The sequence below is a fragment of the Xenopus laevis genome, chromosome 3L (genome assembly GCF_017654675.1).
Source record: "Xenopus laevis strain J_2021 chromosome 3L, Xenopus_laevis_v10.1, whole genome shotgun sequence".
NCBI classification, from domain to species: domain Eukaryota; kingdom Metazoa; phylum Chordata; class Amphibia; order Anura; family Pipidae; genus Xenopus; species Xenopus laevis.
In genome coordinates, this window is record NC_054375.1 from 149,382,880 (window position 1) to 149,443,827 (window position 60,948).

At 41.6% G+C, this 60,948-nt stretch overlaps 3 protein-coding genes across 4 annotated transcripts in view; all 3 read right to left on the reverse strand.

Moving 5' to 3' along the window:
• Positions 1-13,429, reverse strand: part of gcdh.L (glutaryl-CoA dehydrogenase L homeolog) — a 15,568-nt gene extending 2,139 nt beyond the window's left edge. Inside the window, exons 1-11 of one of the 2 annotated variants that reach the window (XM_041585116.1) lie at positions 13,321-13,429; positions 11,199-11,303; positions 9,365-9,400; positions 8,742-8,882; positions 6,790-6,852; positions 6,488-6,658; positions 6,267-6,396; positions 4,042-4,258; positions 3,674-3,777; positions 2,718-2,843; positions 560-720 (exon numbers count right to left, since the gene is read on the reverse strand). In XM_041585116.1, the coding sequence (XP_041441050.1) occupies positions 560-720; positions 2,718-2,843; positions 3,674-3,777; positions 4,042-4,258; positions 6,267-6,396; positions 6,488-6,658; positions 6,790-6,852; positions 8,742-8,882; positions 9,365-9,400; positions 11,199-11,298 (1,249 nt within the window). In that variant the 5' untranslated portion in view covers positions 11,299-11,303; positions 13,321-13,429. 2 annotated transcript variants of the gene reach the window in all.
• A 19,042-nt stretch (positions 13,430-32,471) lies between these two features.
• Positions 32,472-33,287, reverse strand: LOC121401184. Its single transcript, XM_041585517.1, has one exon. It carries the CDS (start codon positions 33,274-33,276, stop codon positions 32,479-32,481), a length of 798 nt encoding a protein of 265 aa, XP_041441451.1. The 5' UTR covers positions 33,277-33,287; the 3' UTR covers positions 32,472-32,478.
• A 5,820-nt stretch (positions 33,288-39,107) lies between these two features.
• On the reverse strand, positions 39,108-52,421 carry lgals9.L (galectin 9 L homeolog). Its single transcript, XM_018253677.2, has 12 exons — positions 52,316-52,421; positions 48,638-48,726; positions 48,211-48,403; positions 46,192-46,311; positions 45,491-45,541; positions 44,089-44,177; positions 43,262-43,457; positions 42,842-42,961; positions 42,438-42,485; positions 40,968-41,056; positions 39,853-40,048; positions 39,108-39,524 (listed from the first exon to the last, which is right to left on the reverse strand). Exons 1-12 carry the CDS (start codon positions 52,343-52,345, stop codon positions 39,405-39,407), a joined length of 1,341 nt encoding a protein of 446 aa, XP_018109166.1. The 5' UTR covers positions 52,346-52,421; the 3' UTR covers positions 39,108-39,404.
• Positions 52,422-60,948: the final 8,527 nt, after the last annotated feature.

Genomic DNA, 60,948 nt, shown 5'->3' on the forward strand with positions numbered 1-60,948 from the left:
TGAAATTGAAGTCCTGAAGCGGCAAAAAGACCAGAAGTCAAGAAAACAACTGAAATTGAAGTCCTGAAGCAGCGAAAAGACCCGAAGTCAAGAAAACAACCAAAATTTAAAAACAAAATATTCTCTAGGGCCCCAATTTATTTTTTTAACTTGTAAGGGGTCCTTGGTGCCAATGTTTTTTTTTTTTAACTTATAGGGGGGCCCTGACCACCAATTTTTTTTTTTTTTTTTTAAAAAAAAACCTTTAATGGGGGGCCCTGGTATCACAGTTTTTTTTAACTTATAAGGGGGCCCTGACCATCAATAGCTTTTTATAACTTGTGTGTGGGAGGGGTTACATTTTTTTAGTGCTGATATGTGTGTAGTCTTTTAACTGTGGTGTGGGGTGGGGCTTGGGGGCTGGGGCCCCCGAAAATTGTTGTACGGGGCCCAGTGATTTCTAATGGCGGCCCTGACTATATATTCTAAAGGAATTCCCATGTCTCATTAGCAGCACACGGGAGGCAAAAGGCCGTATTCACTGTCACTCATGCTGCCAGATCCACGTGGTGGTACCTACCTTCATAAGTGTTCACTGCTTCCAAATTCATGACGTGCCTGATGATGTGATACTCGTCTGATATCCCATTCCCTCCCAGCATGTCCCTCGCCTGGCGGGCAATATCCAAGGCCTTTCCGCATGAGTTCCTCTTCAACATGGAGATCATTTCTGGAGCAGCTCTGAGACACATGAGAGAGGGTTAAACCTGAGCAAACCTTTATTATAAGGGATAATGTACCCCATACTGTAAATGATAAGGATATTAGAAGTCACTGAGGGGTTGTTCTGTGACCATATAAAGGCACAAGGCTGCAGGCTGAGTTATACAGGGAACTCTGAGTATCACTCATGTATTATAAGGGATAATGTACCCCCTACTGTAAATGATAAGGATATTAGAAGTCACTGAGGGGTTGTTCTGTGACCATATAAAGGCACAAGGCTGCAGGCTGAGTTATACAGGGAACTCTGAGTATCACTCATGTATTATAAGGGATAATGTACCCCCTACTGTAAATGATAAGGATATTAGAAGTCACTGAGGGGTAGTTCTGTGACCATATAAAGGCACAAGGCTGCAGGCTGAGTTATACAGGGAACTCTGAGTATCACTCATGTATTATAAGGGATAATGTACCCCCTACTGTAAATGATAAGGATATTAGAAGTCACTGAGGGGTTGTTCTGTGACCATATAAAGACACAAGGCTGCAGGCTGAGTTATACAGGGAACTCTGAGTATCACTCATGTATTATAAGGGATAATGTACCCCCTACTGTAAATGATAAGGATATTAGAAGTCACTGAGGGGTTGTTCTGTGACCATATAAAATATTAGGCTGCAGAACTACAAATATAAACTGCATTTTTAAGTGGAACAATTACTAATGATTCTGTTTGAATGTGAATATATATATATATATATATATATATATATATATATATATATATATATATATATATATATATATATATATCTCACTACTTGAATATGCAGAGCTACACAGTAAGACACTACATTAATGCAACAAATGGGAAACAATACAATAATAGCACATAAATAAATACAAAAGTATAATTACACTCAAGATGACTATGCTGTGTGTTAAAGAGACAAAATGCAGAGAAACCAATCAATATGTCACGCTGTGTAATTAAAGGACCAGTAACATAAAAAAAAAATGTTTAAAAATTCGTTAGTGCACAACGAAAAATAAACACTAAGACAAAAGAAACTTTTAAATAGCAAAGCCTTTATTAAAAAATAACTTACAGAATGTCCACTTCCTGTCTGCTTCAGAAACGGCGAAAAGGCGACCATCCATCCTGCAACGATCAATTTCTTCTCCCTGGCTAGTCACCGACAGGCATCGCTTTCATCCACCTGCTGCTGTGTGTCTGTGGCTGCTGCTCCCGCTGTTTGCCCGTGACTGGCTGCTGACACTGCTCCCTGCGCTGACTCTGCCAAGCCATCCCTTTCCCATGGTCCGACACTTCAGTACTGGTGGTGGCGTAAAAACACTCAGCGCCAGGCTGATGCAACAGTGACTCATTGGCCGCAGAAAGCTTTGCGCACTCATTTGCGCAGCAGCTGCACATGAATCGCCGGCACCGGTGGGACAGAACCTCAGCTTCTTGGCAGTTGGGGCAGTCACAGGTGGTAGTGCCGAGCTGCGGACTGCCCGGGCCTCCACCACTCCCTGTCCCAGCCGCTACCCCTCCGCTTCCTGCACTACGCCGCCACCAGTACTGAAGTGTCGGCTGCGCTCGGACCATGGCAAAGGGACGGCTTGGCAGAGTCAGCGCAGGGAGCAGTGTCAGCAGCCAGTCACGGGCAAACAGCGGGAGCAGCAGCCACAGACACACAGCAGCAGGTGGATGAAAGCGATGCCTGTCGGTGACTAGCCAGGGAGAAGAAATTGATCGTTGCAGGATGGATGGTCGCCTTTTCGCCGTTTCTGAAGCAGACAGGAAGTGGACATTCTGTAAGTTATTTTTTAATAAAGGCTTTGCTATTTAAAAGTTTCTTTTGTCTTAGTGTTTATTTTTCGTTGTGCACTAACGAATTTTTAAATATTTTTTTTTTATGTTACTGGTCCTTTAAATGGGTGCAGGGAAAAACACCCCTCGATATGAGAAAAGCTTCTATAAGCCAATTCTGTCACTGGCACTTACCTTTTTTCATCTTTCAAACGCCCCAGCCTCAGACAGGCCTGTAACCCTATAGTGATGTCTGTCAGCATGTCTGCCAACTTCTTCTGGATCAGCTGGTTTCTGGCAAGAGGAACTCCAAACTGGATCCTATGGGAAAAGAGAAAAGAGCAGGAAATCAGGCTGCATAGTAGTTAAAGGGACAAATGCAAATGCTACTGGTAGGGAGTGCTGTTTCTAAATGGGAAGAGAATTCCATGTCATATAGTTCCCTCCTGTCTGTGTCACTGTATCACCCTGCAGTGGGAGGGACAGACTCATGTCCCATAGTTCCCTCCTGTCTGTGTCACTGTATCACCCTGCAGTGGGAGGGACAGACTCATGTCCCATAGTTCCCTCCTGTCTGTGTCACTGTATCACCCTGCAGTGGGAGGGACAGACTCATGTCCCATAGTTCCCTCCTGTCTGTGTCACTGTATCACCCTGCAGTGGGAGGGACAGACTCATGTCCCATAGTTCCCTCCTGTCTGTGTCACTGTATCACCCTGCAGTGGGAGGGACAGACTCATGTCCCATAGTTCCCTCCTGTCTGTGTCACTGTATCACCCTGCAGTGGGAGGGACAGACTCATGTCCCATAGTTCCCTCCTGTCTGTGTCACTGTATCACCCTGCAGTGGGAGGGACAGACTCATGTCCCATAGTTCCCTCCTGTCTGTGTCACTGTATCACCCTGCAGTGGGAGGGACAGACTCATGTCCCATAGTTCCCTCCTGTCTGTGTCACTGTATCACCCTGCAGTGGGAGGGACAGACTCATGTCCCATAGTTCCCTCCTGTCTGTGTCACTGTATCACCCTGCAGTGGGAGGGACAGACTCATGTCCCATAGTTCCCTCCTGTCTGTGTCACTGTATCACCCTGCAGTCCCCATGCATCATGTATCAGGTGTAAAAACAAATCCAAGAACTGTGAGTCTCATACCTATCCAAAGTGTACTGTCTTGCGGTGTGAAAACAAAATTCTGCAGCACCCAGCGCACCCCAGGAAATTCCATAGCGAGCATTATTGAGACAACCAAAGGGGCCCTGGACATAAAAAACATGAAAATAAAGATTTTTTTTTTTTAAAAAAAAAAGGGATTTGTGGAGAAGACATGGCTGGGTTAGGTGGAGTTTGATGAGGCAGAGGAAGGAGTTAGAAGAAGAAGAAGAAGAAGAAGAAGAAGAAGAAGAAGAAGAAGAGTATGGACCAAGATTGGGGGGGGGGATAGATGGACTGGGCCAAGGTGTAGGTAGGGGTTACAAAAAGCAGTTGGAATCACAGGGTGAGGTTAATAACTCATAACTCACCCCCATCCCTGAAATTTTAGGGAGAAGATTTTCTTCTGGAATCTCGACGTCCTCCATGAGGATCATGCCAGTCGCTGAGGCTCTGAGAGAGAACTTTCCTTTGATTTTAGGAGTAGACAGTCCCTTTGTTCCCCTCTCTATCAGGAACCCCCTGACTCTGCCGTCCTCACAAACTGCCCACACCACACACAGGTCTGCAATCGGGGAATTGGTGATCCTGTTAGGGAAAATGCCAGCACCATATTTTTTTTTTTTATTTAATTACTGTACAACTAACCAGTAACATGAAGCTCATGGTCTAGAACCCTGTATAAAGTGCACCTCTATGTTATACCCTCACGTTCCCTTAGGTGCTGTGAGACAGGAACTCAACATCATTATACAAACTGCCATCCGTTCTTTAAAGGGGGCATTAGGCACCACTAACTACAACAGGCTAGTGGGACTCTTATGTAAGAGGATTAACTGGCCCAGAGTAATATGAATGTCTGTTTATGTGCTCCATGTGCCCTCCCAGTAATACACAGTGATGTGTATACAAGTAGAACACTAAAATTCACACAATAAAGGTACTGCTTTCCTTATATTTTGTGCCATCTAGTGGCCATCTTGAATAATGACACAAACAGTTAAAGGGGAACTCTACACAAACATAACTTAAAGGGATCCTGTCAACAGAAAACATGTTTTTTTCAAAATGAATCAGTTAATAGTGCTACTCCAGCAGAATTCTGCACTGAAATCCATTTCTCAAAAGAGCAAACAGATTTTTTTATATTCAATTTTGAAATCTGACATGGGGCTAGACATATTGTCAATTTCCCAGCTGCCCCAGTTCATGTGGGGCATCGTATAAAGTGCACCTCTATGTTATACCCTCACGTTCCCTTAGGTGCTGTGAGACAGGAACTCAACATCATTATACAAACTGCCATCCGTTCTTTAAAGGGGGCATTAGGCACCACTAACTACAACAGGCTAGTGGGACTCTTATGTAAGAGGATTAACTGGCCCAGAGTAATATGAATGTCTGTTTATGTGCTCCATGTGCCCTCCCAGTAATACACAGTGATGTGTATACAAGTAGAACACTAAAATTCACACAATAAAGGTACTGCGTTCCTTATATTTTGTGCCATCTAGTGGCCATCTTGAATAATGACACAAACAGTTAAAGGGGAACTCTACACAAACATAACTTAAAGGGATCCTGTCAACAGAAAACATGTTTTTTTCAAAATGAATCAGTTAATAGTGCTAGTCCAGCAGAATTCTGCACTGAAATCCATTTCTCAAAAGAGCAAACAGATTTTTTTTATATTCAATTTTGAAATCTGACATGGGGCTAGACATATTGTCAATTTCCCAGCTGCCCCAGTTCATGTGACTTGTGCCTGCACTTTAGGAGAGAAATGCTTTCTGGCAGGCTGCTGTTTTTCCTTCTCAATGTAACTGAATGTGTCTTAGTGGGACATGGGTTTTTACTATTGAGTGTTGTTCTTAGATCTACCAGGCAGCTGTTATCTTGTGTTAGGGAGCTGTTATCTGGTTACCTTCCCATTGTTCTTTTGTTTGGCTGCTGGGGGGGAAAAGGGAGGGGGGTGATATCACTACATCTTGCAGTACAGCAGTAAAGAGTGATTGAAGTTTATCAGAGCACAAGTCACATGACTGGGGGCAGCTGGGAAATTGACAAAATGTCTAGCCCCATGTCAGATTTTAAAATTGAATATAAAAAAATCTGTTTGCTCTTTTGAGAAATGGATTTCAGTGCAGAATTCTGCTGGAGCAGCACTATTAACTGATTCATTTTGAAAAAATTTTTTTTCCCATGACAGTATCCCTTTAAGATTTTTGAAAAGTAAACATCATTTCAAGCAACTTTGCAATATACATCAGTTAAAAAAATGCAGACTTTTCATGATTTTTAATGGTTTGGAACAGTTCCCCCAGCTCTTCTGCTGATCTGTTTGAAGCCGGAGTTCCCCTTTAAATTGTTGCATTACTCGTAACATCCAGCTAGATCTGTGCATTTTCACGTAGGCTGTTCAAAATTGATTTCTAATAATTGGTTGCAATGGGCAACTGCACTGGTGTAATTTAGCCCCATACTGCCCCCACCCATTAAATACAGAGTAACCTGCGGGTATCCAACCCCCTACACGACTGCATAGGATTCTCCCATTAGAACTCCAATCAGACAGCTCAGAGAAGCAAACTCCTACCATGTTTTCGAGCCGTTCAACGTGTAGGTCTTGCTGGAGGGATTGTATCTGGCTCTGGTCTCCATTCCGGCGGGGTCACTTCCGTGATTTGGTTCTGTGAGCCCGAAACACCCCAGCAACTCTCCACTGGCTGAAAAGAAATGGGATATTGTATAAACCCGCCATGCTGATGTGACTCTTTATTATAACCAAGGTGCCATGTTTCAGTGAGGGACACGTACCCAGCCTGGGCAGGTATTTCTCCTTCTGTTCTTCACTCCCATAAGCAGCAATGGGATGCATAACAAGAGATGATTGGACGCTCATTACAGACCGATAGCTGCTGTCCACTCGCTCTACCTCACGCGCCAACAGTCCATACGCCACATACGATGTCCCAGCACAGCCGTATCCTGGTATAAGGACAACATGAATTACAAATACGTGTATCTAGAATTCTACAGATTTCTGATCCTTTATATCCTTTAAGGCCTTCACAAGTGGGACACATACATGGGTTTATGAAACTCCGCCTCCCACTTACCTTTAATTGTAGATCCCAGGACACCAAGCTCTCCCATCTCTGAGATGATCTCCCGATCAAATACTGCCAACAAGAATGTTATTTGGGTCAGTGAGAGCTTTGTGTGATCAGGTTACAGCAGTATCAGTAGTACAACAAATCAATTCACAAGCACACCCGGTCCTCTAAACAAATACTTCCCAAGTCCCAAAGAGCCAAAGTCCCGAAGACACAAAAGGAGCCGAAGTTGAAGTCCTGAAGCCGAGAAAAGACCCGAAGCCACAAAAGGAGCCGAAGTTTAAGTCCCGAAGCAGAAAAAAAGAACCAAAGCCACGAAAGGAGCCGACGATTAAGCCCTGAAGCCACACAGACCCGACGCCACAAAAGGAGTGAAGTTGAAGTCCTGAAGCTGAGAAAAGTCACGAAAGGAGCCGAAGTTGGAGTCCTACAGCTGAGAAAAGTCCCGATGCCACGAAAGGAGCCGCAGTTAATCTCCTGAAGCCGAGAAAAAGACCAGAAGCCACGAAAGGAGCTGAAGCTAAAGACTCGAAGCCACGACTTCAGTTCAATGGAACACCAATGTGTTTTTTTATTCTATAAAACTCCTGGCCACCAATATATTATTTTAATACTCTATAGGCTCCTGCCACCAATTTTTTTTGGGGGGGACCCTGGCGCCTATGTTTTTTTTAAACTTGTACTTATAAGGGGGTCCTGACCATGAATGAGTGGGCGGGATCTGGGGTGGGGCTTGGGGGCCCAGAAAATTGTTGTATTGGGCCTGTGGCGGCCCTGCCCCCAAAAAAAGGTACACGTCCCCCTGTTTGCATTGCCTTTGAGTGTGAAACCCCCATTTTTTTCTCTACAGAATATGAAGAAGCACACAAAATAGAGGTCAAGGGCAATAGTGATTTCCAAACTTTTGTAGCTATGAGATTTAGGTGCCACAAATCACCTGGTATTTGACCTTTAAATTGCTAGTTCCGTCACAGGACAGCAGATATGCATAAGATATAAGGGAAGGTAGAAACACCAGTGTTTATGGCATATCTGATATTTTACCTGCCATGTTTTTGCTGCTTAACCTCTAGTTAATTCCCATACTGCTCATAATGTGCCCTTGTTCAGACTCTTTAAGTGACTCATCAGTCATCTGCACATGTGCATTGATGCTGGTGCTTTCGCATAATTCCAACACACATTGAGCAGCAGCGGGTGGGCGGGCTGATTTTTTGGATAGTGATGCAGCATTTGTATATTTTGTGGTGGATAAAATACATGTATATTGCCATGGGCCTATGGGTGAAGACAGCTACTTGTCCCGGCTACAAAATAGACAATATTGATGATTGACTTTCCTAAGACTCTAAGGGGCATATTTATCAAGGGTCGAATTTAGAGTTTATGGGAGTTTATAAAAACTCCCAAAACTCGAAATAAAAACAATCAATCGAAATTTATTAAAAAATTAGATTTTTTTTTTAAAATTTGGGTGAATAAGATCGACCTGCAAACTCGAATCAAATTGAATTCGATTTGAGTTTTTTCACCCCAAAAAAAATTAATTCCACCAAATTACTCCAAATTGATTGTAGGAGGTCCCCCATAGGCTAAAACACCAATTCAGCAGGTTTTACTTGGTGAATAGTCTAATTGTTAAAAGGACAGTACATGATAAATTTTGAAATTCGCATTTCGAATTTTTTTTTTAAACTCAAATCGAATTTGGACTATTTCCTAGTCGAATTACACTAAAATAAATAAATTGGAATTTTCAATTTGACCCTTGATAAATCTGGCCCTAAGCGTGTTTTATCAGAGGCAATGTCCGTATTGTCTACGACAGGGTATTTTGTAGCCACAACAAGTAGCAGCTAGTAGTAGTTCTATGTGTCTTCACCCTTATGCCAATAGTAGCTACACATGTAGAACAAAGGCAAGCACAACTAAAGAGCAGGCGGACTCCCATCTACCTTCATTGCGATTGGCCATAAGAATCCGCGGCATGAGCTTCTCCTGGCAGTAAGAACGGAAACTGTCCCGTATCATAATCTCATCTTCTGTCAGCTGTGAGTCCAGGCCAAGGGCATCCTGGTAGTCAAACTGGACCTGGGCTAAGAAAGAAAAACATCATAACCACAAGGGGTAATGTGAAATACAGGTATGGGACCTATTATCCACAATGCTTGGGATCTGGGGTTTTCCAGATTACGTATCTTTCTTTAATCTGGATCTCTTTACCTTAAATCCACTAAAAAATTGTTTAAACTCAATAGGCTGGTTTTGCCTCCAATAAGGATTAATTATATCTTAGTTGGGATCAAGTACAGGCTACTGTTTTATTATTACACAGAAAAAGGAAATCATTTTTTCAAAAATCTGAATTAATTGGATAAAATGGAGTCTATGGGAGACAGCCTTTCCATAATTCAGAGCATTCTGGATAATGGGTTTCCGGATAACCGATCCCATACCTGTACTAGGATGTAGAGGCTAATGACACACGTAAGTTTTATTTCCAGCAGTAGAGAAAATGCTGTGTATGACATAAGCCTTATGGACACAATTCCTGGGCTGAACCAATAAAAACACTTACATTTTGAGCTCTTCTTCTCATTCTGTGCCTGGATATCTGTACAATAAACACGGGAGGTTTGATCAGACAGGCCGTAGAACACATAACATCTCCAATACCCAAATAATCCATAAAATACACAAATTCAAACGGGCATTACTTATGGTGTTTGTTATAATTATGTTTATTATAATATCCAGTGCTGTACTCTGAAGGCCAGATGCTGATTTACTGATCTGGATACTCCTGTACAACATTACAAATCCTTCCAGCTGACACAAGGTCACCCATTCTGATTAGAAGAAAGAAGGTTCAGGCTAAATATTGGGAAGGGGTTTGTTACAGTGAGGATGTGGAATTGTCTCCCTGAATTAGTGGTACAGGCTGATACATTAGATAGGTATAAGAAGGGGTTGGATGGTGTTTAGCAAGTGAGGGAATAGAGGGTAATGGAAGATATGCTCATAGTACAAGTTAGGGCCGGGCCGCACAACGCCCTAGGCAAGCAGGGACGACGAGGCACCGGTTCAGCGCGAGTGCACATGCGCTAATTGTGCGGTCCCCTCTCTGCCCAACCGTTTCCTTCTTTCTGCGATATTGCGCATGCGCGCAAACTCGTGTTCAGAAAGAAGAAAAGGGCAGAAACTATCTGGTAGACAGGGGACCGCATGCGAGCGCCAATTTGCGCATGCGCAGGAGCGCAGAAAGAAGAAAAGGGCAGAGAGAGTCGGCAGAGATGGGAACGGACTGGGGGTAGGTGACAGAGGAGGTACGTGCCTGGCGCCCCCCCCAGCTTTGTGCCCTAGTCACGTGCCTAATCTGCTTACCCCTTGGCCCGGCCCTGGTACAAGTTGATGAAAATTCTGCAATTTTCGTGAGTTTCGGAGCATGCGCAGTTGCCGTGAAACAGAAAATCGATCCAACTGTGCATGCGCCGCCACGTCAGTCTCATTCCGAAGATTTCAGAAGAGAAGAAGAAGATGGCGCCCGTGAACTCCGATGCCTGAATCTGTACCGAGGGGTAAGTGAAACGTTAGGGGCATTTGCCCAGGAAAACACTTAGGCTGGGGGGAGGGGGTCTATGTAGGGTAGGGGTTTTTTAACTTTAGGGTTTATTTCTCCTTTAAGGTTGAACTTGATGGACAAGTGTCTTTTTTCAACCTAATTTACTATGTTACTACAGGGGGTGGGGGCTCAGCACACTTTGTCCAGCCAATGGAAGGTACAGGACCCTCTGATATCTGACAGCAGCCAAGTACATAAGAAATAAAAAAAAACACAGAAGTCGGGTGGAGTTTCTAAAACCGTGGGACTCGTTTACTAATGGATAGGCACAAATGCACTGAGGGGCACAACTTCTGGGGCCTGGAGAATTGTGGGCAAAAATGGTTATGCTTTGCACCTTACCCCATGGATAAATAGAATGGGTAGTTCAACTTTAATTTAATTTTAGTATGCTAAACAACGGCGAATTCTATAAAAACTTTTCAATTGATCATTTTTTTTATAGTTTTTTAATGATTTGCCTTTTTATTCACATTCATATCAATGCATGGTTGCTAGGGGAATTTAGACCATAGCAACCAGATTGCTGAAATTGCAATCTGGAGAGCTGCTGTATAAAAAAATAAAATAACTGAAAAACCACAAATAATAAAACATAAAAACTAATTACAAATTGTCTCAGAATATCAGTCTCTAAATCATACTAAAATTAATTTAAAGTAGAACAACCCCTTTTCGACATCTTTTCATGTATTTCCATGAACCCAGGATCTCCAAACTCTGTGCAAGGTTAAGGCATCAACTCAGTGTACATGAGATTTTACTTATTTCAGATACCGGCAGGAATTACCTTTCTGTTTTGTCGCTGTGCCCTGAGCCCTCACTGCGCAGATTCCAACCCTCAGTCTCGCTGCATTCAACAGGCGCAATGTGCTGCCCATCACCGACATTCTGACTGCTGAAAAATATCAGGATATCAGTTTAACAGCTGATCCTGCCGAGATCCTTTCTTTCTTGGCTTATGTCTGTACCACCCTGACCTGTACTAGTCTATAATACACAAAAGCCATGAATATCCTGTAAATTATATCCTTATAAACGGTGAGTTCTGATGTCATCAGTTATAAACGGTAAGTTCTGATGTCATTTCTGTCACATGACTCACTGAAATTTGTGTATTATAATAAATAAAGTACCCCCAGTTGTAAAATATGAGGATATTAGAAGTTACCTCGGAGTTCCATGACCTGTATAAAAACACTCGGCCTTCGGCCTCGTGTTTTTATATGGTCATGAAACTCCTTGGTAACTTATAATATCCCTATATTTTACAAAAGGGGGTACTTTATTCACTATATATTCTCAGTCATTGTTCCTTCCACACAGTGCTGTGAATTAGCATGAAGAGATGCAGACTCCTATCTCTCCATATCTGTGTACCTCTGTATATTAGAGTGTAAGCTCTGCAGGGCAGGATCCCCTTCTCCCAATGGTTTCCTCTCTCAGTATTGTATCTGCGTCCCTCTGTATATTAGAGTGTAAGCTCTGCAGGGCAGGATTTCCTTCTTCCAGTGTTTCCTTCTCCCTGTATTGTATCTGTGTCCCTCTGTATATTAGAGTGTAAGTTCTGCAGGGAAGGATTCCCTTCTCCTAATGGTTCCCTCTCTCTGTATTGTATCTGTGTCCCTCTGTATATTAGAGTGTAAGTTCTGCAGTGCAGGATTCCCTTCTCCCAATGGTTCCTTCTCTTTGTATTGTTATTCCTCTGTATATTAGAGTGTAAGCTTTGCAGGGCAGGATTCCCTTCTCCCAATGGTTCCCTCTCCCTGTATTGTATCGGTGTCCCTCTGTATATTAGAGTGTAAGCTTTGCAGGGCAGGATTCCCTTCTCCCAATGGTTCCCTCTCCCTGTATTGTATCGGTGTCCCTCTGTATATTAGAGTGTAAGCTTTGCAGGGCAGGATTCCCTTCTCCCAATGGTTCCCTCTCCCTGTATTGTATCGGTGTCCCTCTGTATATTAGAGTGTAAGCTTTGCAGGGCAGGATTCCCTTCTCCCAATGGTTCCCTCTCCCTGTATTGTATCTGTGTCAATCTGTATATTAGAGTGTAAGCTCTGCAGGGCACATCTTCCTTCTGCTCCCTCTCCATGAACTATATCTGTCTCTTTCTGTATATCAGAATATAAACGCTGCAGGAATTTTCCCAGATTATACATCACATTGCTGTACAGTACTTTGTACACAATAACAACTGGGGGGGGGGGGGTATTACATTGTATATAAAGTATAAATGTATCTATTAAATCCCAGGCAGGGTTTTTCAATTTTCTCTTTGTACTGTATAGGTGAGCAAGAGAATATATATATTTATACACACACATTTATCCTTACTGTGCTAGCACTCGCTACTTGACACCTCTGCTTAGTTGTGTAAGCGAGGACAAAGTCCCTTTAAATGTTGTCCATATCCCTCCACCCACCAATCAGAAACACTAGAATGTGACACTGCCTCCTCGGCTCAGCCAATGAGATGCACTGAGCATTAATCATTGTGACTGTGAAATATACATAGAGATTTAGACAGGCAGATTATATCTAAACAGAATCAAATCAATGGTGAATAAATTCCAGGGTGGGATGGGAGCACTGAGAGCACATGCAGCACAGCAGCCCCATTGTGATATTACTGGCACTGCTCCATATCAGTTTATAGTGTTTATTGTAACCTCCAGTCCCTATATACAGTGGGTAGAGTGTGTGCAGCTCAGACACTATCAGCTCCATCACATCTTACACTGCAGCCCCAGACCAATCAGGAAAGATCCCCAAACTTCCCAGGCAGTTGAATCACATTCAGCAGTACAGACCAGTAATTAGTGGAGCAATGACACGTGTTCAGTACAAAAGAGCAGCGTGTCTATCATAATTAAAGCACTGATAACGTGATATACTACCATAGATCCCTCTCTCACCTTGCCCAGGTCAGACGCGAGCAGATCCCTGCGACTGATTAGGAGACTAACAGCGAACGGAACTCCTCTTTAGCAGAATTCCGCGTCGCTCGTTGTGACTTCACCACAATGGACGGCTTTAGCCGCCATCTTGAGTGTGGCGCTGTCGCTTTTTTCTACTCAATTCAGGGATATGATCGCCTTATCTATATGAAAACAACTTAAATAATGGGTTCTGACTGTTTAGCAGTGTCTGAACTTGTCGTTGCTTTGTTTTGCATAAATTATTGAGGTAATTATTGGGGTTTCACTTTATCTCAGCTCAATCACAGGTGTCTTCCATAGGACACACTTATATAAAATCCATTAGCCATCATTTCACTTGTTAATACCTTAAAGGAAAACTTTAGCCCTAAAATGAATATTTAAACAGCAGATAGTTTATATCATATTAAGTGGCATATTAAAGAATCTTATCAAACTGGTATATATATTTAAGTAAACATTGTCCTTTTACATCTCTTGCCTTGAGCCACCATTTTGTGATGGTCTGTGTGCTGCCTCAGTAGGGTTGCCAACCGGCCATTATTTTACCGGCCTAGCTGATAAAACACCTGCCAGGGCAGGGGCCGGTATTACAAATTTACCGGCAATGTAGCTGCCGGTAATTAGGGTTGCCACCTTTTCCAGAAAAAAATACCGGCCTTCCTATATATTTTGCTTTTTTCCCTATTAATAACATTGGGATCAACCCTTATTTTTACCGGCCAAGCCGGTAAAATACCGGCCAGGTGGCAACCCTACCAGTAATTTGTAATACCTAGGGTTGCCACCTTTTCTGGAAAAAAATACCGGCCTTCCTATATATTTCACTTTTTTCCCTAATAATAACATTGGGATCGGCCATCATTTTTACCGGCCAGGACAGTAAAATACCGGCCAGGTGGCAACCCTGGTAATACCCTTAACAAAAGCCATTGGCCTGCGGTGGAAACTTACATTTTCTTCATCTTCTTGCGACATCGCCTGCCCCCTTTTGCAGCACGACCTGCGGTTCTGCCCCTTTTTGTGCGGCACGTCTGCACCTTTAGTTCCCGACCCCCTCCACTGGCCGCTAAATTCTTTTTAAAAAGGTGGCAACCATATGCCAGACCAGAAATACTGCAGCTCTAACTGGAAGAACAGGAAGAAGTGTGGAAGCAAAAGACATAACGCTGTCTGTTAATTGGCTCATTTGACCTAACAAGTATAGTTTGTTTGTGTGCACCGTGAATCATACAATCCCAGGGGGCAGCACTTATTTTCTAAAATGGCAATTTTCTATTAATGATTACCCAATGGCACATACTAAAAAAAAGTATATTATTATGAAAATGGTGTATTTCCATGAAGCAGGGTTTTACACATGAGCTATAACCTTTGAGAAATAGTCCCAGAACCATACTTAAAGATAAAAAGTATACGTTTATTTCACATATTAAAAGTCAAAAAGTACCCCATTATGGTGCCTAATTTACACATGAGTTGTTATATGCAATATCTTTTTATAGAGACCTACATTGTATGAGGGGTATAGTTTTCTTTTAATAATGTGCCAATACTTGTTAAAGAGTAATAAATAGTTAATACAGTTTAAATACATTTCCATAAAATATATCTATTCATTCAGAAAAAATACACCATATTCAAAACAGAAAATGGTCCGAGCTGAAATCCCGAAGAGACAAAGAGACGAAGATCAAAGAGCCAAAGACGCGCACGGAGCTGAAGACCTGAAGCCCGGAATAGAGCTGAAAGCCGCTTATTGGAGCCGAAAGCCTCAGATTGGATCCGAAGAAGAGGAGAAGCTTCTGAAAGTCAGCAAATAGACCTGAAGAAAAAGAGAATGAAGTCCTTTAAAGGTAAGTTCCACTAAACACCAATGGCCTTTTTTAAAATGTTATTTTTTTTAAACCCTGGCCACCAATGGTCTTTTTTAAACTTTTATGGGGGACCCTGGTTCGCAATTTGTTTTTATATACAGGGGACCCTGACCGCCAAAAAGGTTGCCACCTTTTCTGGAAAAAAATACCGGCCTTCCTATATATTTATCTTTTTTCCCTATTAATAAAAAAAAAATACCAAAAATACCAGCCAGGTGGCAACCCTATTTGGGGGCTGGGCTGGGGGGGTCCCAGAAAATTTTGTTGTATGGTTCACCGTGATTTCTGATGGTGGCCCTGACCTCAGCTGTTGGAAGGCAAAAGCAACATGGGAGCTGTGTTAATTTTGGTCAAATAAATTGGCCAATTACTTATAGACAATCTCAACGAACTTCTGTACATGGAATGGATGCCTGAAAGGTAACGTGAAATAATGACTAAATGTTGCACACTTTGTGCCCGTTGTATATAAGAATACTTCGGTTGTTTCTTAGTACAGGTATAAGATCTGTTATCCAGAACTTTCAGGACCTGGGACTTTCCGGATAAGTGCTCTTTCCGAAATTTGAATCTTTAAGTCTTAAGTCTAATAAAAAAATAAAGTAAACATTAAATAAGCCCAATAGGTGGGTTATGCTTCCAATAAAGATTAATCATATCTTGGTCTGGATCAAGTACAAGGTACTGTTTTATTATTACAGAGAAAAAAAAATTGGATTATTTGATTATAATGGAGTCTATGGGAGACAATCTTTCCGTAATTTGGAGCATTCTGGATAACTGGTTTCTGGATAAGGAATCCCATACCTGTAGTATATTCATATTCTGTATTTTAGCTAGGGTGCCACCTTTCCTGGAAAAAAAGGTCTTTCTATACAGGGCTGTGTATATGTATATATATATATACAATACAGCCCTGCTCCTATATATTTTTCGCTATTAATAATATTGGCATCAAGCATTTTATACCGGCCAGGTGACAACCCTCATTTCTGAGGGGTAGTAAATATAAGCGCCTGCTGTTGCACCAGCTTTGGATTTAAATTGGTTATAGGATTGACACCTTTTCTGGAAAACATTACCAGCTATTCTATATTTTAAGCTTTCTTCCACTGTTGATAACGTTATCATCAAGGTCAGTAAAATACAACCTAATTAGAAATGCCTGGCATCCGCAGTCCTGGCAGTGCAAAACATAAGTATGACATTTGAAAAGAGAAGAGTGTGCTGCTATCATTGGAGCACTGTAAGGGTGTGTGAAGACAAATTTGGAACACAAAACTTGAAGAAGGGCATGCTGGGAGCAAAATCTATTTCTGTTGTAAACAGCAGTGTGCATGTCACATGCAAATGTCACTGATCCCTTAGCTACTGCTTCCGACAATGGCATAGCTGGCAATTAGTGGGCCCCACAGCAAAATTAACAAATTGGCAGAAATGCATGCTGCACATTGCACTAGTTTGCACACATACATCAACCATATACTGTGTATTTGACTTGTGTACTAATCTGCCATATGGAATTTATTTGTGGTTGGTGGTAGTAACCTTATGTGTGTATTGTAGAGTAACCTCCTTACCCCTCAAAACAGCAACACATTAAATGTGCACTAAATGTGCACAAATGGAAGAGGTATCACAACTAGATCAAAGTGTTATGATGTGTTATGTGTCCTTACTGCTGGACACTAGCACAGTAAGTAGTTTTACACAAAACAACGACCTGACCAGTGGCATAACAATCGCTTGCCGGCCCCCCTGACGAAAATCTTTAAAGGGGCCCCGCTTGCATAGTAACAGCCCCCCTCTCCTCCTGCCCCCTCCATCGCTTGAGTTTGTACACCTTCTCGATGCGGAGTGCACACAAAATTTTCTTTAAGAGAGCACTGGAGGGAGATTTTCAGTGCTGCAGACCCTGCGGTCCAGGCCCCCCTGTTCCCCAGGCCCCCCCTGCGACAGCAGGGTCGGCTTCCTCTATAGTTACGCGCCTTGCCTATGCAGTACAACTGTGCTGTGTTGGCTCAAACATGTGCCAATATCATTGTGTCCTGCGTTGGTCTATATTGTTTTGTGACAGGCGTGTGTATGTTTTGGCACCAACATTTCCAACTTAAAAGAATGCTACATGCCCTAGTGTTAGATTATCAAATTCTGCTTCCTTTCTTGGCATTCATGACTCCTCATTATTATGACTTTGGCATGACCTTACTCTTAGTCCTCACACTCACTTGACTGAGCAAATAAAGGTTGTTGTGATAATCTTCTTGCATCAAAGCAAACCTCAAACCTGTGCCTTTCACTTGATGGAGCAACAAAGCTCTGCTCTACAGCTTATAATTTATTTCAGGCCTTGGCTGTACTATATGATGGCCCTCAAAATGTCTCTTGTGCAGAAGCAGAAGGTCGCCTGGCCTGTGGAGGACTGAACAATTGAATTCTGGAATTCTGCAAGTCAGTAGCTGACCCTGATTGGAACATTAATTTCATCTGAGAATTTAAAGGATGAGCTCATTTGGGAGTCTAGTTCCCTAGAAGAGTTAATTTATCTATCATCTATCTATTTATCATCAATCTCTCTATCTATCTATCTATCTATCTATCTATCTATCTATCTATCCAGATTGATCAAAGGCTTAGAGAAAGAAGAGGGGAAAGATTAAACCAGACACCTCTTTGGCTTCTTTCCAACGCTCCTCCTCCCATACATCAAGAACCCAGAAGTGGACCCCCTTTTTCTGAGCCATAGCCTATGGAAATTGGCACCTTTGCATGCTTCCCTCTTCATCATCTCCAACAGAGGAGATTAAATCTTATATTTTATATACCTTATATTTTGGACTCTCTGGCCATGTCCTTTGTACTTGTCTGATCTGACCATGGATGGTGACTTTGTCCTTGAGTTGTCCTTGACTTTGGAGCAAGTGGCTTTTGTGATGCTGAATGCTTCTGCATTCAAATCCTTACAAGAGCAAAGGCATTCCTGTTTTCATCAGATGCCATTCCCTATAAGTTTTGATATTATTCCATCTCCTAATTCTCCCATCATCATTGGGTTACCCTGGCTACATAAGAACAATCCAGCCATTGATTGGAGTTCCAGGCAAATTACCTTTTCTTCCAAGTTTTCTTCTGAACACTGTTTTTCTTCCTCATCTGTAAACTTCCAGAAGTTTATTTGGAATTTGTCAACAATTTTTTATAAGGAACTGATACTCTACCTCCTCACTGTGTGTACACTTGTCCAATTTGCTCACTTCCCGACTGTCAGGTTCCTTTTGGTCATATTTACCCTCTGTCAGTACTTGATTTGAAAGTGTTGTGAGATTACCTTAATGAGAATCTTGCTAAGGGCTTCATACATCCTTCTACCTATCTGGTTCTTGTTTTGTTGAGAAAAAAGATCACACCTTGAGACCCTGCATCGACTATCGAGATTAAAAAACAGATGTAGCGGTTCAGACAACCCTTCCCCCTGTTCTGCCTGTGACATAATCAAGAACAGTTACAGGTAAGGGAATAACCCGATCGGCTATAAGTCCCAGAGGACATCTGGGAAAGGAGGAGGACCCAGGAAGAACCATTGTTTGGAGCCAAAGCTATGGGTTAGGCCACAGAAGTTATAAAGCAACCCCTGCTGTAGCATCCAGTTAGAACTAGTGTGGAGCTCAACCAGAAGGAAAGTTATGGAGCGCCAGAAGTAGAGGCAGCAAAAAGGGTGAAACTGCTGTTTGGTAAAACCAAGGGGAGCTTGAAGAGGGCTGTGGTGTACTCTGTGTTAAGTTCGGCACCCTATATCCAGAACCCAAGCTAAGCTCCCTGGTCTCAGCTCTCATTTCTGCCTTTAACCGCCGCCTTTCATCTTGGGAGGAGCCCTTGGCTAATCGGAGGCTGCCAGGTCTTAATTGAGAGAGGAGCTAAGCTGGACGAGAAAAGGGGCACGATCGTCTCACCAGGATACTGGAAGGAAGAACACCACCAGGAACAGGCAGGTCGGACCAGCACAAGCAGAGAATCGTCAGACAGGCCAGATTCAGGGTTGGAGAACGTAGTAAAGTCAGTGGACAGGCAAATGGTCAGGATTAGAGAGTTCAAAGTAGTCACAAGCAGGCAGGATCAAGATTGGAGAAGTCGGAGTAATCAGGCAGGCAAAGATCAGGATTGGAGAGAAAAGGATAGTCAGGCAAAGCAAGGGTCAATATACAGAAGATCAAACAGATAGGATTCAATATACTAAAGCACCAGGAACAACTAATTGAACCTAACAACGGGCAGTGTGCTGATACTTGAATTCCCCTTTTATACTATTTGAATTTCGCGGCAGGCGCGTGCGTGCCATAGGACACAGAGCACAGAGGAGAAAGGAGCAGCGCAGCAGGCGTCCATGCCGAAGGAGCTGCGGTGGACCTTGCTGCCCACTAGACCACAAGGGTGCATGCGCAGAAATACTGATCTCTCTGTGGATGTAACACCACCGATTACAGATAAGTGTGCACAAACACAAAGTGTATGCAACAATTAATCCTGAACTAGTTATATGTGGTGCACCACAGGAGTTAATACATTTGATCACAGTTTTTATTTGTTTTTTACTGGTGTTCTGGTATTTCTAGTAAAATAGAGCGTTCTTCATTCACTCTTATTATAAATATAAGAAGTGTTCTAGGCTGTTAATAGGGTAGCCACCTGGCCGGTATTTTACTGTCCTGGCCGGTAAAAATGATGGTTGATCCCAATGTTATTAATAGGGAAAAAAGATAAATATATAGGAAGGCCTGTGTTTTTTTTCCGAAAAGGTGGCAACTCTAGCTGTTAAAGAAACCCATACCTTGCCAGGGATACAGTCATTAAAGGGGACATAGAGAATTTCTAATATCACCTGTATATTGTAAACAATATTTCTATCTATATAAACAATACGTAGCACCTGATTTAAATTTGGACTAAAAGGGTCATTACCTTTAAAAATAGTTCCTCATTTCAAATGAGCAGGGGACATATTCAAACAGTCCCACCCAGAAGGTAAAAGATAATTGATGGCAGTGCTCTGCAGGGACTGGGGACCATTTTTAAGGCCTGATCCATTTGATGGCATTACTAAGAAGTGGACAGACTGACAGTTTGAGCTCACTGTTCCTATTAATGGTTGGGATGAAACTGCCAAGCTTCAGGTGCTTAAAGGAGAACTAAACCCTCAAAATGAATATGGCTAAAAATGCCACGTTTTATATAGTGAACTTATTGCACGAGGCTAAAGTTTCAGCTTGTCAATAGCAGCAATGATCCAGGACTTCAAACTTGTCACAGGGGGTCACCATCTTGGAAAGTGTCTGTGACACTCACATGCTCAGTGGGCTCTGATTGGCTGTTGAGAAGCTAAGCTTAGGGCTCGTCACTAATTATCCAGCAGAAAATGAGCTTCCCCTGTAATATAAGCTGATGCTACAGGTTTGCTGATTATTAAATTCTGATGCTAATTGCACTGGTTTCTGTGCTGCCATTTAGTAATTATCTGTATTAATTACTAATCAGCCTTATATTGTGACATTTCTATTCTATGTGTACTGTATATTGTGAGTGGGTCCCTAAGCTCAGTAAGTGACAACAGCACAGAGCATGTGCAATGAATCAGCAGAAAAGAAGATGGGGAGCTACTGGGGCATCTTTGGAGACACATATCTTTACCGCTAAAGGGCTGGGGTTGCCATAGGCTGGTACAGAAGCTCAAAACATAATGTACAACCTTTCTAGCTACTTCTTTAGTTTAGCTTTCCTTGTCCTTTAACCTTAACCTTATGCTACAAGGGAAAGCCAGATAAGTGTATCAAAGCTTTAATGCTGAAATAAAAGGAAACTACAAGCTGCTAAAAGTTGCTTTAAAGTAAGTCTTTGATCGTGACTTTGGGATAAAATGGCATGGTAACATTTTTCTTAATAATAGGCAAAACCAGGAGAGGAGAATTATAGAATCTGCTTGGTAATGCTTAATGCTGACAGTTAAAGCTAAACAAAAGATGCATGATTCACTAGCCTTGGACCAGTTCCTCTAGCATGGAGTAAATAAAGAATTATACATGCAGCTGATGTTATTCAAATCTACAAAATTATCAGATGCCATACAACATGTAATGGAGCTAGAAATTTTGCAAAAAAGTAGCAGCAGAAAGTAGCAACTGCTCCCCAACTACTGCTCAGCCTGTCACGGGCCCCTCTAATTGTGACAGTTCTATCAGGAAGTCAAATAATTAATTAGACTATAGATGGGCCTGACAGGGTTTTCAATAGAAATAACATAAAATATTGCAAATGTGAGAGATTTGGCCATACCAAAAATGAGGGTGAAGCACAAAAGAAGACACAATTCCCAAGGTCAGTGGCTTAGTACCAGCAGCCCAGAGCCTACAATGCTTATAAATCCAAAAGAGGTATTGTCCAAACTGTGGGGTGTAGCTACTTCTTACCTGTTTATATTGGAGAAGTCCCATGTGCCTAATTTTCCATTTGAGTTTGAGTCGCAGAGGATGCACTTCAAGATGCCTTGGCTGGCACTGACATTTTACAGCAGTATGATGGAACTATAACTATAGCTGACAAATCTTACCCACTAATGGGCCAAAGGTTTCCCCTGATATCTTCAAATGATGGGGTTCAGATTCAATGCATAGCGGTTGATAAAAATACAGTTATAAAACCCAGAAGTGAAATCATACACATCAGAGCTTATTATTAGGCAGCCTCTCGCTGTAGTCCCCATGACCAAGCCCCTGTCCAGGTGGCAAATGTAACTGCATAACCTCAGGCTATGTATTCTAGTACCCTGTTGGGCATTCTACACCATATTATTTCTGTGGTTACATTAAATTATAAGAATGCAACAGCACAGATCACCTGCTTGAATTCTGGTCACAGCAACCACCGCATCTGGACACCTGACTTGCTAAAAAATAGCTTGAATTTGACAATAGAGTACTGGACAATGGGCAAATACAAATCCCTATCAATCTCCCATTTGTATGGGCCCTAGACGTACCCCTATCCATTTTCAGAAAGATTTTGATGAGCAGCATCAGGATCTGCTTGTTGAGCCATCTTCTAGTCCATGGGCAGCACCAGTTGCATTAGTCAAAAAGAAAGATAGTGGGTTAAGACCAGGAGTGCCTGTACTTTACTAATACAAGGTCTACTTTTAGTGGTGATGTCCCATTAGAATCTAAATTCATAAAAGCATTGTTGGCATTGTAGCTACCTTTTATATTGGATACTGATTTTAGTGACACATGAATAGTCACAAATATAAGATAGATGTAAAAGAGAACACTGACTAAACCTGAATAGAATTATGCAACAGCTCAAAAAGAATTGCAGGACTGAACATAACTTTCTGAAATGGTTACACAATTCCATGATCCAGAAGGTCAATTGGTTGGAAAAACGTTCTGTGTTGATTATGCAGTTGAGCATCGAGCAGTCCGCCATTACTGGAATGCATAAGCTCTGTCCCACAGATCATATTCGCTAGCGTTTGGCATTTTCGTTACTGCGCAAATTCACTAACGAACGTTGGCGTAGTTTCGCTAGTGTTACTTCGCACCCTTTCGCCTGGCGAATTTTCGCTTGCGACGTAACTACGCAAATTCACTAACTTGCGCAGTGTACTGAACGCTACCTTTTACGCTAGACTTCCTTCGCCACCTCAGACCTGGCAAAGTGTAATAGAGTAGATAGGGATTGTTTCAAAAAAAGTCAAAATTTTTTCTAAGTCCCAAAAAACGCTGGCGTGTTTTCTACAATATGGGTGATAGGCTGAAAAAGATCGAAAATTTTTTAGGGGCTCCCCTCCTTCCCCCCTACATTTCCTGACTCATGGCAACTTACCTAGACAGTGGGCACATGTGTAGGGCAAAATAAAATTTTTATTTGATGATTTGAAGGTTTTCTAGGCATTTGTAGTGCTGATACGTATTCCTCCATTGAAATTTGAATTTGCCGCCGTATGCAAATTAGCCTTCGCTAGCGTAACTTCGCTTTACATAGCGAATCAGCGCTAGCGCAACTTCGCAAACTTACACTACCCCTGAGCGCAACTTCGGATTTTAGTGAATTTGCGGAGCGCTGGCGAAACTACGCCTGGCGAAGTGCGGCGAAGCGCGGCGAAGTTGCGCCTGGCGCAACTTCGAATCTTAGTGAATTTGCCCATGGAGAGGGTCTCAGGCAAGCTCAACTCGGAATTGTTGTTCTCCATAGAGCTGTACCAGTGATTCTATAGATGTTACATAATGTCAAAATGTGTGGGCATCTGGGTGTGGGTAAGGTCATTGCTTGATATTTCTGGCCATCCTTGCATAAGGACGTAAAAGAATGGTATAAAGCATGTACTGTATGTGGGGCAATAAAAGTGAAAAGAAAACTAATAGGGCACCAATGGTATCTTTATAAACATATCTTCCCAGTTTAACCGTACACTCCTTGCTATGTTGTTCTGATTTGTGGAAGACCATCAGAGTAATTGGGATGACATTCTCCCTTATGTTATTATGGCATACTTTATTAGTGTACAGTCCTCTACAAGATATTCCCTGTCCATGGTTATGTTTGGGAAGGAATTGTGTTTGCCTGTAGACCTTGTAAATGGTGGGGATGTCGATGAAAAATTTACCAACCATACCAGCTATATAAGTGACACATAAATGTTGGCAGGTGACAGAAATATGGAGAAAAAGTATTGGTACGACATTCAACCAGGCAAAGAGGTGTTTCCTAAACTTTGACCAAAGTACACACATTTCTGTTCAACGTTATGCACCCTTGAAACGATTTTTTGGTTCTTGGACTCATTTAGCTTAACAGCCTTCCACTCAAACTCTCTGTCAACTGACCAATTACCATCAGGTGAATCTCCAAATCCACTGTCTGATGAGGATTCCAACCCTTCCAACTCTAAGGAGCTACAATTGACTGACGTAGATGTCCTATGTCCAATTTTGATACAGATGACGAGGAACCATCCCTGCATGCCACCCCAATGCCTGATCTCACTGTAGATCCTGGTACTCTGGAACTTCACAGATCTTCTTGTACAGTGCCTGTTAGGTTCAGTCACCCTTATAATATCCCAACCCACTGGTTCACCAACACAATTACCATTTTTGCCAAGAGTCTGAGCTATAGAGCAAGGAGGCAGTTTGTCTTTTGTTATGTCTGTCTCATGACCTTTGAAGCTGGAGCAGTCCTTCTCATGGTCACTTTCTTCTTTTCCTTTTCAAAAGCAAAATACGTATCTCACTTTGTTCCTATGGCCATTGCAAAAATACAAATAAAGATGTAAATAGAGAAAATGTAACTTCATACTTAATGAAATGTTCTTTTCCTTGTTACTATGGGCAGCCTTCTCACTAAGGGGCAAATTCACCAAGATGCGAAGTTGCGCCAGGCGCAACTTCGCCGCACTTCGCCGCACTTCTCCAGGCGTAGTTTCACCAGCGCTTCGCAAATTCACTAAAATCCGAAGTTGCGCACAGGGGTAGCGTAAGGTTGCGAAGTTGCGCTAGCGTTGTTTCTCTATATAAAGCGAAGTTGCGCTAGCGAAGGCTAATTTGCATACGGCGCGAAATTCAAATTTCAATGGAGGAACACGTATCTGCACTACAAATGCCTAGAAAACCTTCAAATCTGCAAATAAAAATTTTATTTTGCCCTACACATGTGCCCACTGTCTAGGTAAGTTGCCATGAGTCAGGAAATGTAGGGGGGAGGAAGGGGAGCCCCAAAAATTTTTCGATCTTTTTCAGCCTATCAGCCATCATGTAGAAAACACGCCAGCGTTTTTTGGGACTTAGAAAAAATTTTGACTTTTTTTGAAACAATCCCTATCTACTCTATTGCACTTCGCCAGGTCTGAGATGGCGAAGGAAGTCTAGCGTAAAAGGTAGCGTTCAGTACACTGCGCAAGTTAGTGAATTTGCGTAGTTTCGTCGCTAGCGAAGATTCGCTTGGCGTAAGGTTGCGAAGTAACACTAGCGAAACTACGCCAGCGTTCGTTAGTGAATTTGCGCAGTAGCGAAAATGCCAAACACTAGCGAATTTACGCTTCGCGCCTTAGTGAATTTGCCCCTAAGAGTGTTTCCCAAACCCCCACGCTGATCGGACAGGTTACCAAAAAAACATCTCCAATTACCTCTATATTTCACCCCCACCCCCTTCTGCCCTTGTCTTTTTTGTCAAAGCATTCTATTGGGAGGTTTAGTGTGAATGCTGACCATAGTAACCAGGAAAAGAACATTTTGGTAAGAATGAAGTTTTCTCTTTTTCCTTGGTCACTGTGGCAGCTATCACACTAAGATGCCTATGAATAAGAGCCTATGGGTGCGAAACGCGGAAGGCGGAGCATCAATTGGTCTGTATGCCTACTTTTTAATATTTATGCTAAATAAAGAGTGATTTTTTAACTTTGAGAGAATTGATTTGGAATATATATTTGGATTTTTGATTTAGCTATCACACTAAGGCCTCCATCCAATTCAAAGTGCTAAATGTGTAATAATGATAAAAAAATAATGCGCTAATCTACCATATTCATAGTTTTTGTGAAAAATCACAAGTTTTTTCACACATGATGCCGCAAATTAACAAGAGAAGTTTTATTTTCATCTACAGTTGCATTAATTCAACATATGTCAAGTTCAAAATGTTAAAATTTTCTGATGCGAAAAATAACTTGCGGTTACCCTCTAAAGGTCAAGTCTGCCTAAAACTCCAAGTAACATCTTCTATAGGCTCATCACAACCAATCAAATTATTCCGGCTTATTCTTGCTTCTCGCGGCTGCGCATGCGTATTAGAGTGAAAAGCTGAACTTTAGCTAAAAAGTCAGTTATTTCATTCTACTGCGCATGCGTCTGCCCTGGGAAATTTGAAGAAAGAAGAAGCTGGAAGAGGATCGCTCCGTGGTGCTCATTGGTTTAACCTCGGGCCGGTGCAGTTTTCTGCTGATAGGAGCACCGCCCCGGGGTTTCATGTAAGTAAATACATACACTTGGGGGAGCCTAACACATGGCACCCCAAGTGCTAAACAACTTTCCTTCTCCTTTCTAAAAAGCAGTCGGAAGTCACGTCACTAATGACTCTGCTCCCTTTATGTATATATTAACTCATGCTATTACTTTTTTTGAAACAGCGATTTTATTAGTGTTATCAGAGACATTTGATTCTTTCTTACCGTTACATCTTATTTTCTATTTCCTGCAGACATAATTAATATTAGCTACAATTGTCTTCTTAAGATGTTACATTTATTTTTAACTCTTAATTTAGGCTTTTTTATTTTCTATGTCATTAATACAGTTCTATATCTTTCCCTTTATATCTTAGTCTCTCTTTTTAATACTATGATTTTTTATTTCATATTAAATTTTAAAGATGAAATATTCCCTATCACGTTCTAAAATGATCATTTTTGTTTAAAATCTTTTTCTATATTAACTTTTTATATAAAAAGATATTTGTATCAATTTATTCTAAAGAATGAAGTGGATAAGCTCATTATTTGCTTTTATTAAATGTATTTAGTTTCCGTTATAGCCCATTGGCCATCTATATGAAGCAATTGACATCCCACTTAATGTTCAGTCCATTTGGCTCACGTGTGTCCAGATAAAATATCCATCCATATCAATCCAGTGCACGGGGCCCCCCCCTTCATGAGTTGGTGCAAGCAAACATGCCAAAAGGCCCGCATGCCGCTCCTCGAAGCCAGATAGGGACGCACTCACTCCAGCAGCTGGGACAGAGTTCCAGGAGTCCGGGGAGAGAGGCCAGCAATACCCTATGAAGCTAACCTGGCACCTGACCCCTGAGGAGGCTTGAGGAGGGAATGGTTCCACCAACCAGCATGGTCTGCTCCAGAAAAGAGAAAGAGCTCTCTGTGGTTACAAAGTGCAACTCATCAGGGACAGAGAAACTTTCAGCATAATGTTCATACAGAAGATACTGTTATTAATACACTCAAACAATGGCTTTACATGGAACAGTTAAATCCATTTACAAAATCCTTTTTCTCTAGTTGTCATTGCGGGTGAAGATCCTAGTGCGTGATCTGGCTGGTGGCACTTCAATCAGAGTCAACTGTTATAGGCGGAGGCTGAGTGGCGAATGTGTAGGAACGCTCATATCTGTACAGACCTCTGACGAGTGAACACTGAGCACTTATAAAGATTGTCTGATGTCAGAAATGCTGTTGGACTGGCAGGGCTGCTGTGTCAGTGCCGGGGATCGGAGCTGATTACACTGCTGGGACGGGTTCCTTCTCAATTGCACTAAAAGGAAGAGGAAGAAAGCCCCAGCTTCGAAGATCAAACGACGGACATGACAAAAAACTGCATCTTTGCTCCGTAGCACAGGCTGTTGAATTTGGCATTTCCAGTAGACAACTGTGCAAAGGTGCAGCGGCACAGCTGGACCTTCAACAACAGCTGGATCTTCACCCAAAGATCATTTCTCAGTGATATACATGAGGAGAAGAATACAGATCAGAATAACTCAAAGTTGAGAGAGTTTTTGCTCTGTACTGTCCCTCTAAAGCACTGAATGAACCTGAGAACAAACCCGCCCAATGAGCTACAATCCCAGCACTGAAACAGCAGCCCTGCCGGTCCAACAACATTTTTAACGCCAGTCAGTCATTGTTACAGATTGTCTGCTCTCTTCCTCCTCCATTTAGTACAAGTGACAACTAACCCGCTTGCAGCTCTGATCCCCGGCACTGACCAACAGCAATTTGATCATCAGTCTTTAAAAATGTACAATATTCTGGTGATCAGTAGAGATATGTGTTCCTACAGATTCTGTGCTCAATCTCAGTCTTTTAGTGACAGTTGGATCTTCACCCACAGTTTCGATCTTAAAGCACAGTTGGTCCGTGATCCAATTCTTTCCCACATTCAGTTTGTAATGCAATTTGCTCTACCCAGTCACAGTCTCTCTACACAAAGGGCTGACACTGTATTGTTCCGCACTGAACACTAACACATGTGTGCTGTTTCTGGAAGACATGTTAACACTACACAGGTCAGAGACAGAATGAACTGAGCATGCTCACCCATGTCCCATAGCCTCAGGGAGAAACAGTTGACGAGATTGATCCATTGCAAAAATGCTAAATATCATAGTGAAACCCTGAGACCTGCAGCCTGAGCCCTGTGTCCTACACCCTGTCTGCCTCGAAACATGGAAATGTAACCAGTAAACCATGAAATACAGAAATACAACTAGTGGTATTACCCATGCATTGTCAGGACTAGTGATGCTAAAATTTGGAGGATTCTGTCATGTAAAATACACAAATTAATAAACACACACAGAAGTTCTGTTTCTTAGTCAATAATTTTAAAGAGTTTATTATTTTATTTGCAAAAACCATAGGAACAACGTTAAGAGTTTTTACAGATACATTATTCTCATTTGAGAAGACGCTGAACAGCCTGTTGTAATATATTATTAAATGCCCAATTGATGGTCTCGGTGCATTCAGTACTTTCCCACTCCCGGACTTTTTTGCTTATCTCTTTGTATTGTTTGTAGATGAGTTCTGTAGCTTCCTTATATTGGGCTTTGCCTTTGATGCATGGAGCCAACTGGTTTATTTGTTTTTGCAGAAGGAGACGCAGCTCATTATGTTTTTCCACTGGCAGCCTGAAACGGTGAAGATCTTTCATGGTTCTTCTATGGACTATGGACACCATGGCTGCAACTTCCGCCTGAGATCTGTTTTTGGGAAATAAATTATCAGGAATTTCAAGAAGGCAATCGTCTTCATGGTTTTTGTTTGGCGGAAAGTGATCAAAGGCTTTTTGTATTTTATGGTCAATCAGCTCTCAATTTTTATCAAGCCATTGGCATTCTGGAGAACTAAAATTCGATTGCTGCACACAAAGAAAGAGAATGGTCATAACCAGTACCACTGATAACTTTGTCAGCTGGATCTTAGCTGGAGCCATTGGTACCACTGATGATTGTTTTACAGCCAATCCTGTTTGAATTGTCATTGGACTGCTCACAGTCAGTGCTGTAGGTGCAGTGATTGCCTTGGTGTCATCTTGTGCCATTGGGGCTTTTGTCGATGAAATAATTACCTTTAACATTGGAGCAATTTTTGCTTTGCTCAAGGCTGGTACCATTGTTGCAGTAATTGGTGGGATCCTCGCCAACATATACAATATGCAGTAATCCACCAGCCAAAGTGTCGACTTGGTCAGCCTCTCCCAGCAGAATGGAACCGTCCACCAATGACTTGTCCCACTCGGCACTTCTTCCTTCAGATGTGAAGCCTTCGCTGAGTAGAGTGCGTTTTCCAGTGTAGAAGAAGCAAAGTGATGTATCCAAATGATATTTGGACTTTTATAGAGCAAAGAATAAGATTGAGCCTGCAGCTCAATCAGTCGCTTCATTATTAGCTGTGATCAGTCTCTTTCTAGGTGAGAAACTTGGTCATCTCTACCTCCAGCACCAAAGGATCAGTCACAGAACAGCTTAAACAACTCAAACGATGTTAACATAAGAAAGTCAAAGTAACTCCTAGTCATAGGTCCTTTTCCCAGCAGCTGCCGATACCTTCAGCTCCAGGGCCGGCTTCCCAGCAGCCGCTGCCTTCAACCGCCACTTATTATGCAGCAGAGATGCTCATTCTTATTGTGCAGTGGAGACAGGGCCGGAAATAGGGATAGGCAGAGTAGGCACGTGCCTAGGAGGCAAAGCTGCGGGGTTGCCAGGCACGTACCTGCTCTGTCGTCTACCCCATGTCCAGTCCCTTCTCTCCCCATCTTCTTGCTATTCTGTGCATATGCACACTGTTTGGTGCTTCTGCGCATGTGCGCCGATGGCAACTCACACATGCCCGCCGACATCAACCCGCGCATGCGTGCCGGCATTAATTCCCGCATGAACAAGCTCTGCTGGCGCCCTAGGCAACCTGGCCGGTCTGACCAAGCTCTGAGCGGAGATACTCATTCTTATTTTTTAGCGGAGATGATCAGTCTCCACAAGTCACTTTATAAAGTATGAAGAATAAAGCACAGTTGGCTCTCTGGCCACCTGACCCCTGAGGAGGCTTGAGGAGGGAATGGTTCAACCTGGCAGCATGACAGAAGCCTCAATGGGAACAAACTCGCACTGGGCTGCCGGACCAGAGTTTCAGGAGCTTGTACAGATATGAGCATTTCTACACATTCAGCACTCAGTCTTTGCCTTTTACAGTTGACTCTCCACTAACATCGTGCAGCAGAGATTATCAGTCTCCACAGGCCACTGTGAATAATAAAGTGCAGTTGGACCAGCAGGGCAGAGTCAGTACAAACTCAGCTTTGGCGCCCATTCATACGTACAGAACAAAAACTCTCACAACTTTTAATAATTCTGATCTTTATTCTGCTTCTTCCTCGTGTATTTGATTGAGAAAGTGGTTGTGGTTACAAAGTGCAACTCATCAGAAACAGAGAAACTTTCAGCATAATGTTCATACAGAAGAAACTGCTATTAACACACTCAAACAATGGATTTACATGGAACAGGTGTTACACTCATCGCTTTTTACAAAATCTATTTTCTCTAGTTTTCATTGTGGGTGAAGATCCTAGTGCGCTATCTGGCTTGTGCCGCTTCATTCAGCTTGTGGTGGGTCATCCAGGCTTGTGGGTGAAGATCCGAGGACCAACTGTGCTTTATTTCACACACTCTGCTTTAGAAAGAAGCCTGTTAAGACTGATCATCTCTGCTGCACAATGTGGGTGAAGAGTCAACTGTAAAAGACGGAGACTGAGAGACGCTGCACAATAAGATTGAGCATTTCTGCTGCACAGTGGATTGAGCACAGTGGATTGAGCACAGTGGATTGAGGACAGTGGATTGAGGACAGTGTGGGTGGAGAGCCAACTGTTATAGGCGGAGACTGAGTGCCGAATGTGTAGGAACGCTCATATCTGTACAGACCTCTGACGAGTGAACACTGAGCACTTATAAAGTTTGTCTGATGTCAGAAATGCTGTTGGACTGGCAGGGCTGCTGTGTCAGTGCCGGGGATCGGAGCTAATTTCACTGCTGGGACGGGTTCTCGCTTGCACTAAAAGGAGGAGGAAGAAAGTGAAAAACTATGAGAATGGCGGCCCCAGCTTTAAAGATCTTAAGACGGACATGACAAATGACAAACTGCCTCTTTGCTCCGTAGCACAGACTGATATTGTCACTCTGAAATTTTTCTATGAGCATTTCCAGTGAACAACTGATCATGGAGGTGCAGCGGCACAGCTGGATCTTCACCCAAAGGTCATTTCTCAGTGATATACATGAGGAGAAGAATACAGATCAGAAAAATTCAAAGTTGAGAGAGTTTTTGCTCTGTACTGTCCCTCTAAATCACTGAATGAACCTGAGAACAAACCCGCCCAATGAGCTACAATCCCGGCACTGAAACAGCAGCCCTGCCGGTCCAACAACATTTTTAACGCCAGTCAGTCATTGTTACAGATTGTCTGCTCTCTTCCTCCTCCATTTAGTACAAGTGACAACTAACCCGCTTGCAGCTCTGATCCCCGGCACTGACCAACAGCAATTTAATCATCAGTCTTTGAAAATGTACAATATTCTGGTGATCAGTAGAGATATGTGTTCCTACAGATTCTGTGCTCAATCTCAGTCTTTTAGTGACAGTTGGATCTTCACCCACAGTTTCGATCTTAAAGCACAGTTGGTCCGTGATCCAATTCTTGCCCACATTCAGTTTGTAATGCAATTTACTCTACCCAGCCACAGTCTCTCTACACAAAGGGCTGACACTTTATTGTTCCACACTGAACACTAACACACGTGTGCTGTTTCTGGCAGACATGTTAACACTACACAGGTCAGAGACAAAATGAACTGAGCATGCTCACCAAGTCTCATCCCATAGGCTCAGGGAAAAACAGTTGAAGAGAATGATCCCTTGCAAAAATGCTAAATCTCTAAGTGAAACTCTGAGACCTGCAGCCTGAGCCCTGTGTCCTATACCCTGCCTGCCTCGAAACATGGAAATGTAACCAGTAAACCATGAAATACAGAAATACAACTAGTACCATTACAAATGCATTGCCAGGGCTAGTAATGTTGACATTTGGTGCATTCTGTTAATTAATATATACAAATAAAAGAAAAACACAGAAGTTCAGGTTCTGTCTCTACATCATTATTAAAATGTGTTTATTATTTCTTTTGCACAATAGCCATAGGAACAAAGTTAAGAGGTTTTATTCATGAGATTCATTTTTCGCATTTGAGAAGAGAGTGGAACAGCCTTCTCTAAATTTTCGCTGATAACCCAAAAGATGTTCTGGGCACATGCAGAGTTTCCCCATTTCTGGACATGCTTCTCTAATTCTCTGTATTGGTTGGATATGGGATCTGTGAAATCCTTATATTGCCCTGCATTTGTTACACACTGAGCTAACTCATTTATTACATCCTCCAGAAGGGAACGTAGATAATCATAATCATTCTCTAATAGTCCGAGTGTTTTCCCATAGTTGCTGTAGAATATCATGGTTTCATTGTAGACTGTATGCACCACCATGACTGCAGCTTTCAGCTCATGTATGTTGTTGGGAAATCCATTATCAGGAATGTCAAAGCAATGGTCTCGATTCTCTACTTTTGGTTGACACTGTTCATGAGGAATGAGTATTTTGTTGTCAATATGCTCCCCTTTTTTTTGAAGCCATTGGCATTCTGGAGAACTAAATCTTGATGGCTGTACCACTAGGAAGAGAATGGCCATGGCCAGTACCACTGATAACTTTGCCAGGTGGATCTTAGCTGAAGCCATTGGTACGACTGATGATTGTTTTACAGCCAATCCTGTTTGGACTGTCATTGGGCTGCTCACAGTCAGTGCTGTAAGTGCAGTGGGTGGTTGAGTGTCATCTTGTGCCATTGGGGCTGTTGTCGATGAAATAATAACCTCAAACATTGGAGCAATTTTTGCTTTGCTCAAGGCTGTGACCATTGTTGCACTAATTAGTGGGATCCTCGCCAACATATACAATATGCGGTAATCCACCAGCCAAAGTATTGACTTGGTCAGCCTCTCCCAGCAGAATGGAACCGTCCACCAATGACTTGTCCCACTCAACACTTCTTCCTTCAGATGTGAAGCCTTCGCTTAGTAGAGTGTATTCTCCAGTGTAGAAGAAGCAAAGTGATTTATCCAAATGATACTTGGACTTTTATAGAGCAAAGAATAAGATTGAGCCTGCAGCTCAATCAGTCGCTTCATTCTTAACTGTGATTCAGTCACTTTTCAGGTGAGAAACTTGGTCATGTGTACCACCAGCCACCACAGGATCAGTCACAGAACAGCTTAAACAACACAAACGATGTTAACATAAGAAAGTCAAAGTAACTCTTAGTCATAGGTCCTTTACCCAGCAGTCGCCGATGCCTTCAGCTCCAGGGCCGGCTTCCCGCTGCCTTCAACAGCCACTTATTATGCAGCAGAGATGCTCATTCTTATTGTGCAGCGGAGACAGGGCTGGAACTAGGGGTAGACAGAGTAGGCACGTGCCTAGGAGGCAAAGCTGGTGTGGGGGGGTGTCAGGCACGTACCTGCTCTGTTGCCTACCCCATGTCCGGTCCCCTCTCTCCCCATCTTCTGGCGATTCTGCGGTGGCAACTCACACATGTGCGCCGACATCAACCTGCGCATGTGTGCCGGCGTCAATTCCTGAAAGAACAAGCTCAGCCGGCACCCTAGGCAACCTGGCCGGTATGGCCCAGTTCTGAGTGGAGATGCTCATTCTTATTGTGCAGCGGAGATGATCAGTCTCCACAAGTCACTTTATAAAGTATGAAGAATAAAGCACAGTTGGCTCTCTGGCCACCTGACCCCTGAGGAGGCTTGAGGAGGGAATGGTTCAACCTGGCAGCATGACAGAAGCCTCACTGGGAACAAACTCGCACTGGGCTGCCGGACCAGAGTTTCAGGAGCTTGTACAGATATGAGCATTTCTACACATTCAGCACTCAGTCTCTGCCTTTTACAGTTGCCTCTCTACTAACATCGTGCAGCAGAGATGATCGGTCTCCACAGGCCACTGTGAATAATAAAGTGCAGTTGGACCAGCAGGGCAGTGTAACATACCGTGGTCGCGAGCTGCGTCCTCTTCCGCACTGTGAATCCTAAGGCGGTCCGTCTCTGTCTTTCTTGTAGGCGCATTCGCGCTGGTGTCCTTACATCAGTGCGCAGTGGAGCGAAATTTAAAAGTACTTAAAGGCACAGTTTGGATTTTTACACTGCCCGTTATAGGATCTTGTTCCTGGTGCTTTTGTGCTATTTGAGCTTCTGATTATCTGTGATTTTGACTACCTATTGTGACCCCTGCCTGCTCCTGACGATTCTGACTTCTGTATCCTGACCCCTGCCTGATATCCAACTTTGCTTATTCTTATCCCTATTGCTTGATCTCCTGGTTTGACCCTTTCCTGCCTGACTCCATTTTGTATTCTGCCTGCCCTGACCCGGCCTGATCTGACTAAGATTCTGCCTACGCCTTGTACTGTGACCCTCTGCCCAAAAGACTCTGATTTACAGTTGTGCCCTTTAGCTTCTTCAGAACCCCTCGCTTTGCACCTCTCTTTATAAGACCTGGGGGCATCCAATTAGCTGAGGGCTCCTCCGAGGTGAAAGGCGGCAGTTAAAGTCGGAAGCAAGAGCCGAGAACAGGGTGCTTAGCATCAGTTATGAATTTAGGGTGCCAACCGTGACAGGCAGAGTCAGTACAAACTCAGGTTTGGGGACCATTCATACGTACAGAACAAAAACTCTCACAACTTTTAATAATTCTGATCTTTATTCTGCTCCCTCCTCATGTATTTGACTGAGAAAGAGCTCTCTGTGGTTACAAAGTGCAACTCATCAGGAACAGAGAAACTTTCAGCATAATGTTCATACAGAAGATACTGTTATTAATACACTCAAACAATGGCTTTACATGGAACAGGTAAAGCCATTTACAAAATCCATTTTCTCTAGTTGTCATTGTGGGTGAAGATCCTAGTGCGTGATCTGGTTTGTGGCACTTCATTCAGCTTGTGGTGGGTCATCCAGGCTTGTGGGTGAAGATCCGAGGACCAACTGTGCTTTATTTCACACACTCTGCTTTAGAAAGAAGCCAGTTAAGACTGATCATCTCTGCTGCACAATGTGGGTGAAGAGTCAACTGTAAAAGACTGAGACTGAGAGATGCTGCACAATTAGATTGAGCATTTCTGCTGCACAGTAAGATTGAGCACAGTATGACTGAGGATAGTAAGATTGAGGACAATGTGGGTGGAGAGTCAACTGTTATAGGCGGAGACTGAGTGCAGAATGTGTAGGAACGCTCATATCTGTACAGACCTCTGACGAGTGAACACTGAGCACTTATAAAGATTGTCTGATGTCAGAAATGCTGTTGGACTGGCAGGGCTGCTGTGTCAGTGCCGGGGATCGGAGCTCATTACACTGCTGGGACGGGTTCCTTCTCAATTGCACTAAAAGGAGGAGGAAGAAAACTATGAGAATGACTGCCCCAGCTTCAAAGATCAAACGACGGACATGACAAAAAACTGCATCTTTGCTCCGTAGCACAGACTGTTGGATTTGGCATTTCCAGTAGACAACTGATCACGGAGGTGCAGCGGCACAGCTGGACCTTCAACAACAGTTGGATCTTCACCCAAAGGTCATTTCTCAGTGATATACATGAGGAGAAGAATACAGATCAGAATAACTCAAAGTTGAGAGAGTTTTTGCTCTGTACTGTCCCTCTAAATCACTGAATGAACCTGAGAACAAACCCGCCCAATGAGCTACAATCCCGGCACTGAAACAGCAGCCCTGCCGGGCCAACAACATTTTTAACGCCAGTCAGTCATTGTTACAGATTGTCTGCTCTCTTCCTCCTCCATTTAGTACAAGTGACAACTAACCCGCTTGCAGCTCTGATCCCCGGCACTGACCAACAGCAATTTGATCATCAGTCTGTGAAAATTTACCATTTTCTGGGTTCCTACAGATTCTGTGCTCAGTTTCTGTCTTTTAGTGACAGTTGGATCTTCACCCACAGTTTCGATCTTAAAGCACAGTTGGTCCTTGATCCAATTCTTTCCCACATTCAGCTTGTAATGCAATTTGCTCTACCCAGTCACACAGGTCCGGACTGAGAACTAAAATAGGCCCTGGCATTTCAGGTACACAGAGGCTCAAACAGCCCCCACCAGCCCACTAAATACTGACTTTCTATGGGACCTTATAGCAGCCCCTCTGGCATTTGCCAGAACCCACAGATTGCCAGTCCGGTCCTGCAGTCACAGTCTCTCTACACAAAGGGCTGACACTGTATTGTTCCGCACTGAACACTCACACACGTGTGCTGTTTCTGGAAGCGATGTTAACACTACACAGGTCAGAGACTAAATGAACTGAGCATGCTCACCCATGTCCAGGGCCGCCATCAGGGGGGGACAGGGGGGACAAGCGTACCGGGCCCGGGCATGAAGGGGGGCCCGGCAGCGCTGCATTTTTTTGAAGATCCGGGCCCCCCTTACGAGCGCCCGAGCCGTACGTCTTGCCTCTTCAGTGCCGAATGCGGAAGTGCCGAAAAGCCGAAGCCGATGCGACGAAAATACCCGAAGTCACGGAAAAAGCCGAAGTCCCGAAGTCACGAAGCGCCGAAAAGACCCAAAGTCACGAAAACAGCCGAAGCCGAAGTCCTGAAGCAGCGCAAAGACCCGAAGTCACGAAAACAGCCGAAGCCGAAGTCCTGAAGCGGTGAAAAGACCCGAAGTCACGAAAGGAGGCGAAGTTGAAGTACTGAAGCCATGAGTTCAATTCTACTGAACACCAGTTTGTTTTTTTTAATCCCCTGGCCACCAATGTATTATTTTAATATTCTATAGGCCCCTGCCACCAATCTTTTTTTTAAAACTTTTGTTTTTGGGGCCCCAATTTTTTTTTTAACTCGTAAGGGGCCCCTTGCCACCATTGTTTTTTTTTGGGGTTTTTTTTTAAAAAAAAAATTAATTTTCTTTTTGGTGGCCCCAAATTTGTTTAACTTGTAAGGGGGCCCCTGCCACCAGTTTTTTTTTTTTTTCAAAAAAAAATTATTTTTTTTAAATTTTTTTTGGGGCCCCAATTTGTTTTTAACTTATAAGGGGGCCCCTGCTGCCAATGTTTTTTTTTTTTTTCAAAAAAAAATTAATTTTTTTTCAAATTTTTTTTTGGGGCCCCAATTTGTTTTTAACTTATAAGGGGGCCCCTGCCGCCAATGTTTTTTTTTTTTTCAAAAAAAAATTAATTTTTTTTCAAATTTTTTTTTGGGGCCCCAATTTGTTTTTAACTTAGAAGGGGGCCCCTGCCACCAATGTTTGTTTATTTTTTAGTTTTTTTTACATTTTTTTTTGTTGGGGCCCCAAGTTTTTTTTAACAGGGGGCCCCTGCCACCAATGTTTTTAAAAAAAAAAAAAAATTAATTTTTTTTTTTTGGGGCCCCAATTTTTTTTATAAGGGGGCCCTGACCATCAATAGCTTTTTACAACTTGTGTGGGGGGGGGGTTACTTTTTTAGCGCTGATGTCTGTGTGGTCTTTTAACTGCGATGTGGGCGGGATATGGGGCGGAGCTTGGTCGTCAGTGTGGGTGGGGCCCAGGGGGCCCCAAAAATTTTGTTGTACGGGGCCCCGTGATTTCTAATGGCGGCCCTGCCCATGTCCCGTAGGTTCAGAGAGAAACAGTTGAAGAGATTGATCCATTGCAAAAATGCTAAATATCATAGTGAGACCCTGAGACCTGCAGAGAGGACAGTTCCTGACCGGCAATGATACGAACTAGATTTTGTTAGAGTTTAGGGATCAGGTGACTCTGTCCAGATAAACATCACAGGTACCCTTTGGAATAACTGAAAAGGTTGGGAATTGATACTCCATTGTATGACAACCTGATAAGAGGAAACATGTATAGTTTTTTCTGATTAATTTACTGAAACAATATAGCAGAGATCCCCAACTTCATTTTTACCCACGAGCCATATTCAAATGTAAAAAAAGTTGGAGAGCAATGTAAGCATGAAAAAAGCTCCCAGGGGATGCCAAATAAGTGCTGTGATTGGCTATTGGTAGCCCCTATGTGGACTGGAAGCCAACAGGGGATTCTGTTTAGCAGTACACATGTTTTTAATGCAATAAAAACTTGCCTTCAAGCCAAGATTTCAAATATAAGCACCTGGTTTTAGGCCACTGGAAGCAACATCCAAGGGGTTGGTTGGAAACATGTTGCTCGTGAGCCACTGGTTGGGGATTACTGTCATAAAGTCATTGGGAGGTCCTTGTATCAGAACCAGTACCTCTGGACCTCTGGGTAATCTAATACAGGATGTGAAAATAGCAGAAACCATGTGTCACTACATAGTAACATAGTAAGTTAGGTTGAAAAAAGACACCTGTCCATTAAGTTCAACCTTTTAACCTACCTAGCTGCCAGTTGATCCAGAGGAAGGCAAAAAAAAAACCCATCTGAAGCCTCTCCAGTTTGCCACAGAGGGGGGAAAAATTCCTTCCTGACTCCAAAATGGCAATTGGACTAGTCCCTGGAATAACTTGTACTATGAGCTATCTTCTATGAAGTAAAAGAATTCTCTGACTTTTCTGATATTCCAGGGCACACTTATCTCATTGAGCATGATCTCGTTGCTGAGCCTTATTCCTCTGGCACAGAGACAGGAAGTGGATGAAGAGGTAAGAAAGATATTGGTTCAGGGAGTAATAGAAGAAACACATAGTTGTTGGTCTGTCCAATGATAGTGGCATCAACAGACATCAACCATTAACTGAGCAGTAAGATGAAAAGCAGCTTTATTGGTCAGGCCAAGGAGCCCAGCACATTTCATCCATTGCAGTTAGAGTGGGAATAAACATGCAAAAAAAACATCATTTATATACTCAATATCTATTCAGGTTTGCAATTTAAGAAGGAAAAGTAAAATCACTGGTTAGTAAAAATTTTGCATCATACTGGCGAAGGGTACATTCTTGGCCGCCACCTCCTTCTTCGGTGCACCCAGGTATCTCTTGCTTTGGTTATAGCTGGGCTCATGTGTAGCACAGAAATGAGGACTTGTATGGCCAGCTTTACTCAGGGCTCAGAGAAGTTAACGTTGGTAAGAGTAATATTACCATTGACATAGAGGGACTTGATGGCTTGGTAAGAGACACGATGGCGGTATTCCAAGATATGTTCTCCATTCACTGAGACCTGGGTAGAAAAATTAAAAAGGTGAATAGTAGCAGGGCAAGAGAAGGGGTAAAAGTGAATGGAAAGGAAAGTGCTGCATTGCAGTGGGGGGGGGGGGTCATGAACGTGTGACTGATTTTTTCATTGTTCCTATTTTAACTAAAGACTAAAACTTAAACATTTCAAAATATAAATTCTGCAAAGATGTCCTCTCTTTCCAGAAAGAGATTATTTCCTTGGTCTGACCTGAAAGTTAACACCCATATAACTTGTACTGAACGCAGCAGCCACAACTCTAGTTATTTATTTGTTACCGCTAAACACACCCCACTTCAATAAAAAGTCTCACCTGAAAGACATGTTCTAGTACAGCTATGGTTATCTCAAAGGCCTCGTCCTTACTGAACGGCATGGGATTCATCTTTTCCGCTGAGCCCCATTTGTTGCTCAGCTTTGTGTTGCATACAATAGTTTTGCCGTCATCAAACCGTGGATTCAATTGAAATGCAATATCATTGTTGAAGCAAAGAAAATCCACAGTGAACCTTAAACCAGAATAATTTTACATGAATACCCTTAGCACAGTTTTATTTGCCTCTCAGATCCATTTACTGGTTGCACTATTGCAGTAGCCACAAAAACACTGCATTTTATGTTCCAGTCTATACCATGTGGTTAGTGCCCTGGTGCAAAATTAACACCCCCACAGAATGATCCCTACAATAAAGGGATAGAAAGACTATAGGGAGGTTTGTGGGTTAATCCTGTATACACAAGTTACTTAGGTATGGTGAAGACCATTAGTAGTTAATATTTGAAGTCCCTCATATCTAGAAGGGGTTCTTATACATTTAGAAAGATGTATAAGTCGGCAGAGTCTGTTTTTGATAAAGTGCAAAGTGAAAGTAAAAAGACTTAAAGGTTCCCTTATCTTCTATGGGGAGCTGTACTTAGAGGGTGGCTTCCATGATATTCCAAGATATTGCCTTGGACGGCAGCGCCTAGTGGGTTATTAGGGACAGCAAAAAGCCACTCCTAGTAAGTTTAAGAGCCAAATTTTTTAAAATCAGAATTTAGTCCCTTCTATTGCAGAGAATGCAAACGTGCTCCCAGTACTAGTTATGCGGGAACGAGGAGGGACAGCATCGGAAAGTTTGATTTGGGGAGGCACGAACCCCTGGATCCCTCTTGTTTTATTTGGTACCCTGGCTGTATTTGGTAGCCCATTGTGGGCTGGCAGCCTATATGAGGCTCTGTTTGGCAGTACACATGTTTTTTATGCAACCAAAACTTGCCTCCAAGCTTGGAATTCAAAAAGAAGCACCTGCTTTGAGGCCACTGGGAGAAACATCCAAGGGGTTGGGAGCAACATGTTGTTCTAGAGCTACTGGTTGGGGATCACTGCTCTACTATTTCTACTTCCTTAATCCCCCATGTATTAAACTCTTCCCTTTTGACACTTACCGTTTACAGTCGCTGTGTATTAGCCCCTCAATAGTCACTGTCTTGCCATCACTAATTCCCCCAAGTATTGCACTCTGGAAGGGCATGAGCTAGAAAGAAACCATACAACATTGAAGTCACAGCACCACCCTTGTACATGAATTAAACCGCCTTTATTGGTATCATGACTCAGGACTCAGATAACTAACGATGATTAAAGGGGACCTGTCACCCTAAGAAATAATTTCAAATTCTTTTCTATCATCTTAGTTGAGCAAAATAAACTTTATTTACACTGTATTTATTATTTAAATTTTGTTTCCTTCTGTCTTGGAATTATACAATCACAGCAAGCAGGCAGCTGTCATTTTGTGGACACGGTTATTAAGGGAAATTGTGTATCACCCCAAAATCTTGTGTATGAACCAGAATGAGGGACCTAATGTCCATGTGCAGTGCCCTACACAATTATAAAGCCTGAGGAGGGAAGGGGGAATGTGAGGAGAGCAGTGACATGTAGGAAGTGCTGAATGGAAAGTGAAAGTAATTGACTGCCCCTCCTCTATGCCACTGGCATAGAGGCGGGGCAGGTAATATTTGATTGACAGTTTAGATATTTAAACACCTTTAAAACAGGTATGGATGTTTTAATGAAAAACATTTTTGGGGTTCCATATTTAATTTGGAAAGGACTTTCATTATGCAGTTTTTTATGTGTAGGTGACAGGTCCACTTTAAGGCCCAAACACTGCCTTTTTTCAAGGCCATGTTTGGGCCTGAAACATCGTTAGTTGTCTGAAAAAGTTTCTTATTTCCGCATGGCAAAGCTTATTGTAAATTTTTATTTTCGAGATAGTTCCCCTTTAAGTTGGATTATGCAATCTCCTCCATTCTTAAGGACTAATTCACAAATACTGGTCTGATTGCTTTAGGACTTTTTGTAATATAAACTGAGTCCATTGGCTTTTATTGGAGTTGGGTGCATGTTTCAAGCCTGTTCCTTCTAACAGGCTGAATTATGTGTCACACAAGTAATAAGACTAAAGCACACGGCATATTGTGGAGTACCCAGAAACACTGTATGAGCAAAACTTAAGATCCAGCCATGCTTGTGTTTATTAACCGTCGGTTGTATTACATTTCTTCCAAATGGCCAACCATAGCTCCTAGCAAATTCATGCCTATCTTTAACCACATTTTCTTAAAAAAAAAAAATTTGTATTTTCCCAACTGTTTTTCGGATGTGAGGTTACTTTGATTTGATAAGTTACTGTAGAAATCAAAGTACATAAACATTTTTATACAATAATTTTATACAATATTTACTGTTTTTGAATCCACAGTTGATCCATATTGTGTTTCTTTATTTTCTCTTCTCTCTCTCTCTCTCTCTCTATATATATGTAATTCTCCATTCTAATTCTAAATGCACCCAAAGACAAGAAGGAAAGCAAAACGGAATTGCCACCCCAGGATCAGGGGCATACTTACATGACTTGGTGTGACTGAATATGGTGATGGGGCTGGTGACACTTGGGTCTGAAATTAGAAGGACGTGATAGTCAATATTTTCTCAAAACACAGATGGGACATTTCATTCCATTATGGATGTAATGATGGGATGAATCATGTTATATACAGAAACATTACAGCTGTAATTTGAGCAAATTTTTGTTACAGTCAATAGCTGTAGAGGCCACTGTGAACATTTTAATCAAGTTTCATTTTTCTCCATTAAATCTGCATCAGATGAGGTTTGAGGGATACAAGAATTTATCACTGAAAAGCCAATTTAATGCAGAGGAAGTTGCTTTTAGCTCCTATAGGGGTCAGCATCCAGATTTTGTATATATCAGATATAATAGAGAATTCTATTTGCTTAGTACTTCACTTACTGGTGGTTCTGAGAAGGTAACATTAAGAAGAGTAATGTCACCATTGACAAGGAGTGATTGGATGCCTTGGTAAGAAACACGATGGTGGTAATCCAAGATACGCTTTCTGTTCACCGAGACCTGGGTGCAGTGGAGCAGAATGAAAAAGGTGAACAGTATCAAGACAAGAAAATGGAATTGGGGTACAATTAAGGTGATTGGTTGCAATAAGATAAACAGAGAGCAACTCTTTTGAAAATATAATACCCCCCTTCTGAAAATGTCCTCATTCCAGAAAGAGATACTTGTCGATCAGTTTAACCCAAAAGCTAGAATCTATATACTCTGAACTGAAGGGCGCAGTATATATATATATATATATATCTATATATGTAGCAATATATGAAGATAAAGACGTCTGGCTTCAACAAAACGTCTCACCTGAAAGACGTGTTCCAGTATAACTATGCTTAACTCAAAGGAGTCGTCTTTATCAAAAGGCATGAGTTGTGTCCGTTCCACCGTGCCCCATTTGTCTTCCAGCTTTGTGTTACATACAATAGTATTGTCTTGGTCGAACCGTGGGTTGAAGTGAAATGCAATATCTTTGTTGAAGCAGAGAAAATTCACAGCAAACCTACAGAAAGGGACAATTTTAAGTGTCATTCCTTGGCATAGTGTTACATCTTCTACCCTTGTCTGTCAGACTAATTTAATATTTGTGCTACTGCAGAAGCCCATAGAAACATTCTATTCATTGTTTCATTCACTGCTATGAGTTAGCCTCCTGGAACAGAATTGCTCCTCATTGCAGAATGATCCCATGGGGAGACTTGTGAGTGCTCGCTTTACGAGATGGAAGAAAGTTCACATAAGAGAAGGACCACTGTGAATCCATATGAGAAGTCCACCATATCTAGGAGGGGTTTAGTCACTGATTCCACTATAGCTTCTTACACATTCCATTAGAAAGATGATGGCAGATATTCTTTTTGAGAAAGCAGAAAATATGAAAAGGCATAAAAATGTATTATCGCCTCCTCTATGTTTCAGATCAAGTCTTCTGCCTGCTGTCCTACTCCACCCCTCACTCAAGAAGACAAACTTCAATAACCTCTTTACAGTATTTTTATTTCACTAAGGAAATTAAAATAGTATAACGGGGAGTCACTTTTCTTTTGGTATGACACCAGATACAGCTGTCCCTTTACAGGCACTCTCCTTCCCTAATTCCCCCCATGTACGACACGTTTCCTTTTGCCTCTTACCTGTTACAGTCGCTGTGTACCAGACCTTCAATAGTCACTGTCTTGCCATCATTAATTCTCCCAGGTATTGCACACTGGAAGGGAATGTTCTACAAAAAAACATAGGATTATAATAACTACATGGATACCTTTATAGTTTTAGTAGACTATCATATAGGCACAAATGGACGCGCGTCGGAAAAGTTGCTCGAGTCAAAATCGTCAAATTCATACATTTTCGTGAATTTTTCGCAGTTTGGACAATTTGGGAGAAAATGGGAGAAAAATGGGAGAAATATGCCCATCACTACTGGCCAAGCTTAGAATACTAGACCTCTGCTATATATTTGATATTCAGTATCTAGTGGCAATAGTAACATTGCCCATGTTATCTCCATCATTGAATAGTGCTCACAATAAAAGTAATAATTGAGTATAGTGTCTATAATTGCCAGGCCCAGATTTGTGGAAAGGCCACCCAGGCCCGGGCCTAGGGTGGCAGGATTTTAGGGGGGCGGCATGCTGCCCAATCACACCCACATTGGTTCAAAAACACTGGGGATGTGCTGGAGATACAATCATGTTTTAAATTTCCTATGCGCCAATCCCAATTGCTCCTGTCCCCCTGGAGGGGACAGGGGCGACAAATGGTAGTGGGCCTAGGGGCGCCCACTATGTAAATCCGGCCCTGATAATTGCGTAAGTAGGTGTCAAATTCAAGGATCCAGAGCTTTGTTTATCAGCACTTTGGGTCTACTGAAAGGACTGATAGCTGTGGTACAGATCTTCTGTGGCCATGCATAGTTTCTAGCAAATTCATGCCCACTGGTGCCAACATTTTCTTAAAATTACAGTAATATGCCTATTTAATAGAGATGCACCAAATCCGGGATTCGGTTTGGTATTCATCCAGGATTCGGCCTTTCTCAGCAGGATTCGGATTTGGCCGAATTCTTGTGACTGGCCGGACCAAATCCAAATCCTAATTTGCATATGCAAATTAGGGTCTGGAAGGGAAATCACGTGACTTTTTGTCGCAAAACAAGGAAGTACAAATTTTTTCCACTTTTTCCTTTCCCACTCCTAATTTGCATATGCAAATTAGGATTCAGATTCGGTTCAGTATTTGGCCAAATCTTTCACCAAGGATTTGACCGAATCCAAAAAAGTGGATTTGGTGCATCGCTAATATGTAATGTTCCCAAGTAGTTATTCTTAGGTATCAGTTCTCAGACATGAAACTATCTTCTACACAACAGGAATATATTTATATGAAAAGTCTTAAAATATAATACTGAGCTTTTTCAGAATACATAACTGATCCATATTGTGTCCCTATAAGAATGGTATTCTACAGTATATGCATCCAAAGGAAAATGAAGGCAAAAACAAAGTTCCACCCCAGAGTTGGGGGCATACTTACATAATTTGGGGTAACAAAGAGTAGTTTATCTGAGGCTGGTGACATTTGGTTCTGAAATTGTAATGAAAAAAGAACATTCATTGAAATTGCAGATATTGCAGAGGGCATATTACATTTTACTGCGTATCTTGACAGCGCTATATAAATAAATGATGATGAAATGATGATTTTATTCCTTAAACTTTACTTTCTGCTAAAAATTATAGTAAGAACTTTGATCTGGGGAGTACGTCTGACAGCCACTGGTCCAACAATAGCTATAGCACAGCCCTTTAAAGGAAAACTATATCGCCAAAATGAATACTTGAGCAAGAGTTTATATCAAATTAAGTGGCATATTAAATAATCCTATCAAACTGGAATATGTATTTAACGAAATATTGCCCTTTTACATCTATTGTTTTGAACCACAATTTCGTGTGTGCTGCCTCAGAGATCACCTGACCAGAAATACTGCAGCTCTAACTGTAACAGGAAGAAGTGTGGAAGCAAAAGACAGAACTCTTGTCTGTTAATTGGCTCATGTGACCTAACATGTATGGTTTGTTGGTATGTTTGTGTGCAATGTGAATCGTACGGTCCCAGAGGGGTCCTTATTTTTTAAAATGGCAATTTTCTATTTATGATTACCCAATGGTACATACTGCTAAAAAGTACATTATTATGAAATAATAATGCTTTATGCTTAGTACATCACTTACTGGTGGATCAGAGAAGGTAACTTTGTTCAGAGTGATATCTCCATTGACCTGGATTGACTGGATGCCTTGGTAAGCGATTCGGTGACGGTATTCCAAGATCTGGTCATTATTCACTGAGATCTGGGTACAATGGGGCAAGAATGAACATGATAAAGGAATAACAAGCCTTCTGACATGAACTTTGGCTCAAGTGGAACCCTAGTGGGGTCAGGAAAAAGCCACCCATAGTAACGTAAAGGGCATGTAAAGTAAAAAAAAATGAAACCCCAGGTTTTTTATTTTGCATTTTGTAACAATAAACAAACAAACATTATATCATTTGTGGTTCCATTGTCTCATAGTTGTCCTAGTACAGCGTAAGCATTTCACATAAATGAGTCCTGTACATTAGTATATACTCTAATTCAGTTATTATACTGTTGCTATTACTCTTACGTATATGTGATATAGGTAGTTATGCCACGATTAGGTTATCCTTCTTGATATTAAGGCTCCTCTGTGGCTTCCAGCCAACCTCGCCACACCAGGTCATATTTCTGAGGACACCCTCTTGCAGTATAGGTGAGTTGTATCAAGGGGAGTGTTGCTTTAAGTAAGTTCAACCAGCCATTAACTGTGGGGGATTGGGGGGACATCCAGTTCAGGAGGATACATTTCCTGGCATAGAATAGTAGTGTACGGAAAAGTATTCTCATGGCAGCCCTAGGGGTAACCTCATCTATTACACCAAGAATACATACCTGGGGGGTTATTAGTTTAGGTAGTGCAGTTTTATCCTGAATATAATTAAGAACCTGGGACCAGAAGGCTTGGATTCGAGGGCATGACCAAATGAGATGTAGATAAGATGCCTCTGAGGCCCTACACTTAGAACACTGTGGTGAGTCCAGTGTGCTCATACGGAACAGCCTATTTTGGGTTAAGTGAAGTCTATGTAGAATCTTGAACTGGATCAGTCTATCTCTGGTTGAGACGAGGTAGTCATATGCCTTATCAGTTGCCCCCTCCCAATCTTCGTCCTCTAGCTCTGGGATGTCTCTGCTCCAGGCTGCACCCGCTGCATTAAATGGAGGTTTAATAGTAGCTAGGAGAAGCGAGTACAGCCTGGTGACAAGTTTTTTGGCGGTGGGGGCTTCAAGGGCTGATTCTATCTTAGAGGTTGTGAGATTCACAGTGTTCCCATGAAATTGGGCATTGGTTGCCTGTCTAAGCTGAAAAAAGGAGAACCAGGGAAGGAGCTCTTGGGTTTGGAAACCCCATTTTTACTTTCTTTAATGAAAAAGAAACCTACCTCCAATATACTTTAATTCAAAAATGTATACCGTTTTTATAAGAAACCTGATTGTATGCAGTGAAATTCTTCCTTCATTTAATGCTGTGGATAGTAATTGTCAGACGGACCCTAACTGCTCTGCAGGGAAACAATCATACTTATGAACAGCAGGGGGAGCCCCCGCCTTACTTCCCAGCCATGCAGAACTCAAGCAGCTTTGTTTGTTTCTCTGTAGAGCAGTCAGCGACTGTGCAGAGTTTTGTATTGGATTTTATTTTGGCTTTACATCCCCTTTACTGTTTCCAACTCCCGCTGCAGGGACAAAGATCATGGAGCCAGATTTAAACAGATAAACTGGCATTTTATATGGAAGATTATTTTGCAGCAGCCGCTGGTTCTGCAGAGTTAGAGAAAGTTTGTATTAAACAATACAAAAACTATAAAATCCACATTAGATTACATGACAACACAGGAGCCAGTGCAGTCTGTATATTCTGATTATTAATCAGTCTTGTTGTATCGGCTTCTGGCAGATATTATTTGATTTGTGCTGTTTTGATAATTTATGACGATCCCTAAGCAGCCCAGACCGCACTGAGCATGTTGGTCTTGCAAAGATATACCTGTATAACAAAGCTACAAGATGGTGAAAGCTTAAATCATTTGTTTGATTAGGCTTGTGGTGCAGTAAGTTAATGTTTAGGTCTTACTGATCCAGCACATTCACCTTTAATGAAAAGTCTTACCTGAAAGGTTCCTCTCATTACAGTTATGGTGATCTCAAAGGAGTCATTGTGACTGAAGAGCATGTGATCTGTTATTTCCTCTAAACCCCATTGGCTGTTTAGCTTTGTGTTACATGCAATATTGTCTTTGTCAAACCGTGGGTTAAAGTGAAATGCAGTATCATTGTTGAAGCAAAGAAAATTTACAGAAAACCTAAATAAAAACAAAAAACAAAGCAAACTTTACTATTTGCACTATTGCAGTTATCACTCCAAAAAAACCTAATTTTCATTCATTATTCCATTAAGTGCTATGGGTTACTACACTGTAGCACTTTTGCAGCCCCCTAAAAATGATCCTTATAAAGACTATAGGGAGATTTGAGCACATAGGCACCCTCCTTCCCTAATTCGCCATGTATTACCCACTTTCACATTTTCTACTTACCTTTTACAGTCGTTGTGTACTAGACCCTCAAGAGTCACTTTCTTGCCTTCACACATTCCCCCAAGTATCACACTCTGGAAGGGCATGAGCTACAGAGAAGCCATAGTAATCATCACACAAACACCTGTACAGTTTTATCAATCATTTCAATGAATCAATTTATCAGTTTCAAAGGGCTAATAAGGGATACAATACGTGACAACATTGCAAATCACCATATTATGAGCATGTGACACCATTGCTTTATGCATAATAGATCTTTCCAGAATAATTAAATTGGCTTTTATGAGGATGTGAGCAAGAACCTAGACTCTAGGATGGCAGTGGATGCGATCTACACATACAGTATCACGCAGAAGGTTAAATTAATTAATATTGGACGGGAACAAAGTATTTGTACTTGGATTGCAAACTGGCTGAAGGATAGATCACACAGAGTGGGGGTAAATAGAACATTTTCTAATTGGTTCAGTGTTGTAAGTAGTGTACCGCAGGGGTCTAGCCTTGGTCCTTTGCTTTTTAACTTGTTTATTAATGACCTGGAGGTGGGCATTAAAATTACTGTTTCTATTTTTGCTGCTGATGCTAAATTGTGCAGAACTATATGTTTCATGCAGGATCCAGCCCCTTCGCAGAGTGATTTGACTAAATTGGAAAACTGGGCAGCAAACTGGAAAATCAATGTTCAATGTTGATAAATGCAGGTTATGCAGTGTGGAAAAAATAATATAAATGTGAATTATACACGAGTAGTGTGTTGAGGGGTATCCTTAACTGAGATTAATTTGGGGATTTTTGTGGATAACAAACGGTGTAACTCTAGGAAGTGGCTACTACAGCAAAAAAAAAAAAAAAATGTGCCACTACACTATTTAGGCCAGTGGTCCTCAACCAGTGGCTCCTGAGCAACATGTTGCTCATCAACCACTGTGATGTTTCTACAATTGGCCTTAAAACAGGTGCTTATTTTTAAATTCTTGGCTTGGGGGCAAGTTTTGGTTGCATAAAAATCAGGTGTGCTGCGAAACAGAAACTCCCGTAGGCTGCCAGTTAACATAGGGGCTACCAAATGGCACAAATCACAGCACTTATTTTGCACCACCCAGGAACTTCTTTCATGTTTACGTTGCTCCCCAACTATTCTTACAACTGAATGTGGCTCATGGGTAAACCGCAATCAATTCACCTCTACTATACCCTCATACCTGCTGCTTTACTACAAAGCTGCATAGTAGTATGGTAGCAAAGTTTGGCAGCATTTGACCAGAAGGATATGCACTGGAAGTTGACCTGTGGTCCTGCCCCAGTATGCATCTTGCTGCTCACCTCTTGTAACTTGCCAATGTTACTGATATTGCAAAACATGGCTGCCACCAACACTGCTGCTAGAAAGGGTTCCCTTGAATCCATGACCACTGCCTTTTCTCACTAAAAAATGTGGTTGTCAGGAAATGTCATTTAACAATATTTCTGTGGGTTGGTATTCCTGCCACTAAATCATGTAATGTTCTTACTGTCCATGGGAGTGAGCTAGCAGAGCAGTGTACATGACCCACTCACAGGACTATAGAGGAGCAAACTGCCCATATGATATCTATTAATGTGTCAATGTACAGTTACTATCATTTCTTTTCAGGAATTAGAGGGAGTATTAAAAAGGAACATAGAGAAAAGCATGTGTTTGTTTTTTCTTTTAATATGTAAAATACTTGTTTCCTTTTTTAGAGTACATATAATATTACACTACTGCATATAGTGTATCTAATGCTAACCCATCTGCAACTCCTGCTCCTAGGATGACTATAGATGTATTTCTGAAAAGCTGCAAAACTCATATCCTTGCCCTAAGTTCCTCCCAGCAAGAAAGAAAGCCCTAGATCATGATTAAAAGGAGAATAAAATAGACCCTGGAATTCCAAGCACTCAAAGGACCAACCAGCCTCGTACAAGCCCAGTATACAGCACTGTTCTATGGCAGCTTACAGCAGCTCTTCTGGCATTTGTCCTAGAGCTATAAGGGCTGGGGCAGCATGACGAGGGGCGGCAAAAACCTTCAGCCAGATTACTCTGATTTTGATTGGGGCTGGCAGAATAAAAAGTAGCTGAGAATTATAAGAGGAAAGACAGGGGCTAAAACAGGAAAATACTTTCCTGAAAAAACAGGAAGGAAGGGGCTAAGACAGGAGAAGACATTACTAGAAGGAAGGGGCTAAGACAGGAAAATACTTTACTAGAAGGAAGGGTCTAAGATAGGAGAAGACATTACTAAAGGAAGGAAGGGTCTAAGACAGGAGAAGACATTACTAAAGGAAGGAATGGGCTAAGACAGGAGAAGACCTTACTGGAAGTAAGGAAGAGGCTAAGACAGCAGAAGACTATTAGAGGGAAGGAAGGGACTGAGATAGGAGAAGAATTTACTAGAGGGAATGGACTAATAGAGCAGAATAATTTAATTGAGGGAAGGAATGGGCTAAGACAGGAGAAGGCTTTATTATAGGGAAGGAAGTGGCTAAGACAGGAGAAGACATTACTAGTAGGAAGGAAGGGCTACGACAGGAGAAGACATTACTAGAAGGAAGGAAGGGGTTAAGGCAGGAGAAGACTTGGAGGAGGAAGATGAGAAAGAGAGGAAATAATATCAGGGGCACAGTCAGTTCAGAATTTATAACTGCGGGTAAGTAGAGGTATCCTAATACTCTGTGGTGGATATCATGTCTTCAATGAAGAACAGCAGAGTGTAGCAGCCATTGTGTAGAACATTTACATTTAGTAAATGCTGGTAAGTGCCTAAATAAATTGTGAGTACAATCTGTGACCACTTTAACCCATTATGATCTTAGAGTGTTTCAGTCGAGTATTTAACCAAGGCGTGGGTAAACAGCCTCAACAGCTATCCCTTTTGAGAATATGGCATGAACCGACGGTAGGCTACAGGACCAAAGAATTGGCCAGCTTTCCAGTTATTTCCCCTTGGTGTAGGTCGGTGTGATTTAGGTGCTGTTTCTTATGCCAACAAACGAAGAAGCAGAAGGGGGCAGGTTACACTAACTTGATTTCCATTTGGGTTTGGTAGCTTCTATGTGCACAGTATTAGCCCTAGCTGATCATTTGGAGTGTGAGCAGCCTGCAGCAATGTTCCTGCTTGGTCCAGCAGTGCTTTTTGACACTTACATCTGCATTTGGTAACGGTATTATTAAGCTGGTTTTACAGAGGTGCCAACCTGGATTGTAACTGATCTGGGTGCATCTTGGCCCTGCCTGCCACACCCTTGACCAAGCCCCACCAGCCCCAACCAAGCACCCCCATTTCAACCCCGCACTGAGATACTGTCTAGGTAGATTCCCCACACCGGTGCTAATGCACTAAAGCTACTTATATTAGTTCGCTAAACCTGTTTATGAAATTACAAATAAATAAATAAATAAATACATTATTATACAGTATTGCCTTATCCACTTTCATATCCATATACTTAATACCTGGTGAGTAAGGCACATCAGATAATAGAACTAGTTGCACCACGTCTCTAAGGAACTGTGGGCATTAATAATAAAACAGCATTTGTACATTTATTTATGACATTAATGCTCTTCAGATAAGCATGTCCTTCGCTGGGATTTATCTAGACTTCCCATTATAATGATATCCCATGATAGTGTAGGAGAGAGAGCACTTACCGGATTGCAGATAGAAGCTGAGCTGGCCATGTTATCGCTGCTGGGAGTCCTGTGCTGCTACAGCTGATGCTGGTACTTTGCTCCTCTAATACAGAATCATATGGGAGGGGAGTTGCATTGCAGTAAAGCAGCACATGACAGAAGCTGCATTGGGACTCACCCCACCCAGTACCACTCCCCGCACCCAATACTCTCTCATCCCCAGTAACCACACGGACGTATTAGGATAAAAAGGTCACAGAACATTTCATTAAAGGGAATGTAAATGTGTTATATAAAGGTTGTTACAACACATAACTGGTCATTTGCTCTAAAGAACAAAGTGCAAAAAAAGTCACAATTGTCAATGTTTTGCACTTTGCACACTGCATTGTGCTCTCTGTAAATTACTGCTGTCAGTGCTGTATTTATAAGGGGCATATAGGCATAACCCCACCCATCCCTGCCACCCCTTAACTTGCATGTCATTCAGATGTGCAAGTTAAGGAGCAGCATAGAGCGCACCCTGTCTTTATCATCTACCCTATGGCATGTGGTAAGAACAGGGCGGGCATGTTCCCTCTGCTGGACCTTTAATCTGGCACTCGATGGAGAGTTCAGCATTCATTAGGGCCAGTGGCATAACTTGATATTACTGGGCCCCACACCAAAATTTTTTTTCAGGCCCCCACAATTTGTAGAGGTTGACCTCTTTTACTAATATTTATTGAAATTGTATATGAATTAGGGCCTCATGGGGCTCCTATACCTCCCTGGCCCCCCTGCAACCACAAAGTCTGCTTCCTCTGTAGTTATGTCCCTGTCTAGGGCACAAAGTCATGTTAAATGAGCACTTTTGCACCCCTTAGCACTCTAGCATATTTCCCAGAGATACATAAATGACGCCTATAGATTAACATAAACATACCCTAATGTAACACAAATGTTTGTAATTCATAGTCATATACCTGAACATCTAAATTCAAGCTATAAAATGCAAAATTGTCCTGGAAACAGCCCCAATTTGATTTAATTTCCTTGGATGTCTACCCTTGACATGCCAGGCCTGCCAACTCCCCTAGTAACATACCCATTGGGGACCCCTCCACATTGATCCATAACTAGGGTTGCCACCTCTCTGGCTGGGGGTGGGCGGTGACCTAAAAGGGGCATAGCAGTGGCATAAAGGGGTGTGGTTATGATGTAGAGGGGGCAGGGGCACTGCACACAATGGCCTGAGGATGGGTTATCAATCCTTGAAGAAAAAAGGTAAGTGTCGGGTAGATTGGGGGCGGGACAAGGGCTAATCTTAAAGGTATTACAAATTTACTGGCAACTACATTGCCGGTAAATTTGTAATATCGGCCCCCGGCTCTGGCAGGTGTTTTACTTTGATGAATCATGAAAAAATTCTCTCGTTTTTTAAAGAAAACCTGAAAAATACTAGTTTTGCCCCAAAAAGCCCGACCTGATAAATTTGGAGTTTAGTAAATAAACCCCTTAGTCTTAAAGTTTCACCAGATACAGTTTCTTGAAGAGGTGCCATGACACTTATTTCATAATTGTTATGGTCCCAAACCCAAACAGTACTTTTCATAGAATTATTGGACTTCACACGGTAAACAAATTCATTTAAAAAATCTGATGTATGGAATCTATAAAGTCCGTCATTCATATCTTGGAATAGTAAAACTTTTTTGGCACCCTAGATTCAAGATTCCAATATTCTCAAATACAAACAATCCTTGAGGTTAGTATTATTTATCATCAGCTTCATTATTTTCAATTTTGTGTTCTTCATTTTTGAATCACCTCTGCGCCTCGTGTTGACAAAGTTGCTTGTGGCAGTAATAGATGTCTTCAGGAAAGAGGGCATTCATATCATTTCTTACTTGGAAGATCAGCTCCTGAAAGCAGCCTCTGACTCTTCAAAACACCTTCAGATTCCAAAATCCCTTAGATAGTGAATTTACTGAAGTCTTCTCTTCTTCCATCGAAGCAGAAGCAGATTTTGGACAATTTCTTTGGTCCAGTGGTGTGGCGGGGACGCCCTCCGCGCCGCTCCTCTTCGGCTACCATGTTGGTTACTTAGGCCTCGCGCGCCCGTGTCTCGTTCTTAAAGGAAAACTATACCCCCAAAATGAATACTTAAGCAATAGATAGTTTATATCAAATTGAATGAAATATTAAAGAATCGTACCAAACTGGAATATATATATTTACATAAATATTGCCCTTTTACATCTCTTGCCTTGAACCACCATTTCGTGACTCTATCTGTGCTGCCTCAGAGATCACCTGACCAGAAATACTACAACACTAACTGTAACAGGAAGAAGTGAGGAAGCAAAAGGCAGAACTCTGTCTGTTAATTGGCTCATGTGACCTTACATGTGGTTTGTATGTGAGCACAGTGAATCTTACGATCTCAGGGGGCGGCCCTTATTATTTAAAATGGCAATTTTCTATTTAGGATTACCCAATGGCACATACTACTAGAAAAGTATATTATTATGAAAATGGTTCATTTACATGAAGCAGGGTTTTACATATGAGCTGTTTTACTCAGTATCTATTAATAGAGACCTACATTGTTTGGGGGGTATAGTTTTCCTTTAATATTTACGCAGACCCGCTGGCGTAATGACGCCAGCGCGCAAATGGCATGAAAATCAAGCGCTATATAAAGCACGTTCGGGCTTTCAGACCTTGCCCGTTATAGGTTTACTCCTGTGGTGTTTTGAGCTAATCTGATTCTGATACCTGTTTTGACCTCTGCCTGGCTTTTGACCATTCTGAACTCCTGTATCCTGACCCTTGCCTGATATTCGACTACCTCTTCTGCCTAATCCTTCTGATTGACTTCCTGGTTTTGACCCTTGCCTGCCTGACTATGTTTATTCTCTGCCTGCCTCAACCCGGCCTGATCTGACTACTCTATTGCCTAACGCCTTGTACCACGACCTTCTGCCCAAAGACTCTGCTTTTCAGTTGTGCCCCTCTGCTTGTCCAGAACCCCTCGCCTTGCACCTCTTGTTATAAGATCTGGCGGCATCTGAGTATCTGAGGGCTCCTCCCGAGGCCAAAGGCGGCTGCTACAGGCAGAAGCACGAGCCAAGACCAGGGTGCTTGGCATCGGCTCTGGATTTCGGGTGCTAACCGTGACATGCTCATAACAGCCACTATAGAAGCAGTCCCTTGGGCTTGTCTCTATATGACACTTCAACAAGTGATACTGTCCATATGGGACATTTCCCTGGAAGCTTCACAGACAGAGATTGTGCTGTAATGTTCTGAGTGAGCTCAGGGGAAACAGATGGGGTGCCAGTCATATACTAAAGGGCAAAACCCTGCAAGTTTAGCTCTATCCTTGGGCACTAGATGCTCTAGATGTTGTTCACTAAAGGACAGTCAAGAAATCCAGAAGGAATGGCCAGTGGGACTGATTATCAACACATTGCAGAGCAGAGATGGTAACGTAAGAATAGTGGAAGTAAGAGTCATCAAGTAAGGAACTGCTAAAGTTTATATTAGACCAGTCTCAGAACATTATTGTCCTTCTTTCGTAAGATAGTTAGAGATGCACTCATGTTGTGTTTTCTTAGCATAAACAGTATTTCAATGTAGTGGCACAAGTAGGGTTGCCACCTTGTATCCAGGTTGATAGCGGGCAGGGTGTGGAGCTGTGACGTGGAGGGGATGGGGTCATGACGCGGATGGGGTGGGTTGTGACGTTGGGGGGCCGAGCTATGACGCAGCAATCAGCCGACCGCCATGTCAATCATAGGGAATCCAGCTGGGTTTCCTTAATTTGAAAAACTAGGCAGGCAATTTTGACCCGGGCAGCCCTTCAAATTACCAGGCTGTCCGGGTCTAAACCGGCAAGGTGGCAACCCTAGGCATAGGTGTTATGCCAGGCAGGGAGTGTGCTGCCCTCATAGCTATTCTGGTAGAATTACATTACTGATAGCTGCACTGCCATCTGCTGGCCATCCTCACTGAAGCCGCTATAACAAAAATAGGTATTAAAGGAAAACTATACCCCTGAATAATGTAGGTCTCTATGAAGATATATTGCATAAAACAGCTCATTTGCTAAAACCAGTTTCACAAAAAAAAGGAAAGTTAGAATCCACCAGTAAATATTACAAGAAAGCGACTTCTGCTGTTTATTGAAGATTCCAGCTATTGTTTAGCTGACTGTCTAGCTGCACACATACAGCACAGTGCCGAGAGGACATTACACAAGGTTTTATTGGTGAATTTAATGTTTTATCTTTTCCAGATACATTGGGCTCAATTCAATCGTTCATGTGCAATAAAGAAAGCTGGGGTTATCTGTGATAAATAGTGCACTATTGTACCTTATTCAATTCACTGCGATATGGAATTTTGTGAATGTGGGAAACATTCAATATAGCGGAACTGCATTATCGCCGTTTCTGGTTTTGACTCAGTTTTTTTCCCCAAATCACACCACAGCTTAAAGGAGAACTAAGGCTTAAGTAAAGAAGTAGCTAGAAAGGTTGTACATGATGTTTTGTGCTACTGTACCAGCCCAAGGCAACCACAGCCCTTTAGCAGTAAAGATTTGTGTCTCCAAAGATGCCCCAGTAGCTCCCCATCTTCTTTTCTGCTGATTCACTGCACATGCTCTGTGCTGCTGTCACTTACTGAGCTTAGGGACCCACTCACAATATACAGTACACATAGAATAGAAATGTCACAATATAAGGCTGATTAGTAATTAATACAGATAATTACTACATGGCAGCACAGAAACCAGTGCAATTAGCATCAGAATTTAATAATCAGCAAACCTGTAGCATCAGCTTATATTACAGCCAGGGAAGCTCATTTTCTGCTGGATAATTAGTGACGAGCCCTAAGCTTAGCTTCTCAACAGCCAATCAGAGCCCACTGAGCATGTGAGTGTCACAGACACTTTCCAAGATGGTGACCCCCTGTGACAAGTTTGAAGTCCTGGATCATTGCTGCTATTGACAAGCTCAAACTTTAGCCTCGTGCAATAAGTTCACTATATAAAATATGCCATTTTAACCATAAAGCAATGTGTATCTTGTTGGCACTATATAAATAAATGATGATGATTATTTATAACTCTTTCTACATCAAAATGTTGCTCACGGTTAAAAAAGGTTGGGGACCTCTGCGATAGAGCATGGGTTACATTTGACTCTAACACTTAAGGCAGGAGCTTTGCAAAGTGAAAGTCATGAAGGAAGGGTGTAGTTAAACTTAAAAGTAGAATATAAGGATGGCAGGAGGTTTTTGCAGCAAACAAACAAAAGAAATGTTATTGTCCAAGACAACAGATCCACTGGGACAAGGTATTGCAGCTGTTACATATGCCCGGACAGATAGGCAGAGATAGTTCACTGTGACACCATGTGATTTCAGCTATGGAAGTTGTGGTGCACATCTAGGATGACATGCCCCTACAGTGAAATGGATCAGAGAGAGGACTATGGAGTATATTTAGAAGTTAGAGATCACCACAATCTGCTAGAGGGAAATTCCACCACTCTCCATTTATTTCTATGGGATTTTTAAAGGCGTTCCCCAATGAATGGAAGTATTTCCCTCTACAGACTGTGGTGATCTCTAACTTCACTCTTTGAAAAATATACCCCTGTGTCTGATTCCCTCTTCAAACTGGGTCCGTTCACTTTAGGCTGACTCCCTATTACAGTTCTTGTTGGAGCCCAGAACTGCACATGTAATGTAACCTCTCTAACTCACCCATAGGCTCATTCCTGGATCCCATTAAGTAGCGGCACAGAGCAAAGCACCAGATACCCAGTCTCTCCCTATACCACTATGTCGGATTTATGCTCCTATAGTCCTCCAGGGATATAAGATTCTCAGCCACGATGAGTAAGTCCCTCTTGGATTTAAATAAATACTTACTCAAATCGAGCCTGGCCCCGAAGTTCCCCCTGGGCCTGACTTGAACCAAACAGATTCTCTCAGGAAATTAACCAGACAGCTTTATTTGAGGTATACATTAATACAGAGTATTACAATACAGAGTATTAAATAATAGCTCACACGCCCTGAAAGCTCGTGAGGACGTTGGGGGACAATAAGCAATACAACAGATGACTATTTAACCATTTCTTCTTCCATGGGCTGATCCAATGACATCCAATCATCATTCTTGTTTTAGCATAACTGTGTCACTATTTCCATCTTAGGGACAGACTCACAGTCTCAGTACAATAGCCAAATAAGGTACAATTGCTGTGTCAACACAGTGTCCAGAATGGTATCTATGCTGTAGTTTCTGAGACGATGTGTCTTGCTTGGCCTTGCACTATACTTGTGACATGAGACAACAGATGTATTCCTTGTTCTGTGCAAACATTCTACATTCTAATAACAGAATGGCCTTTAACCTTGAAGTGTAGAGTCTAACACAGCTGTTCTGTGGCAGTGTCCTATTCTATAATCTTTTGTTCTTTGATAAAACCCATTTATGGCTTAAATCTAAAATCCTGATATCTACATTCCCCCACTTTTTTTCTTCTAATATAAGCAAAATCCTTAAGCTAGCACTGCGGGCTGAAAACAAAAAATACATTTAAAAATGGGAAAAAAAAAAAAAATTGTTCTACCAGATAAATACAAAATGCTACAATCACAGTGGACTTCAACACAGTAATATGCATATACAGTATATATAAAGGCATTTCAATGATGAAGATAGAGAAAATCCAGAGAAGATGCATAGTCCATTCAATGTCCAGATAATCCAGCACCACTTCGGACTAGTCCTCTAGCCTGTGATGATATGGTGTATCATAGAATGGCAATGTAGAAATGTCTTTGAAATAGTCTCTTAAAGCATCAGTCCAAGATGTCACTTTTAGTCAATGCAATGACGATGAAAGTTCATACTGTAGCAGAGTTGGTGTAATGAATGCTTTTCTCTGTGTGCTTCACCACTGATATAATTCTCATGTGTAGCCATTGTACAGCAATTGAATATTCAGCTGTTAATCTATCTGGTAGATATTTAAACAAACATGCCCATGTGCTAGTCAAAAAGATTCAGCCAAGAATAGAAGAAAGTAAGTAAAGGTGGTGTTATCTACAAAGAAACAAAAATATAGAAGATATGAGTGCACAAATAAAGAAATATTTTATATTAAAACAGGATGATGACTGTGGTGTATAATCATGGTATAAATGCTATTGAAAATACAATAATAAATATTTTGTAAACGTATAACATTTATCATATAATTTATAAATAGGCTGTCTGGTTTTTTTTTATTTTTTTTATTTATTTTTTTTTTAACATTTAGCATGCACACATATACACAAATATAAACATGAGAAGTTACACATAAGTAATTGTTGAGTAAGTAGAATTGTTGTTTTCAACAGGATACTTTTATAGAAGAAGTTATTAACATTACCCTGGTAATGGCCTGCTTGTGTTTCACAGTTACTAGTGATCAATGCTATCAATTAACCCTTTCCATTAAAAATGTTGAAATTAAATAGATTGCAAAAATATAATTAATTACAATAGCTTGATGTAAAAAAAAAAAATTTGTTGTAAAATCGTTCATCATCATTATATTTAAAGTAATCACAATAAATAGGTTGTAAATATATATGCCATTGAATATGATATATGTAGTTGAGTTGTGTAATGATACTTAGAGATGGAATTACAGTTACAACAAACAATATCAATAAATGTTTTAAAGAGGTAATTAATTCAAAGTGATGGTACATTGATAATAATAAAGTTAATTGATACTAGAACTATTCAACATGTACTGACACTCTTCCACATGGTCTAGAATCATGTCCCAAATTATAGCTGGTATACAAAAAAAAAAAATTTTAGATATCAAATTTTTAGACCATACCATAAATGAAAAAATATCCCATATAAACCATAGTACAATGTTATTATACTGGAATACTTATGTTAAAATATCACAGTAAACTATGTTTAGGATAACGTCTATGAAAAAATAAAAATATGTTAATATAATATGTGATGGCAAAAAAAAAAATCTTTGAGCTTTTGCTTTGCCAAATGTTTTTTACTTATTGTTTTATATTAAGTGTTTAGACATTATTGGTTAGAAAAGTTTAGTAGGGATTCTGTGATTCATGCATGTTAGTTAACAATCAATAAGAAAGGAAATGCATTAGTGATATTAGAGAAATTAGTAATTTTAGACAAGACAGTAGAGTGATAAAAATAAAATAGAAAGTATTAGAAGTGAGACATATACAGAAAAACAAGTTGTTAGTGATGTGAAATATATAAAAGTAACTATACAGAAAAGGAATATTAATTAAACAATAGAAAGTTAAAACAAATACAGAAAGAAGAAGGAAAGAAACATGACATAAACTTAGAAATGTCCGATCTCTCCTGCAGACGGCCAAAGATATCTTTGTCCTCGAGGTTGAACAGCTGTTAAAGAGATAAACTTTTCTACTAATCAATCTATGTCATTGTTGTCAAATCTTCTACTAAGGAAAGAGAACAATTAAGAAAAGTAATTTATAGTGCATCTAAATTTTAAATGCAAACTAATATTACTAAAAACATAAAATTTAATATGGAAACATATGTTTCCTAAAGTATTGTTTGCATGTCT

Excerpts from the sequence above, each read along its gene's own strand:
- LOC121401184 (XM_041585517.1), bottom strand. The coding sequence starts at position 33,276 with ATGTTGGCGAGGATCCCACTAATTAGTGCAACAATGGTCACAGCCTTG.
- lgals9.L (XM_018253677.2), bottom strand. The coding sequence starts at position 52,345 with ATGGCCAGCTCAGCTTCTATCTGCAATCCG. Across the intron at positions 44,178-45,490 it reads TCTTTGTTACCCCAAATTAT|AACATTCCCTTCCAGTGTGC; the intron begins GTAAGTATGCCC and ends GTTTTTTTGTAG. Across the intron at positions 42,962-43,261 it reads TACTGGAACACGTCTTTCAG|GTCTCGGTGAACAGAAAGCG; the intron begins GTGAGACGTTTT and ends CACTGCACCCAG.